Below are 70766 nucleotides of genomic sequence, written 5' to 3'. Positions count from 1 at the left end.
ATTAGTATGCTGTCATTTACTCAGAAGCACTAACAACAACGTAGAGATGAGATCTAACGAGAATGTCATTAGTTTAGCAGGATTTTTCTGATAGACCATTGATCTAACAAATGAAATTCAATATGTTTATCCAGTGGGGAACAAATCTACAAATAAAAAAAAACCAAACATATTTGCTGAGATATTTCAGTGTGGTACTGCTGCGATTACGACAAAACCCACAAGTTGTTACACCAAGACTTGAAAAGCAACATCTAAAATGTGTTTACTGTACTCTAGAGTTTCTCTGTTCTGTTCTGTTCTCGTGACTCAAGATTTTTGGGGGTATCCAAAATCTTAGTTTCATCCATTATTGTTAGCTGCAGCTTTGACTCACCTCAATGTCTTCAGGCTGCAGTGTCGGCTCTTCAGTCCAGTACAGAGAAGCTCAATTCCTGAGTCTTGTAAGTTGTTGTCACTGAGATTTAAATGATTCAGCTCATTGGAGTTTGAGCTGAGAGTGGAGGACAGCTCCTTACAGCAGTCGGCAGTGAGGTTACAATCATTCAACCTGATAAATAGAAACACAAAGTCTAATTGTTATTTACACTTGCAAACTCCACAGATGATTGTTAAAACTAAAGTTACAAATGATGAGAGAGACTTGCATTGCTGATTTGGATGCTTTGATGGCTGGTAGGAGCCTCAGAAGGCCTTCTTTTGTCCTGGAGTATTTCTTGAGCTGGGTCTCCTCTGGTTTCTCAGGCGAGGTTAACAACACAAAGACCAGAGCTGCCCACTGAGCAGCAGAGCACTCATCCATCACTGATTCTTGGTCTGACTCCATGTATCTGTGGATCTCCTCCACCAGAGAGTGGTCGTTCAGTTCATTCAAACAGTGGAAGAGATTGATGTACTTCTCTGGCTGATGAGTCTGACTGATTCTCTCCTTGATGTATTTGATGGTTTCCTCATGACTTCGGGAGTCGCAGGTTTCTACCTGCATCTTCAGGTCTTTGAGCAGATCCTGACTGGACTTCAGAGAGAGTCCGAGGAGGAAACGCAGGAAGAGATCGAGGTGGCCGTTGTTGCTTTGTAAAGCTTTGTCAACTGCTGCTTTGTGCAGTTCAGATACAGGCTTTAGTTGGGTCATCTGCTCAGATCCAATCATCAGGTTTACACTGGACGTCTTATACATCACATGGACGTACAAAGCTGCAAGAAACTCTTGAACTGACAGATGCACAAAGCAGAAGACCTTTTGCTGCATGCAGGACTCTTCCATGAAGACTCGAGTAAAGAGTCCAGAGTACAGAGATGCTTCTTTGACATCAATACCACAGTCTCTGAGATCATCCTCGTAGAAGATCAGGTTGCCTTTCTCCAGCTCCTGGAAGGCCAACTTCCCAAGTGTCATGATCACCTTGTTTTTCCCCTGGGAGTCCAGTTGTTGCTCCTCGCCGTACTTGACACGCTTCCTTGTGGTCTGATGAGCCAGAAAGTGGATGTACATCTGAGTCAAAGTCTTTGGCATTTTTCCTCCTCCTGCTTTGGCACACATGTTTCCCAGGACGATAGAAGAAATCCAGCAAAACACCGGCACGTGGCACATGATGTAGAGACTTCTTGCTGACCTTATGTTTGCAATAACTCTTTTGGCCAAATCTTCATCTTCAATTTTCTTGTGGAAGTACTGCTCCTTCTGCAGGTTGTTGAAGCCTCGTATCTCAGTCACCCGGTCAACATACTCTGGAGGGATGCAGCTGGCAGCAGCAGGTCGGGTAGTTATCCACAGATTGGCTTCTGGTAGCAGGTTACCTGCAATTAGGTTTGTCAGCAGAACATCTACTGAGGCTGCTTGTGTAGCATCACAACATCTCTCATTTCCATTGAAATCCAGAGGGAATCTGGACTCATCAAGACCGTCCAGTATGAACAGAACTTTGTACTTTTTCAGGTCTTTGATTCCAGATTCTTTCAGGTCTGGAGAGAAGTTACACAGGAGCTCCATCAAGCTTTGCTTCTTATTTTTAAACAAATTCAGCTCCCTAAAGGGAACTAAAAACAGGAGCTGGATGTCTTGATTGGCTTTCTCTTCTGACCAGTCCAACATGAACTTCTGGGTCAGCACTGTTTTGCCGATGCCTGCTATCCCCATGGTGAGCACAGTTCTGATTGGTGTGTCTTGTTTGGGTAAAGGCTTGAAGATATCCTCATATGTGATCAGAATTTCTGAAGATTTCCGCCTGTTGAACGCTGCCTCAATTTGTCTCACTTCATGTTCGTTGTTGACTCCTCCACTGGCTCCCTCTCTCAGATGGATGTTTGTGTAAATCTTTTCGAAAGGAACAGGCCATTGCTGTGCATTTATCACTCCCAACAAGTTTGCATTTTTCCTCTTTATGGTAGATTTTTGTTTCCGTTGATACAGTCTGAGTTCTCCATAGTGACCTAACAGCACAGAAATATGCAACATTAATAATAAGCCCAAACCATAACACTCCTTATAAGATCAGAACTGGTCTAATAATCATTACGGTTTTAAGTTTTCTTCAGTGTCAGGATTATTGACTATAGTAGTAAGTAGCAAGCCAAATTGAAAAACAAATCCTGGCTAAATATCCCACTAACAACTAAAGATCAGAATATTGGTTGCTGTTTAATTATGAAGTTTATCTGAAGGATTCAGTCACCTGTTGAACAAATTACAATTTTGGCCTGCTGGTTGCTCTAGATTAAATAATAGAAATATCAAAATATTTATGATTCATCCTCATGAACCATGAATTTGCGCACCGAATTTCATAAAAATGAATCTGATGGTGGTGGTGTTTAGCTCAGTGGGTAGAGCACCCACCCCATGTGTTGAGACAACAGTCCTCACTGTAGGTGATCCCAGTTCGAATCCTGCACCGAGCAGTCCTATCCTGTGTGTCATTCCCCCCTCTCTGCCTCCAGTTTCCTGTCTCTCGACTAACCTGTACATTAAAGGCAACCCCCTGCCCCCCCCAAAAATGCATCTGATAGGTGGGCAGATATTTCACACTCGACTAAAGTTAATAGACTGATGAATTTGTACAAAAACTATAACATTTATTGAACAGAAAAACATGCTGTCTCTTACTTCGCTCAAGTGTTTGAGCATGTTCATCCTTTTTCATGTCCCTCAGGATATAGAGGACAATCTTCAGAGCCGCCTCCCTTGTTTCATCATCAAGTGGCAGATCGTCCTCCTGCACATCTTCTTCTAGCAGTTCATGGTATTTCGTAGGAATGGCGGTCTTATGTGCTTTCAAAGTTGTTTTTACAATAGCCAGAACTTTGGATCCAAACATCTGACAAATAAATTAAAAAAATATATATTTTGGAATCATGTTAATGCAGTAACACTGGACATAGCTACCAGAATTACTTAATAATATACAAAATTTATCCATTATGTATTTTTACTTTATGATTGGTTCACTGGCTCATTGATTTATTGTATTGCCTACCTTCTTTGGGTCTGGGTTCTGCTCAAAGCTTGATGCAGTCTGGCCACTGAAAAAAAGAGTAAAGTCCTCATAGTAGATAGTAGTATTCTCAAATCAACCAACCAAGTAGTCTGTCTTGCCAAATGCAGTAGATAGTCCGCCTACTCCATTATTAAATTAATCAAATATATCTTTATTATTTTATGCAATACATAACTATGGATATTAAAATTGTAACTATCCAAGGTACAGTTCATCATATCTCCCTACATGCCGGCAACAATCTGCTGCTTTATTAAGTTGGGCTATACCAATGTAACAAAACTGAATATTAGAAACCTTCCATTCTGGTTTCAGTATGATGGCCAGTGGTATAAAATCTTGCTCTTTGTAATCATGAGTTTCTGTCAGCATTAATTATCTTACCTTGTTCCTGATGTTCTTGGTTCAATGCTCAAGTCTGGAGGATATTCTCTGGAGCAATCACTCTTAGCAGACTGAAAGCTTATTGTTGAAGATGCTGATCCACTCCCAAATTCCCTCCTCTCGTTGGCTTCAGTGGCTCTGAAACAGATCAGTAACAATGTAGATTACTACCAATGATGTCAGCAATGTTGGCAGTACTGGAAACAACTACGACGTCATACAGTTTTGCTGGAACAGATTTATATAATGAACAGACTTTTGTTGGTGCTGAAAAATACACAGCCAGTTTGGAGACGCTCTCACTCAAACAGATAAAAACAAGGGCAAATTGCACTAAGCGGCAAGCCTTTTTTTATGTTATCACAATATATTCTTTGAATCAGACCTTCAGATGGGGCAGATAGCATTTGCAAATGATGCACAATTCACAGTGCTACTATCTGCCAAAATCCAAACTGTGAATTCCTTTTTTTCTCGCAATTTCAATTTGCACATAAAAAAACCCCCAAAGTATCAAAGAGGTTTTCCTGATGATGAGGAGACTGTCACCTTTCTCATATCAATACATGAGACTAACAGAAATGTCATATTTCCATAATGATTTCCATCATTTTAGCTTTCACTGTCGCTCTTTTAATGACTTGTTGTTTCTTGTTGTCACAGTAGCAGATAGAAACATAAACTATATTGAATTTACCTTTACAGATTTTCTGAAAATTGCTTAAGATTTGTACTTCATTTGGATGGAAAGTAACTATTAAAATGCCAAGATTTATTTTTTATTTTTGCACTCTGGAAATGGTTTTGGTAAAGCTTAGCTTGTTATAAGGAGAAAAACACTTATTAAGTCTAGACTGAGGGCTGAAATAGAGAGAAAAAATGTATTTACAGATTTATTCAGCTTACTGTGGACCAAGCTTTAGACATGATCAGACATCATGTCACACAAACTAGTTTGTGTCAAGCAGCCACCCTTAGATTACCACTCAAATTGACAATTTAAGTTTTTTTTTCAAAACAAAAAAATAATTTACTTAATTTTACAACCATAGTCCTAAATTAAAGTCCTACCTTTTTTGTTTTTTGCAATTCATGCTGAGGTCTGGCGGATATTCTCTGGAGTGATCACTCTTAGCAGACTTAAAGCTTATTGTTGAAGACGCAGATCCACTGTCAGATTTCTTCCTCTTCTTGGCTTCACTGGCTCTGAAATAGATCAGTAACATTCTAGATCACAACCAATGTTTTGGCAGCACTGAATAAAACTACAATCTGATCCAGTTTTGCTGCCACAGAATTACATAATCTCAAACAGACTTTTGTTGGTGCTGAAAATGAAGTTGCTCCGTCAAGTCTAGTGAGGCCCTTAATCTGTATCTTTTAATTCATGGAATTTACAAATAAATTCAAGTGTAAAGACTCCTCAGTTAGATTACCACTCAAATTGACAATTTATGTTCTTATACATAACAATAATTTACTTAATTTTACTACCATAGTCCTAAATTAAAGTCCTACCTTTTTTGCTTCATGCTGAGGTCTGGAGGATATTCTCTGGAGCTATCACTCTTCACAGAGGGACAACTGACAGGTGAAGATGCTGATCCTCTCTCAGATGCGCAGTCACTGTTCAAGAACAAAACAACAATTTGGACACTAGTTAAGGAGCATTCCTTGAAAAGATTTACATTATAAATGTTCTCTAGTTATTTGGTCTTTACTTTATTGGCATAGTCCTAAAGAAAAGTCTCACCTTTTTTCTTCTTTTTTGCGCTTCATGCTGAAGTCTGGAGGATCTTCTTTGGAGCTCTGAGCAGACAGAAAACAGACTGTTGGAGATGCTGCTCCAGCCTCAGATCCACATTCACTCATCTTCCTATCATTGGTATTACTAACATTACTACGAATGAGCACATTTGAAGGGGATCTTTTAATAGTATGAACGGGAGGAATGATTACAGCAAGGTAAAACCTCTTTCACAGTTCATATGGACACCTGACTACTGGTTTATCACACATTAGAAAAACTGTGAACCTGTCCTTTAATATGCATTCGGTCAAACCATGATCTGTCGGTTTAATGAGTTTCTGAACATCGTTTTAGGTTAGAAAAGCACTGGCTTGCATTAGAAATGTTCTGTATTCAAAGTCAAACCACAGATAAAACATCTGAAGATAAACAGCTAAAACTGATCTGAATAGGCCGTTTCCACTGAAGAAGTTCCCGGAACTACTGAGAGGGCCGAGAGAGACGAAGTTCCAATCAGCACCCAAGAGTTTTTCGAGGCTGTTCTGAGTACCTACTCCGAGGCAGGGACTTGCTTAGCCCCTGTAAAAGTTCCGGAACCCTGTCCGTTGGAAGCGGTTCCTGCGGTGGAGACACGAACCAACGGCCACGGCCCCGAAAAATTACCCCGAAGTTCCTGCGGTGGAAACGGAAATGTCATTCTTCTACTCTGTAAAACTGAACGCATTTAACAGACGCACTGAGGCCTACCACCCCCCCCCCCCAACTATAACTTACAGTCACTCACACAGGCCTATAACTTTTGTGTGAAAAAGTAAAAACTCTCATTTGCTTCGCTTTACACTTACAGTAATATTTTTATATAAAACTTACCTCAGGCAAACTCATTTAACCGTGACATTTGAAGCGAAGAGCGAGTCTTTGGCGCGGCCTCACATCCGGTAAGACAAAGCGCATGCGCGGCAGACTGACGTCAGGTACCGTCATGGCGCATGCGCGAGAAGCGCAATGTACAAAAAACACCACTGTTACTAAGAATGTCAATAAAAATTAGTTTATCATTGTGACACAGTAAACGAATGAAAATATTTAATTCATGCAACTCACTGAGTCCTCACCTTCATCTTCTGCCTTCAGGTAGACATTACAGAGTCTCCTCTGCAGAGAAAAACATCTATAAATAATCATGTATCCCACATGCACCACGTCACGTAAACTGGTAATTAATAGACATGTCAGTATTGCGTCTAGTCTGGGATCCCTGACTATTTATAAAAGATCACATCATTTGGAAAACTCTGATTCCTCCTATTGAAAAATGATATTGATGAGAACAACGTTGTTAAAACAAAATCTCTGAACACTGAAAAAGTCACACTTCAACACATTTTTAAAGATAGATAAGTATACAATGTATCTTTGAAGGGAAAGTTCAGTTTTACAGTAGATAAATAACAAAAAACACATAGGACAATATAAACTCTGCATGCAGAGTCTGTTAATATATCTTGTTTTTAATATTCCAGGCCTTCAGTAGTTCAGTGTAGTTCAATTGTTTTCATCTTTATATTTACAGCTCTTATTGTTTGGGTTTGCAGCTTTTCTCTCTACAGAAAGCTCTCTGTAAATAAACAAATGTTTTCCTGTGTTTTGATTTAAAACATTGGAAATATAAAACATTTTGATCTTAAATTTCAGTTAGTTAGAGAGTGGCACTTAAACTCAAACAGCTGGCAGAACAGTTGAAGGATCGGCTAGCAGGATGGACAGTTGCTGCTGATTAAAGCACTTAAAACTGGCATTTTTAAGGCCTACAATCAAAATTAAGAATACTAGTTAACAACATCAGAGTTTCGTTAACAATATCATCATGTTCAGATCTTCAAAGTAATATTGCAAAAATTAATCCATACATTTTACATAAAATCATCTAGTTCCAACGGTGACCTGTTTAATGAGCTCAAAGGAAGCACACAACCACTTTTAGGATAAATGAAGACATTTATTAACAGCTAAACATCTTGGCGATACATGATAAGCATAATAAGGTCTGAAAGTCATAATAAAATAATAAAGAAAACTGCTGAGAAATAGTGGCTGAAAGTGTCTAACTTGAGACTAATGCATTTCAACACTAATTCTGACTGAATGCTAATTCAACTTCTCTAATGAAATGATCTTTTTATTTAAACATTATTCAACATCAGTCCTTGATCACAAGGCCATGTTTTGCTTTACTGTTGACGAGTTTCTTTGCTGTAGAGATGTCGTCTCAGCAGGTCCAGCATTTAAACCATTCTTCCTGTATTTACATGACAAATAACATTATATAACTTACATAATGATTAGACATTTAATTTACATGAAAAGGTTGAAGAAAGTCTGTTTTATACATGAATTGAAGAAAAGCTGTAAGGTGTTCTATAGTATATACACTTAATTGTAATCTACTATCCTTTTATGCTCAACCATGGTTGTGCTAGATAAAACCATCTTAGACTTTAAATTGTCCTTGTTTCCTGTCAAAGTGTTTTCTGACCACCAGTTTTGTGAGGGACACAGTTCTTTACTCTTTTCAGTGTGTTAAAACAACAATCAATTCTTATCTGCAACCATGACCCCCCCCCCCCCCCCCCTTATTAGTATGTGTCACATTCAAGATTCTTACAAGAAACATTCTGAATACATCTTTCTTCAAGATGCAGTCTTTGAATTCTAGAGTATCACAGCATTACTTGATCAGCAGATAAAGCAGGTAACTAAACATGTTTCCTCTCAGAAGTCTGGACGTCTCTCTTTGTTTGTTATCAGGCTCTGATAAATCAACTATTCAACATGACATGAATAATCAGCTGAGATGATTTCTTAATAATACTAATAGTGGACAGTTAGACAAGTCAGTTGATTACAATAAAAATGAAATAAAAATATAGTAGTCGGCTTCATTTGTAGTATTCACTGGAAGAGATGAGAGGTGAAACAGTACACACTATGTCTCTCTATGCAATTCAAAACATTTACAATTTACAATAATATAAAGTTTTCTCTTTACGTTTTACATCAATAAAATGAATTGATTTGTTATTGATTTTTTTCTGTCAGATAATGACATAAACTGATCATCTTGATTGTTTCGATATTAATGTGAATGATGACTGATCAAGTCTTTTCCCCTGCTTAAGTTGTTGATCTCAACAGCTTCACTGAGGAGCCCTTACCCCACACTTTAAAAATTGGGTAGAGTGGTTCAGTGAATTTGGTGCGGAAGGTGTGCAGGTGTGTCAGTGATCCTCCAGTAGACACTCTGTAGAAGCACAGGATACCAGCCTCCCAGTCCAGATACACCGCCAGTTTGCGAAAACCAGCCAGAGGAACATGAAGGACGATGCTCTTGCAGTTATGATACGCTCGGTAGCCATGAGTAGAGCAGTGCAGACCCCAAGAAAACTCATTATATCCCATCACACAGTCATGGTCTTGACCTTTGCGACTGATGTTCTTGTAGGTCACTCCCATCCCGGCCCATTTTCCCTCCCACTCCACCTCCCAGTAGCAGCGGCCCTTCAGGCCCTGCTGGAACAGGACTTGTGTCCAGTAGTCGAACCTCTCTGGGTGATCGGGATACGGCTGCTCCTCTTGGGCCTTGCTGACTTTTCGGTTCCCATCAGAGAGGACGAGGAGTTTGTGGACAGTGTTTGTATCCACTGTGAGCTCACGTGAATCTGATGGCAGGAAGAAGTCAAAGAGTTAGACTGTCTGGGGGAATGTCCACCTTTGGTTGATGAAATTACTGAGACTGTTTGGGTCTCCACTGCCACTTTGTAAATCATAAACAGTGGAAAAAAGTTACATTTTTGCATCATTTTCTTAAGTAAAAGTTCCTATACGGAAATTTAAAAATTCTGCAAGTACAGATTTTGGCAAATAAAAGGTCCCAACTTACATTTTTTCAGTCCTGGTTTAAACCAGTGTTCTGCATTGTGGTCGACTCTGTGGAGCAGATAAAAACATGTCTGGATTATGTCGAGGAAGAAGCATAAAAGCCTCTCTGAAGGTTGTTCAAACTTCTTAACTTGACCCATGAAAACATCACAGCACTAAAAAATAACAAAAATGTGTGCCATAGTAGAATTTGAGATATTTCACTTAATACATGGTAGCTAGTGGCGTTGAAGGAAAAGTCAGAGTCACTGAAGTTATCTGAATGTTTCCTCTGAGAATCAGGAATGTCTACAAAATTTAATCTAAATCCATCCAATACTTTTTGAGATATTTCAGTCTAGAACAAAGTGGTGGACCAACCGAGCACCTGGAAACAACTATCAGACTGTTTCCTTTACCTCAGTTTAGTAAATTCACATCGACCTTCCTCCAGAGCTTCAGAGATGAGCTTCACTCCAGACTCTCCGAGGTGATTGTAGCTCAAGTCCAGCTCTCTTAGGTGGGACGGGTTGGACTTCACAGCTGAAGCTAAGGAACCACAACCTTTCTCTGTGATGTTACAGAATGACAACCTGTGACAGAGAGACAGAATCCACCTTTAACAGCTGCTTGTTACCCTTCCTAAATATCAAAGTTGCATTAATATTTTTATAAGAACAATACCTGATGTTTTCCAGTTTACAGTTCACATTTTCCAATCCGTTACAGAGCAGCTGCACTCCTGAGTCTTCGATGTCGTTGTCACTCAGGTCGAGCTCTTTGAGAGGTGATGAAGGATGACTCAGGACTGAAGCCAGGCTCTCACAGCATCTCTGGGTGAGACTGCATCGGTTCAGCCTGAAGGGACAAACAATGCAAAATAAAGGAACATTATAAGCTTGACAATCGCTGCAGTCATTTCAGGGATCATGTATTGGACTGCGTTATACTGTCAAGTCTTCTTTGTTATTCTTTATTATTTTGCACATATAACTATTAGTAAAATGTTGTAGATTATAGTCAACTGAAAAATGTGTACGAAATCTTGAAACCTTGGTTGTCGTGCCATAACAAAAAGTAAATTGACTGTACTTATATAGCAATTTTCTCGTCTTTTTGACCACTCAAAGCGCTTTCACACTACATGTCACATTCACCCCTTCAAACACACTGATTCACTGATGGAAGGGGCTGCACGCAGTGTGCCATTCTGCTCATCAGAGGGAAAGTAACCATTCACAAACATTTATACACCATTGGCGCAGTCATTGGGAGCAATTTGGGTTTAAGTATTTTGCCCAAGGACACACTGACATGTTGACTGGAGGAGCTGGGAATCGACCCACTGATTGTTGGATGACCGCTCTACCTCCTGAGCCACAGCCACCCCAAAAGTCAAAACCTTATACAAATCCAGACCTCAGGGAAAAGTACAATAAACTAATGCTAAAACAAATAACCTGAACAGACTGACACACTATTCTTTTTTGTGCCAAGCTTGTTTTACTCTTTAATTTGTTTCTGTTCATTAAATCGTATGTAGTCAAACACAACCCCCTTTACATTGCAAGAGCCTAAACATTTAAAAAGTCATGGATGAATTGATTTAAACCATATTGCTGTAAGGCTACAGTGCTAACCACTGGGCCACTGTGCAGTATAATTAACCAACATATTGGATAAATTAAATTAGATCAATTCTCTGTGGGGAACATGAATGTCATTTTTTTCAAAATTTCAAATAGCAAAATCAAATGGCTGTTTGTTGTTGTCACTAAGAAACAACACAAATATCAACCTCACAAACTTTCATAACAAAAACACAAACTTGTTGAGATATTTCAGTCAAAAATGGTGGTACCACAACAAAACGTTTTGTTGGCTGAATCAAGTAAAGTTCTTAAATCGTGACTTGTCTCATATGTAATTACCATGCTGTAGAGTCTCCCTGTTGTTGTCATCAGATTTTTTGGGATTTCCAAAATCACATAATTATTAGCTGCAGCTTTGACTCACCTCAGCGTCTTCAGTCTGCAGTGTCTGTTCTTCAGTCCGGTACAGAGAAGCTCCATTCCTGAGTCTTGTAAGTTGTTGTCACTTAGATTTAAATGATTCAGCTCATTGGAGTTTGAGCTGAGAGTGGAGGACAGCTCCTTACAGCAGTTGGAAGTGAGGTTACAATCATTCAACCTGATAAACAGAAACACAAAGTCAATTTGTTATTCTGATTTGTAAAATCCATAGATATTTTTTAGAAATGAAGCTGCAAATGATGAGAGACTTGCATTGCTGATTTGGATGCTTTGATGGCTGGTAGGAGCCTCAGAAGGTCTTCTTTTTTCCTGGAGTATTTCTTGAGCTGGATCTCCTCTGGTTTCTTAGGCGAGGTTAACAACACAAAGACCAGAGCTGCCCACTGAGCAGCAGAGCACTCATCCATCACTGATTCTTGGTCTGACTCCATGTATATGTGGATCTCCTCCTCCAGAGAGTGGTCGTTCAGTTCATTCAGGCAGTGGAAGAGATTAATGTACTTTTCTGGTTGATGAGTCTGACTGATTCTCTCCTTGATGTACTTGATAGTTTCCTCATGACTTTGGGAGTCGCAGGTTTCTACCTGCATCTTCAGGTCTTTGAGCAGATCCTGACTGGATTCCAGAGAGAGTCCGAGGAGGAAACGCAGGAAGAGATCGAGGTGGCCGTTGTTGCTTTGTAAAGCTTTGTCAACTGCAGCTTTGTGTAGTTCGGATTCAGACTTTGGTTGGGTTATCTGCTCAGATCCAATCATCAGGTTTACACCAGACATGTTATACATCACATGGACGTACAAAGCTGCAAGAAACTCTTGAACTGACAGATGCACAAAGCAGAAGACCTTTTGCTGCATGCAGGACTCTTCCCTGAAGACTTGAGTGAACACTCCTGAATGCACAGATGCTTCTTTGACATCAATACCACAGTCTCTGAGATCATCTTCATAGAAGATCATGTTGCCTTCCTCCAGCTGCTGGAAGGCCAACTTCCCAAGTGTCATGATCATCTTGTTATTCCCCTGTGAGTCCAGCTCTTGTTCCTCACTGTACTTGACACGCTTCCTTGTGGTCTGATGAGCCAGAAAGTGGATGTACATCTGAGTCAAAGTCTTTGGCATTTTTCCTCCTCCTGGTTTGGTACAAATGTTTCCCAGGACGATAGAAGAAATCCAGCAAAACACCGGCACGTGGCACATGATGTAGAGACTTCTTGCTGACCTTATGTTTGCAATAACTCTTTTGGCCAAATCTTCATCTTCAATTTTCTTGTGGAAGTACTGCTCCTTCTGCAGGTTGTTGAAGCCTCGTATCTCAGTCACCCGATCAACATACTCTGGAGGGATGCAGCTGGCAGCAGCAGGTCGGGTAGTTATCCACAGATTGGCTTCTGGTAGCAGGTTACCTGCAATTAGGTTTGTCAGCAGAACATCTACTGAGGCTGCTTGTGTAGCATTACAACATCTCTCATTTCGCTTGAAATCCAGAGGGAATCTGCACTCATCAAGACCGTCTAGTATGAACAGAACTTTGTACGTTTTCAGTTCTTTGATTCCAGATTCTTTCAGGTCTGGAGAGAAGTTACACAGGAGCTCCATCAAGCTTAGTCTCTCATTTCTAAACAAATTCAGCTCCCTAAAGGGAACTGAGAACAGGAGCTCGATGTCTTGATGAATTTTCCCTTCTGACCAGTCCAACATGACCTTCTGGGTCAGCACTGTTTTGCCAATGCCTGCTATCCCCATGGTGAGCACAGTTCTGATTGGTGTGTCTTGTTTGGGTAAAGGCTTGAAGATGTCCTCACATGTGATCAGAATTTCTGTTGATTTCTGCCTGTTGAATGCAGCCTCAATTCGTCTCACTTCATGTTCGTTGTTGACTCCTCCACTGGCCCCCTCACTCAGATGGATGTTTGTGTAAATCTTTTCGAAAGTAACAGGCCATTGCTGTGCATTTATCTCGTCCGACAAGTTCTCATTTTTCCTCTTTATGGTAGATTTTAGTTTTTGTTGATACAGTCTGAGTTCTCCATAATGACCTAACAGCACAGAAAATAATAATAAGCCCAAACCATAACACTCCTTATAAGATCAGAACTGGTCTAATAATCATTACGATTTTAAGTTTTCTTCAGTGTTAGGATTACTGACTAGTAGTACTAAGTAATCCAGTGATAGTTGTCTGTAAATACATGGCCCCAATGAAAACAAGACAAATTGAAAAATAAATCCTGGCTAAATATCCCACTAACAACTAAAAGTCAGAATATTGGTTGCTGTTTAACTATGAAGTTTATCTCAAGAATTCAGTCACGTGCTGAACAAATTAAAATGTTGGCCTTCTGGTTGCTTTAGATTAAATAATAGAAATATCAAAATATTTATGATTCATCCTCAAGGAACCATGAATTTGAGCACTGGATTTCATAAAAATGAATCTGATAGGTGTGCAGATATTTCACACTCGACTAAAGTTAATAGACTGATGAATTTGTACAAAAACTAACAAAAACATGCTGTCTCTTACTTCGCTCAAGTGTTTGAGCATGTTCATCCTTTTTCATGTCCCTCAGGATATAGAGGACAATCTTCAGAGCCGCCTCCCTTGTTTCATCATCAAGTGGCAGATCGTCCTCCTGCTCGTCTTCATCTAGCAGTTTGTGGTATTTCGTAGGAATGACGGTCTTATGTGCTTTCAAAGTTGTTTTTACAATAGCCAGAACTTTGGATTCAATCATCTGACAAATACAATTTTTTTCAATTAAATACAAGTTTTTTAAAACATTTTTAATAATATGATATCCCAGAGAGAACATGATACAGACATTACACATCACCATTTTATTTTGGAATCATGTTAATGCAGTAACACTGGACATAGCAACCAGAATTACTTAATAATATACAAAATTTATCCATTATGTATTTTTACTTTATGATTGGTTCATTGGCTCATTGATTTATTGTATTGCCTACCTTCTTTGGGTCTGGGTTCTGCTCAAAGCTTGATGCAGTCTGGCCACTGAAAAAAAGAGTAAAGTCCTCATAGTAGATAGTAGTATTCTCAAATCAACCAACCAATAGTCTTGCCAAATGCAGTAGATATTCTGCCTACTCAATTATGAAATTAATCGAATATGTGTTTATTATTTTATGCAATACATAAGTATAGATATTAATACTGTAACTATACTATACTATACAATTCATCATAACTGAATATTAGAAACCTTTCATTCTGGTTTTTGTCTGTCTTTCTGACTGTCTGTCTGCCTGCCTGTCTGTCTGTCTGTCTGTCTGTCTGTCTGTCTGTCTGTCTGTCTTTCTTAATATATGTGTTCTTGTGAGCCGTGAATTGTTCATGATGAGCTTCAGAAACCTTTCATTCTGGTTGGTGGTATAAAATTATGCTCTTTGTAATCATGAGCATCTGTCAGCATTATTATCTTACCTTGTTCCTGAAGTTCTGGGTTCAGTGCTCAAGTCTGGAGGATATTCTTTGGAGTGATCACTCATTAAGCTCATTGTTGAAGATGCTGATCCACTGTCAGATATCTTCTTCTTGGCTTCAGTGGCTCTGAAACAGATCAGTAACAATCTAGATTACAACCAATGTTTTTGCATTGCCTAATACAACCACAGTCTGATACAGTTTTACTGTAACAGAATTACATAATCTCAAACAGACTTTTGTTAGTGCTACAAAGTACAGTTGCTCCGTGTCAAATCTAGTATGACCTTAATCTGTGTCATTTGATGACTGCAGTAGAAGCCAGACACATAATACAGATGTATTAATAGGTCAAGGTACAGAATCTGGTATGTACCAGTCTGGGAAATGAAAGGATTAATTGCAGGATGAGTCAGACACTGCAGTTCACCTAACTAAAAATCAGGATTCTCTGTCTGTCTGTCTAATGTGTTCTTGTGAACCGTTCATGATCTACTTCACATTTGATGGGTGTATTGTTGAGGACCCAAGGAAGTGCAGTGTTGAAATTTGTGCAATTTGGAAACATGACACGTTTAATATTCATAAGGGTTAGGGTTAGGCTGGGGCTGTTTGATATGAATACTGTGACATCATAGGGGGCAGGTCTTTTGGGCTCTGACTTGCTGAATGGGACAAAGGCATGTCCTACTACTAAGATAAATAGGGGCTTTAACTGTAAATCATGACAAGATATTCCAGCTGAGCCACAGAATATGAATATATACCTGGAAGTGTGAATGATATATTCTCTTTAATGTTTTGCACTATGTCTCATTAATACATCATCTTCATCAACAAGAGAACAACACTTGTTCTGGATCCACAAAATAGGTTTTATCTCCTTAATCTCATGGGTTGTAATCACTTTTACTTGTAGAGGCATTCACAAAACTCTATGGATATTAAAAGTAGCCATAGTTAAATTGATCATATATATATATGTATATATATGTTATTGTTAGTTATTTTAGTTAATTTCAGCCTTTCCCCTCCAATATGTATGTAATAGTTAAAGATCTAAGAGATACAGATCATTATTATTATTATTATTATTACCAATACCAATATAATAAAACTGAATATTAGAAACCTTTCATTCTGGTTGGTGGTATAAAATTATGCTCTTTGTAATCATGAGTTTCTGTCAGCATTATTATCTTACCTTGTTCCTGAAGTTCTGGGTTCAGTGCTCAAGTCTGGAGGATATTCTTTGGAGTGATCACTCATTAAACTCATTGTTGAAGACGCTGATCCACTGTCAGATATCTTCTTCTTGGCTTCAGTGGCTCTGAAACAGATCAGTAACAATCTAGATCGCAACCAATATTTTTGCAGCACTGAATAAAACCACAATCTGATACAGTTTTACTGTAACAGAAATAAATAATAAAATAATAGACTTTTGTTGGTGCTGAAAAATGAAGCTGCTCAGTGTCAAGTGTCTAGTGAGGCCCTTAATCTGTCATTTGATTAGATTAGATTAGATTATTTTTATTTCGAATGTGTGACAGAAGAAGAAACAAAAAAACAAAACAAAAACAGCACATAAAAAATGAAAGCACAGTGTTCTCACAGAAAATAGCGAACCTACACCCGACAGAAAATATACTGCACTGTCAACCACATTCGAAAGGGAGTGGGAAGAAGTCAAAATTTATTTAATCCCACCCCCACCTCTCAAATTAGTGCTTGCCAGCTCCCAATCCAATCACCAATATTCCAAATCCTACAATTTCCTACCAACACCATATGCAATGTCAACATTCACATCCATACCCACTGTTATCAACACCACAAATCATTGCCACATTTCTTGACCTCCTCCACCAAAAATAGCCACATACATACATACATATATGTACATACATACATACATACATACATACACGCATATATACACATCCCCATATTATCATACACATCCACACATGTACACAAACATACATAGATAGACATACTTATGTACAAACAACATAAATACATACGCACACATACAAACAACTTGCACCTGAGTCACTTAAACACCTCCATCCCTGTACCTCATCCCTCATTGTCCTCCGTTAACAGACTTCCTCTTCCATGGACTTGTTTAAAAATATTTCTTTGTACCTTTTTTTAAACAGATTTATATTTGCACTTTTTACGCACGTTTTATTTCTGTCTCCAGACTGTTCCACAAAGTCACCCCACAGTTCGATACGCACATGCTTTTCATATTTGTTCGGACCTTTGGTTTTTTTTAATTTAGGTCTCCCCTTAGATTATATCCCCCCTCCCTTTCACAAAACATTCCTTGTATATTTTTTGGCAATAGGTTATTTCTGGCTTTGTACATTATTTGTGCCGTTCTGAATTTGACCTGATCCAAAAATTTCAGCATATGTGATTTTATGAATAGTGGGTTTGTGTGATCTCTGTATCCTGCTTTGTTTATTGTCCTTAATGCTCTTTTCTGTATTGTACATATCGGCTGCAGAGTGGTTTTGTAGGTGTTTCCCCAAACCTCGACACAATAAGTCAGATATGGTAAAAATAATGAGTAATATAGAGTGTGCAACGATTTATAATCCAGGATATGTTTAGTTTTCCACAGAATTGCCGCGGACTTTGCCAGTTTTGCTCGTATGTAGCCAACATGAGGTTTCCAGCAGACTTTATCATCCAAAATCACACCAAGGAATTTAATTTCCTGTACTCTTTCTATTTTAGTATTGTCTATTATCAATTCTACATTACAATCTATTTTGTGTCTCCCAAACAACATGATCTTTGTTTTGCTTAGATTTAATGATCATTTATTTTTGTCAAACCATAGTTTTAGTTTATTTATTTCAGTTGTGATTGTCTCCAAAGTCTGCTGCAAATTCTCACCGGAACAAAAAATATTAGTGTCGTCTGCAAACAAAACAAATTTCAGTACCTGTGAGACGATGATGATGATTGTAGTAGAAACATAACACATAGACACATAATACACACAGATTACAGACACAAACTTCAAGATACAGAATCTGGGATGTGCCACTCTCAGACATTAATTTACTTATTGCAGGATGTGTCAGACACTGCAGTTCATCCAACTAAAAAGTAAAGAATCTCTGTCTGTCTAAATAAATGTGTTCTTGTGAGCCATTTATGACAAACTTCACATTCAGTGCTTGTATTGTTCAGGACCCCAGAAAGTGCAGTGTTGAATTTTGTGCAATTTGGTCACATTACACATTTAATATTACTTAATGTTGAATAAACAAGCTATCAGAGAGCTGCTGGGCTCCACGTCTGGGTGCAGAGCATTTTCCATATTTTTCTGAACTCCTACCTTTTTTGTTGTTTTTTGCGCCCCATGCTGAAGTCTGGAGGATTTTCTTTGGAGTGATCACACTGAGGAGATGCTGATCCAGCTTCAGATCCACCTTCTCATCTTCAGGCTATCAGGAAGTCTATAGAGAGATTACTGCAGTCTACATCAAACTTGACTAAGATCCCATAAAGATTTTGTTTATGTGCTGCTTTCAAACCACTGACAGCTTCACTAAAAAATAGATTTACGCAAAATTTGATTTCAGTGGCTTTTAAAATATTTCTTTCCCAAATACTGTGACATTAGTAACTAATTTATAACTAAAAACAAAATTATAGTATAACATTTTTAATAAACCCTCTATATGATAGTGTGAGCAGCTGTTTTTATTAAAAGAGATCTGATAATCCCAATGTTCACTGCCTGCTGCAGCAAACAGACAAAGTAAAGAGATCAGAAAAATTAAACATGAAGGAGCTTAAGAGACTTCAACTTACATTTATCAGGCAGAAACAGGAACTCAATGAGATGTTAAGGTTGCTTCATGTCTGAAGGATGTGGAAGTCATGTGTTCGGAAATAACGTGAGCAGCTGTTCTTCCTGTTTGAACAAACACAGAAAGTCTCTTAGTCAGCTGGACTCCTTGTTATTGATTCTACAGTCAGTGAACTCTGCTGGAGAGATGAACCATTCTTCCTGGTGGAGAGCACTGTCTAACACAGAGATGTTCAGTTGTATTGAGATATGCTGACTGTGAATGTCATTGCATCTGATTCATAACATTTTCACACTCATCAAACCATTCAGTGACTCCTCGTGTCCTATGGATAGAAGAGACTACTCCCATCAGGATACAAATGTTTAATCTCTTACAACTACTTTGTATTGTATTATATATAATTTTCATTGACTCTTCCCTCTAAGGGGACAAGTGGACCCAAACTATGCCAGCAAAATGCCCCCTACAGCATAACAGAGCCTCTGGATCCCCTCTCTGTAGGGGTCAACCATTCAGACCTGTAACACTCTCTTGGTGAATGCCACACATGCCCTCGCCCATTTGTCCAGAATAAGGTGAAGGATGACTCATCTGACCATATCACTTTTTCCACATCTGTGTATACCAGTGTTGATTGTTTTTACACCACTGAACTCTTAAATGTGCATTCAACAGTCCCAAACCCAAACGTAATCAACCAAACGTCTGCTCTCATGTATGACAATGAAAGCATCAAATCATCACATATGAAAAAACAGCAACTATTATGCATTTATGCTTTAAAAAGAATTAAAATGATTCAATTTCTGTCGATCAACTAATTGAATTAACTTTGTAGCTCTGTCTTAAATGAGGTGTACCTGTCCCAAAACATACTCAATAATGAGAATTAAAAATCAAGTAATAAATGTATAGAACAGAACATGAGTCTTACTTTTGTAAAGTCTGCAGTGCACCATGACATATTGCTGTCAGAGGAGTATGTAACCTGTGGAAGCGAGGGAAACATGAGAGGAGATGTCATGTGATGAAAAGAAATAAAGAAGTGAAAGTTATGTTGCATAATGCAATAATGCAAGTAAAAGTTCGGCAGAAAAAAATCCTATCCCAGTAAAAGTACATATCTTAAGTATTATCAGCCCTATTTTCGTATTGTTTCTGGAAGAACTGCACAGTTCCCGTTGCATCAAAAAAGCACAAAACATTATAAAGTACTCTTCCCACCCCGGACACTCTCTGTTTGAACTGTTGCCACCAGGCAGACGATTCAGATCAGTCAAAACAAGGACAAACAGATTCAAACACAGCTTTTATTCTACAGCAATTACCACACTCAATACTGCTAATTAATTATTAAGTAATACTGTTTACAATTGACTGTGAAATAGGGATGTGCAATGACAAGATGTAACCTTATGTAGGTATACTTGACTGTTTTTATATATAGTATTTATTGAGTATCTTTTATTTTATTTTTATTTTCTTGTTTTATTTATTTTTATTTATGAATGATGCACTGTACTGGTGACAATGACAATAAAGGATCTATCTATCTATCTATCTATCTATCTATCTATCTATCTATCTTAATGCATTCCTCTTTTAGTTCGAGTTTCCTCTACATCAGTATTTGAGGTCTATTATTGTACTATTATATTTTGCCACTAGATGGCGATCATGCTCTACCACCGTCCACTCTACCCAATCTACTGTACCCAACCCTCGTTGCCTTAGTTCTTGTTTGGGCTACAAGCCAAACAGATACAAAGTAGGGCGGGCCTTGACATTTCAGTAATGTCGCACTTCACTTTATGTTATTTAAATAGGACTAAACATGGTAACAATAGTGTATCCTGTGCTGTGTTATCCCAAAACAGACGCTTATAAAACCTGAAAAGACGGAATATTTATATTGAATATGTTCTGTGGATAAACTCTGTCTGTGTGGAGTTTAATGCATTTTGCGTAATGTGCATAAAAGGAAAAGGAAGTGAAATTACTGTTATAATCATCAACATTGTCAAATTATTAAACATTAAGTAGTTTGAGCGTGTGGTCCGTAGAAAACACAAACATAATGTAGTCTCATGTCATATTTAATTATGATTTATGAACTCATCTGTCTGCTTTGTCATCTCTCTCTCTAACGTCTTAACTATCGATTCTGCTCAAACAACGACACACATACTTCTTTTTTATTGTATTTAAAGTGTGAAATCCGATTTTCTTTGAGTTTGGTTAATATGACATAAACTTACCGAGCAGTGCAGCCGTCCGTCCTTCCTGCTTCAACCCCGAAGAAAACGGAAGGATGAGTTTAGATAAACAAGTTCACAATCACTTCCGCTTTCTACTGCTGCGATACAACACAGACAAATACTGTGTACACCAATCATCAGCGCACTAATCCTGTTCAACATTAAAATCCTTGAACCTTTATGATAAATAATGAACACCCGAATGAATCTCTTCCTGTAATGATCTTGAAGTTCAGTTTCCTGTTTAAAAGAGTATGAAGTCCAAGAAGCAGTAAGTTATACAACAGGCTGTATAATTCTTATGACTGACGGTAATAAAACATTGAATAAATAATGAATAATATGGTTCATGTCGTAGCTTAATCAAGTCTGCTGTAATAAACACACAGTCATTTAAAAGTCTCTGATCAGTTTCTATTGAGCTTCAGCAGTCTGAGTTATTATATCAAGTGATATCTGACACATTTACTGTCTTTTTAGCATCAGATTCCCTCCTAGTGGTTCCCTGTTGAGCTGTGGTGGTGATGTAGTAAAAAGTAATTTAGTGTGAAAATGAATTTAAAAACTACTGTTGCTTCATCTTCTGTTCAAAAGGGAGCAGAGTCAGACATGTAGTGGTTTGATATTGTTAGGTCATTTCCATGTTGGTAAAGAGATATACTGTCTCTCTCCTTGAGATGAAGGCATCTATCTGAGGTGTTCTGGGAGGATGCAGGAGTCACTTTGATGACAGTTGTGCAGCATTGCTGTGGCAACCAGGGTCAGAGGACATGACTGTCTGGCTCCCTAAACACACAGATGGGTAACTGTGTTTCCTTGTTTGTAGAACAGGGGTGTCAAACATGCAGCCCGTGGGCCAGAACCGGCCCGCTGAGGGATCCAATCCGGCCCACTTTCCTTCCTGTCTTCCTTCCTTCTGTCCTTCCTCCCTTTCATTCTTCCCTTTTTCTTTCTTTCCTTCTTTCCTTCCATCCTCCCTTTTTTCCTTCCTTCCATCTGTCCTTCCTCCCTTTCTTCCTTTTTTCCTTCGTTCCTTCCTTTGTTCCTTCTCGTCTTTTTTTCTTTCTTTCCTTCCTTCCTTCCACCTGTCCTTCCTTCCTTCCTTCCTTCCTCCCTTTCTTTCTTTCTTTTTTCCTTCTTTCCTTCCTTCCTTCCTCCCTCCCTCCCTCCCTTTCTTCCTTCCTCCTTTTCTTTCTGTCTTTTTTCCTTCCTTCCTTCCACCTGTCCTTCCTTTCTTTTTTCCTTCTTTCCTTCCTTTGTTCCTTCCATCTTTCCTTCTCGTCTTCTTTTCTTCCTTTCCTTTCTTCCTTCCGTCTTCCCTCCCTCCCTTTCTTCCTTACTTCCTTCCTCCCTTTATTTCTTTCTTTTTTCCTTCTTTCCTTCCTCCATTCCTTCCATCTTTCCTTCCTGTCTTCTTTTCCTTCCCTTCTACCCTCATTCCTTCCATCTTTTTAATGATCCGGCCCACATCAGATCAAATTGGGCTGTATGTGGCCCTTGAATGAAAATGAATTTGACACCTCTGCTGTAGATGCATTGAGTATGATAGTTTATGGGCATATAATATTTGTGGCACTATCTATTAAGGCTTAAAGATTATCTGTGGAGGACAGTTTCCTACGAATCGTGGTTGCATCATGCATCAGATGACATCCTGGGCTCCTGTACACTTTCTACACTGATGAATTAACCATTGACAAACCATTCTCGCTAACAGGTGATATATAACACATGCAGGACATATGCAACAAGTCACATGCACGCACGCACGCACAGGCACACACTCATAATGAAACTGATTGACTGACAGAGTGGCATGACATCCTATTACATTATTTTATGAGTTATAAGTTAATTAGTTATAAGATTATTGATAAAACACATCCACAGCAGATAAATGATTTGAACACGTACACTGTGCTCTGCTGAATCATTTAACCTTTTTAACACACACACACACACACACACTTTCTGATATTATAACTCTTACTGTTACTTATTTTTGGGAAAGTGAAATGATTCTGATTCAGCAGTGTGAGTTATTATATCAGTGATATCTGACACATTTACAGTCTTTTTATCATCATATCTCCTCTTAGTGTTTCCTGTTTCTCTGTGATGTAGTATATATAGTATATATATGTTTCTCTGTGGTAGAAGTATAGTAACAAAAAGACTTTGCTAGTAAAAACACTGTAACGTTGAAACATAGAAGATGAAGATTTGACTCATTTGGACGCTGAAGCTTCATATTAGCTTCACATCAACTTTTAAATGCAAATGTCTCACTATCCACAAACATGTATGTCTGTGAGCATTAATGCATTTGTGGATCGTTTCCAATTTTTGCACCATGTGACATTTGTGACTTCTCCTTTTGGTTTGTGGATTTTTCTCCAGTTCGTACCACAGCTCATCTGTAGACACAATCCACAGTAAATATGAGGTGCAGTTAGGAGCGTCACCAGCAACATTCACTCATATGAACAGGCAGAATTACAGTATGTATAGGACGACATGTTAAGACAAGTTTAGAGACCTTTTTACCTCTCTCTCTCTCTCTCTCACTCTCTCTCTCTCTCTCTGATTAAAGTGTGCTTTTATGTATTCAGCTTGTTTTATGTTTTATACATTTTGGTATTAAAAACTAAAACACATGTTAATGAATACATGAAAGTACCACAATAAAAGGTACTGCATATTAATGTCATTATTATAAGAATATTTAAATACAACTGGGTTAAAATACACTTTAAGACAGTACATTAAAACATTAAGTAAATACACTTATTCAAATACAAATATAATGCAAACAACAATAATGTGCTAGAAATCCAATTATTGTTGTTATTTTACATTTTAGGTATAGTGCATTTTATTTTTAGGAGGGAAAAGTTGAGTACAAGTCAACTCTGGTCAAAGCAGGATGTGAATGGAAGTGTGCGATACGAGCAAATACGCAACTTCTTTATTGTTTTATTGTTTTTTATTGCTGATACTCAGTGAACTCTTACAGTCTCAGTTTTAATCAGTTACAGGCCGTTGTTCTTTCTGCTCGTGAGTGACTAAATGTCGCCACCTGCTGGTGTAGATACTAACTGCACTTCACATTTGTGGACTTTCTACAGATGAGCTGCAGAAGGGAAAAAGCGGACAACGATCCACAAACAAGAAGGAAGTCACAAATATCAAGTGATGTCACATCAAATGTCACAAAAACATACACAACCTGTTTCACATATAGCTATATGGAACCACATCAATATGAATTTACATGTGTTTTTGTAGTGAAAATATGAATGTTCGTAAAACGTCTAATGTTTATGTGAAATTAAAATACGTGTTTACAGAATAAGTTGTGCATGTTTGCAAATCACTAAAATATATTTGTGGATATAAGTAGACTATACACAACAAAAATAAAAAATAAAAATAGATGTTTGTGGATATGAGTAGACTACAACACTGAAATACTGCTAGACACCAAAAAACAGTGACTACATTGTTGACGTGAGTTGTATCTGATGTTTCCTGATGTATAGACGCTTGCCACAACAAAACTAAAAAAAAACATTTAAAACATGTTTGTGGATAGTGAGATAAAATAAAATGAGATAAAGTAAAATTGGAAATTGTTCATTTAATCTTATATTACCAAGAAATTAATATTGAACCATACAAAGCACAGAACATCGTGTGTGTGTGTGTGTGTGTGTGTGTGTGTGTGTGTGTGTGTGTGTGTGTGTGTGTTATCATTATTACCTTACTTTCATCTATTTTTATTTTTCTGTGTTTGAAAAATTGTTCTTAGTTTATTTAGTTTAGTAGTATAGTTTTCAGGTTAGAGGCGCGAGCCCACATCTTACGAAACTTCGGTCTGGGTGTCTTCCCTTCCTTTTGTTCTTTTTGGCAGGCTCATCAGCTTTTGTTAGTGGTTGCTGGTCTCTTTGTTAATAAATTGTTTTTTATTTTGCCAGCACTCCTAACAGTTTAATTATGTTGGACCTTCTTTAAAACAAGCTGCTTCACAGGGTTGTAACAATAAGAATGGAGCTATAGTCTCCCTTGTTGGCCACACGAGGAAGGTCGATTAGAATTATGATTGTTATTAATCTTAATTATGATTTTGTGACGGTTGAAGGATAAATTACTAAGATGCAAGCACAAGTAAACACCAGCAAGTTGATAATATACACATTTATTATTAATACTACAGCTACAAGTACTAAAAGCTACAACATTTTACAAACAAGAGACAAGAAGGGAAGAGAAACTGGAATATAAAGCTAATGGCTAGTAAATAATTCAAATGTATAATGCTAATGCTTATCTATTAGTTTGTATAAGACACCTGAGAAATAGATGAGATGACTGTTACCTGAGAGGCAGAGAGTCAAATCAACAGTACAACAGCTTAGTTCTGAATTGCTATAATTGAAGTTACAAGCAGCAGGGTTTGAGCAAGTTGACAAAGGTTTGCAGGAATTCATGGTTACTCCCTGTGGTGGCTTCTTATAGAGAATTACGTTTGTTGTTCTGTTCATTTGTGCCGTCAATCATTTTGTAATTTGAACATTTCTTGTTTGTATCTTGTTACATTTCCCCCTTCTGTGCCATTTTGCATCCCTGCATTAGTCCCAACGTTAGCTTCAGTTCAAGTGGAGATTCATAAAAGTGAAAATGAGCCATTTGTTTTTACTGAGGATCAAACCAGCAGTGTTGGTGTGTTTACTGACCTGTAGAGGCCTCAATGAAGTGCTGTGCAGAGCTGGTTATCGGTTGCAGGCTCCAGTTTGTAGATATTATACATTTATCACTGTTAAAAGATATGACAGTTTGTTAGTTACAGATTATTTTCAGATAACCTCTTTAATGTTCCAAATTAATCGTAATAATTGATCTTCATTGCATCTCTGCAGGTCTTTAAAATAATTTAAAATATTGAATTTGGTGTTTTAAAAAAAAGACAAAAGAATTGGTATCTTACCTTTATTTAAAATGCAAAACAAACAATTATTTCACAAATACATAAAACCAGGAAATTATACACCAAAACACAATAACCTGACAAATGACAGGATTGCACTAATGATTAACTGCAGCAACTAAACAGGTAATTCGATTTTTTTTAATTTTTTTTTAATCAATGTAAAATTATTGTTATTATTTTCTTCCTTTCATGTCATTGTAAATTAAATATCTTTGGGGATTTTTTTGGACTGATGGTGAGACCAAATATAAAAAATAAAAACATAATGTTTCAGGGAAACTGTGATGAAACTTTACTGTAGCGTGTAGTGGTGTTACAGAAATAGACACTGCTACACTCCTTCAGAGTTTATAAAGTGATCCTGATAAACAAGACACAAAAAATATTACAAGTAAATTACATAATTACATAAAATAATATTAAAACATTTTTTTAAAGGCTTTTTATATGTTTATGGTTAATGACTGAGCTATCAATTCGTTTTAATATATTTGAATGTGAAGGTCATTAATAAAAACATATATATACAATGGAAAAAATCAGCATACAACACAAAGTAATAAATCATATTTTTCTTTTAATCATATTTTGTAGATATGTTTTATAGCAATGTTTTAAAAATGAATGTATGTTATGTATTATTATATGTTTGTTTTAAATGTTCCGGATAAAAAAGAATAGAAAGAGCATTTAAAATCTAAATTTTCAGTTGGTCACATCCCTCTCAATTTATTTCATCTACTTCTCAGTAACAAACATTAACTCAATGAATATTCATATATACATATATATTTTCTTTTACGTTATTGCTCTACTTTATTACTCTATTTACTTACCATATACATACATACATATATACAGAAATATATATACCTGTATATCTAATATACAAATATACAGATTACAAAACTTTTTTTTACAATTTACATGGTAATCTCAACAAAGTAAAGTCATTTGTACATTTGATGCAAAGTTAATACAACAATGTTATATTTAAGAAGTTATTATGTTCTCTAAACTGTAACAATGTGTTTGGTGTCATGTATTTAAGTCCATGTGAACCAAATTTCACAGCATTTCATCAAATAGTCGAGATTTCAATCATTTCAATAAAAACAAATTGAAACAGAGGAAGAAAAGTCAAAAGATGACCAAAGTCAGAGGGATTCATCATCTGGGAACCATGAATGTCTGTACAGAATGTAACTGTATCTGTACGAATGGGTAAAAACAGATTCCTTGGACGTCTCGATTGTCTCGATTGTTTCAATGTTAATGTGAATGATGACGGATCAAGTTTTGTGTTTAAGCTGTTTCACTCAACAGCCTCACTGAGGAGCCCTGGCCCCAAGCTCTGAAAACTGTGTGGAGCGGTTTGGTGAATTTGGTGTGGAAGGTGTGCAGGTGTGTCAGTGATCCTCCAGTAGACATTCTGTAGAAGGACAGGATACCAGCCACCCAGTCCAGATACACCGCCAGTCTATGAAAACCAGCCAGAGGGACATGAAGGACGATGCTCTTGAAGTTATGATACGCTCGGTAGCCATGAGCAGAGCAGTGCAGACCCCAAGAGACCTCATTGTATCCCATCAAACAGTCATTATCTGGACCTTTACGACAGATATCCTTGTAGGTCACTCCAATCCCGGCCCAGTTTCCCTCCCACTCCACCTCCCAGTAGCAGCGGCCTGTCAGGCCCTGCTGGAACAGGACTTGGGTCCAGTAGTCGAACCTCTCTGGGTGGTCAGGATACGACTGCTCCACTCGGGCCTGGCTTACTTTTCGGTTGTCGTCAGAGAGGACGAGGAGTTTGTGGGCTGTGTTTGTATCCACTGTGAGCTCACATGAATCTGATGGCAGGAAGAAGTCAAAGAGTTAGACATTTATACAGACAGTTTATATCAGTGCCACTGAAAACACTTTCTACTTATTGGCTGGCAGGTATCTATACATCAGGAAACATAAAACACAACTCCAGTCAACATTGTAATCACTGTTTAAATCAGTGCTTGAGGTATTTTAAACTGGAGGTATCCATCACTACAGTACTGATGCTTCATGCTCTGCTAACTGACTAGTAAAACAATAGATTAGATAGATAACTGATTACAAAAGTCTTGGGTCTCATTGCCCATTGATTTTCTATAAGTCATTATGGTATCAATATCTAAAGACCCTCTAATATGTGTGCTGTTGGTTATTTTAGAAATAATAACTCCATTAATAAGATTTGAAGACTTAGAGTATAGTTAGTGGCAGAAGAAGTATTTAAGATATGATCATATAATCTTTAATAATTATATGATCATATAATCTTTGTTAGTCCCATAATGAGGAGATGTACAACATTTAAGGGTTAGGGTTAGGGTTAGGTTAGTTTTTGCATAATTGTCTTCAGTAATAGTATAGATACAGCTATTTAAAAATACTGCATTACAAGCAAAAGTCCTGCATGAAAAATATTACTTAGCTAAAAGTAAAACAGATTTTTGATGAATAAAACTTACATTGTCTCAGTCCTGGTTTAAACCAGTGTTCTGCATTGTGGTCGACTCTATGGAGCAGATAGAAACACATGTGAAGACTTCTACTTGCTAAAGGAAAAGTCAGAGTCACTGATTGTTTCAGTGTTTCCTCTGAGGAATATGAATGTCTAAAAATTAGATATTCTTTACCTCAGCTTAGTAAATTCACATCGACCTTCCTCCAGAGCTTCAGAGATGAGCTTCACTCCAGACTCTCCGAGGTGATTGTAGCTCAGGTCCAGCTCTCTCAGGTGGGATGGGTTGGACTTCACAGCTGAAGCTAAGAAACCACAACCTTTCTCTGTGATGTTACAGAATGACAACCTGTGACAGAGAGACAGAATCCACCTTTAACAGCTGCTTGTTACCCTTCATAAATATAACAGTAGCATTAATAGTTTTCTTAAAAGAATACCTGATGGTTTCCAGTTTACAGTTCACATTTTCCAATCCGTTACAGAGCAGCTGCACTCCTGAGTCTTCGATGTCGTTGTCACTCAGGTCGAGCTCTTTGAGAGGTGATGAAGGATGAATCAGGACTGAAGCCAGGCTCTCACAGCATCTCTGGGTGAGACTGCATCGGTTCAGCCTGAAAGGACAAACAATGCAAAATAAAGGAACATTAGAAGCTTGACAATGGCTGCAATCATTTCAGGGATCTTGTATTGGACTGTGTTATACTGTCAAGTCTTCTTTGTCATTCTTTATTATTTTGCACATATAACAAGTACATGTAGAGTAGAACTGTCATGGATTCAAGGTTTTGAGTCTCTTTGTGTTTTGTTCTTTTAGATTTACGGTTTTAAACTTGTGTTGCCCGATTCTTTGGGTAATTTGGTTTTGCTCATTTATGTTATTTGACTTTTCTCTGGTGGTCTTTCTTCCATTCTTAGTTAGCTTGTAGTGGTGTGTACTTGAGTTTTGTATTCTGGTACAGTTTGATGCTGAATTGTTACTGAGAGGTGTTTTATGGGTTTTGGTTTGCTCTGTGTTATTCTTGTGTGTTCCTTCACTCCTCCGATGTTCATGTGGTTCTCTTCACAACTCCTCTAGAGACCTTTGAAGTCTACAAATTTTCATGCTTATGAACACATTTACTAAGATATTTCAGTCTGGTACTGTTGCTACCACAACAAACCTTTTCTGGGCAAACCCACAAGTTGTTCTACCATGACTTGCAAAGCAAGTGTTGTGGTTACTATACTGTCTCTATTGTTGCAATGACTCATCAGTGTTTTGGGAATTTCCAAAATCTTTGTTCAGTCACATTATTGTCAGCTGTCACTTTGACTCACCTCAGCATCATCAGTCTGCAGGGTCGGCTCTTCAGTCCGGTGCAGAGAAATTTAATTCCTGAGTCTTGTAAGTTGTTGTCACTTAGATTTAAATGATTCAGCTCATTGGAGTTTGAGCTGAGAATGGAGGACAGCTCCTTACAGCAGTCGGCAGTGAGGTTACAATCATTCAACCTGATAAATAGAAACACAAAGTCTAATTGTTATTTACACTTGCAAACTCCACAGATGATTGTTAAAACTAAAGTTACAAATGATGAGAGAGACTTGCATTGCTGATTTGGATGCTTTGATGGCTGGTAGGAGCCTCAGAAGGCCTTCTTTTGTCCTGGAGTATTTCTTGAGCTGGATCTCCTCTGGTTTCTCAGGTGAAGTCAACAACACAAAGACCAGAGCTGCCCACTGAGCAGCAGAGCACTCATCCATCACTGAGTCTTGGTCTGACTCCATGTATCTCTGGATCTCCTCCACCAGAGAGTGGTCGTTCAGTTCATTCAAACAGTGGAAGAGATTGATGTACTTCTCTGGCTGATGAGTCTGACTGATTCTCTCCTTGATGTATTTGATGGTTTCCTCGTGACTTTGGGAGTCGCAGGTTTCTACCTGCATCTTCAGGTCTTTGAGCAGATCCTGACTGGACTTCAGAGAGAGTCCGAGGAGGAAACGCAGGAAGAGATCGAGGTGGCCGTTGTTGCTTTGTAAAGCTTTGTCCACTGCTGCTTTGTGCAGTTCATATACAGGCTTTGGTTGGGTCATCTGTTCAGATCCAATCATCAGGTTTACACCAGACATGTTATACATCACATGGACGTACAAAGCTGCAAGAAACTCTTGAACTGACAGATGCACAAAGCAGAAGACTTTTTGCTGCATGCAGGACTCTTCCCTGAAGACTTGAGTAAAGAGTCCAGAGTACAGAGATGCTTCTTTGACATCAATACCACAGTCCCTGAGATCATCCTCGTAGAAGATCAGGTTGCCTTTCTCCAGCTCCTGGAAGGCCAACTTCCCAAGTGTCATGATCATCTTGTTTTTCCCCTGGGAGTCCAGTTGTTGCTCCTCGCCGTACTTGACACGCTTCCTTGTGGTCTGATGAGCCAGAAAGTGGATGTACATCTGAGTCAAAGTCTTTGGCATTTTTCCTCCTCCTGCTTTGGCACACATGTTTCCCAGGACGATAGAGGAAATCCAGCAAAACACCGGCACGTGGCACATGATGTAGAGACTTCTTGCTGACCTTATGTTTGCAATAACTCTTTTGGCCAAATCTTCATCTTCAATTTTCTTGTGGAAGTACTGCTCCTTCTGCAGGTTGTTGAAGCCTCGTATCTCAGTCACCCGGTCAACATACTCTGGAGGGATGCAGCTGGCAGCAGCAGGTCGGGTAGTTATCCACAGATTGGCTTCTGGTAGCAGGTTACCTGCAATTAGATTTGTCAGCAGAACATCTACTGAGGCTGCTTGTGTAGCATCACAACATCTCTCATTTCCATTGAAATCCAGAGGGAATCTGCACTCATCAAGACCGTCTAGTATGAACAGAACTTTGTACGATTTCAGGTCTTTGATTCCAGATTCTTTCAGGTCTGGAGAGAAGTTACACAGGAGCTCCATCAAGCTTTGCTTCTTATTTTTAAACAAATTCAGCTCCCTAAAGGGAACTAAAAACAGGAGCTGGATGACTTGATTGGCTTTCTCTTCTGACCAGTCCAACATGAACTTCTGGGTCAGCACGGTTTTGCCAATGCCTGCTATCCCCATGGTGAGCACAGTTCTGATTGGTGTGTCTTGTTTGGGTAAAAGCTTGAAGATGTCCTCACATGTGATCAGAATTTCTGTTGATTTCTGCCTGTTGAATGCTGCCTCAATTTGTCTCACTTCATGTTCGTTGTTGACCCCTCCACTGGCTCCCTCTCTCAGGTAGATGTTTGTGTAAATCTTTTTAAAAGGCACAGGACACTGCAGTGTATTTATCTCGTCCGACAAGTTCTTATTTTTCCTCTTCAGGAAAGATTTTATTTTCCGTTGATAAAGTCTGAGTTCTCCATAGTGACCTAACAGCACAGAAATATGTAACATCAATAATCCTCCTTATAACTCTAGAAATGATCAGATAATCATTATGATGTTTTTTTCAGTATTAATGTAATCCAGTGACAGTGTCTGTACATTCATGTCTACACTGAAAACAGGAGATGCTAATTGCTGATTAAACACTTTATTGAATTTAAATGCAAAACTGGCTCAACCCCAGTTCAAATTCAAATATTAGCCTGCTAACAAGTAATGGATACTGGCATGCTGTTAGGTTTTAATTATAAAGTGATGTTAACAGGGAATTAGTTACATGTTGGACAAATTGAGATTCTGAAGATGAAAAGTCAGGGGATCACTAAAATATTCATGATGTATCTTCTGGGAACCATTTCCTTCAAATGTATCTGTTCGTGATACAAATATTTCATAGTAGACTAAACTTAATGGACGGATGAATTGTTACAAAAACTTAATACATAATATATAATATTTAAGATAACATGCAGCCTCTTACTTTGCTCAAGTGTGTGAGCATGTTCATCCTCTTTCATGTCCCTCAAAACATGGAGGGCAATCTTCAGAGCTGCTTCCTTCATTTCATCATCAACCGGTGGATCAGTGAGTTTGTCAGGTTTTGTAGAAAGGACCTTCTTATTTGCTTTCACAGCCTTCTTTAGAAAGGCCACCGCTTTGGATTCAAACACCTGACAAATACAATGTTTTTTTTCACATTAACATGATACAGACCACTGTTTTATTTTGGAATTATGTTAATGCAATGACCTGAGACATAGCGACTCCAATGACAACAAAAAATGATTAATTATGTATATTGATATTTGATTATTAGTTCATTGATATATACAAAATTACCCACCTTCAGTGTGTCTGGGTTCTGCTCGAAGCTTGATGCAGTCTTGCTGCTGAAAAGGGTTATTAAAGAGTTTTTAAAGAGACAGGAGCTAAAACAGACCATTGCAGGCAGAGGCTGAACTGAAGGGCTGCATAAAGGAAGGAATCTTTGTTTGTATGCATGTATGTTTTTCACATATCACAAGAGCATTCGATCAATTGCACACTTGACAGATGTATTGCTGAGGACTCAAAAAAGTGCAGTTTCGAGGGTGAAGTTGTTTGGATATGGGCTTCTTGTGAAATATATAAAGATTCCTTATAAACGAAATTGCTTCTGCTTCTTCTTTTACCCGTGTTATTATTGTTATTACCAATGCTGAATATTAGAAACCTTTCATTCTGACAGCATTGATAATCTTACCTTGTTCTGGGTTCAGTGCTGAAGGCTGGAGGATATCCTTTGGAGCGATCACTCTTAGCAGACAAAAAACTTAATATTGAAGACACTGATCCACTGTCAGATTTCCTCCTCTTCTTGGCTTTAGTGGCTCTGGAATAGTTCAATAACAATCTAGATTACAACCACAGATCTAGATTACAACCACAATCTAATCCAGCTTTACTGTAACAGAAATATATAATATATTATCGAGTTTTTGTAAATCATGCGAAGATATTCCAGCTGAGCCTCAAAATATAAAATACACCTGTAAATGTGCATGATATGTCCCCTTTAATTCTTTGCACTATTTCTCCTTAATACATCATCAACAAGAGAATAACACTTGTTCTTGATCCACAAAATAGATTTTATCTTCCAACAGTCATGGGTTGTAATCACTTTTATTTTGTAGAGGCATTCACTTATTCAATTCATAGATCTATGGATATTAAAAGCAACGATCAGTAGACGAATGGTTGTTGCATGCACCATCCCTTTTTCTCTCCTGTTTCCTGTTGGCTTCTCTGCAAGCAACTGTCAACCAAAGATGACACCTCACCGCCAGATGAAAAAAAGGAAAACGCTCACTAGTCACCTACACACTGATGACAGTCTGCTGTTTTAATGAGGTGGATTTTTCCCTCCAATAGGTATGAAATAGTTAACGATCTAAGAGAAATACATCCCTATGCAAACGGTTTCTGGTTTCAGTATGATGGTCAGTGGTATAAAATCTGCATGAGCATCTGTCAGCATTATTATCTTACCTTGTTCCTGACGTTCTGGGTTCAGGGCTGAAGGCTGGAGGATATCCTTTGGAGTGATCACTCTTAGCAGACATTAAGTTTATTACTGAAGACACTGATCCACTGTCAAATATCCTCCTCTTCTTGGCTTCAGGGGCTCTGAAATAGTAACAATCTAGATCACAACCAATGTTTCGGCAGAACTGAATAAAACCACAACCGAAATATATAATCTGAAAAATGAAGCTGCTCAGTGTCAAGAGTCTAGTGAGGCCCTTAATCTGTGTCATTTGATGACTGCAGTAGAAACCAGATATAATACAGACAGATTAATACATTTGGGATGTACCAATATATTTTCACTGTATTATTATGTATACAGCCAATTATTATAAATGTGTTGTGTTTGTTATGTATAATGGGATCTATTGAATGACTAATGATGTTTCAGTCTAAACCTTTGTGGTCAAAAACTGCTTTTTGTTTATTTATTGATTTATTTTTATTTTTTATTATTTTTGTCTTTTTGGTTTGTCACTGTTTCTAATGGAGATGAAGGACAAGGAACACATATGATTATTTACTTTATTTATAAATGTGTATTTGAGTTTAATGACAGATATAAACTAAACTAAACCAGTCCATGAGATTAAATGTGGTTAAAGTATAAGGCTGGCAATGAACTGATCTACTAGTGTATTGTGTGTGTATCCAAAGCCAGATATATATTTTTTCTCTGTGTTGTAGACTTCTGTTGTCGAAAAACTATTAAAAACACAAAATAAAACTGACTGTGGGAGATGCTGTCCAAAACAATCCTTAAAAAGGTTTAGCTTCTATGTTATCTGCATTTATTTGCTCAACTTTGCTATATTGGTCCTAAAGTAAACTCCTACCTTTGTTGTTGTTGTTTGCGCTTCATGCTGAAGTCTGGACGATATTCTTTGAGACGATCACTCTAAACAGATGCTGATCCAGCTTCAGATCCACATTCACTCATCTTCAGGAAGTCTATAGAGAGATTACTGCAGCAGTCTACATCAAGCTTGACTAAGATCCCATAAAGATGTTGTGTCTGTGTTGCTTTCGATCATTGACAGTGTAATTTAAACTGTTCACTACCTGCTGCAGCAAACACACACAGTAAAGAGATCTGTTTGATTATATCTGGATATCCGTATTTCTATTCTTCCACTGTGATTAACATAGTCCTCTTTGTTTGTATGGAAATTTCCAGCTTTCCAGGAGCAGCGAAAACTAAATGAAATAATAAAAAATAAAAAACGGGCAGCCATCGGCCCACCGGGAAAAATCCCGGCCAATCCACCCCTGCCTTAACTCAGAGTTAACTGACCGGCAGCTCAGAGTTAGTCAAACCACAGTTCAGGTTTTGACTCAGAGCTGGCTGGTTAAACCTGCTTCCTGAAACAAGCCCCCAGCTGGGGCGGAGTGTAAACAACGAGTGCAAACAAAACAAAACACAGAATACTAATATATGTGCAATGTGTGAAAAAAACGTGCAGATTTTAATGCCCTTTGCATAATGCACATAATAGGAAACGAAGTGAAGTTAAATTATTTATAATCATCAACATGATCAAACTATTAAACATCAAGTTGTTTTAGTGGCAGGTCTGCAGAAAGCGCAAAAATAATTTCTTCTCATGCAACATTTAATATTAACGTTTAAGGAGCTTCTCTGTCTGCACATGATGCATCACATCAACTTGTCTTTATAAAACATAATGTTCTCCAAACAGCTTAGTTAATATGAGAGAGACTTACCTCCCAGTGCAGCAGCCGCCATTTCTGCATCAACACTGCAGATTGGCGCCAAACTCATAATAACATAACATAAACAACTTCAGCATACTTTCACTTTGACACGCCTGCAGTTCAAGATAACAAACCGGTTAACCCTGCTGCCATGGCAACACACGCAAACCCTGTTTACAGCAAGCAATCCACGAAGCCTGCCTAATTAAAAAAACATGTTTTGACATGACACACCTGAAACTTTATGATAAATAATAATATATTATTTACTGTATTTGCATCTGAACTGTTGTTTTCTTGAAATGACTTTGATGTTCAGTTCCCTTTTTTTGAAGAACAGGAACTACAAGAATATAGAAGTGATGACCGATGGTGATAAACATAGAGAAGGGGAACTAGTTTTCAGTTCAACTCTCTATACTCACTCAATACATTATATATATACATATACATATACATATATATATATATATATATATATATATATATATATATATATATATACATATACATATACATATACATATATATATATATATATATATATATATATATATATATACATATACATATACATATACATATATATATATATATATATATATATATATATATATATATATATATATATATATACATATACATATATACATATACATATACATATATATATATATATACATATACATATACATATATATATATATATATATATATATATATGTTTCTCTGTGGTGTAGTATATATAGTATATATAGTGTATATATAGTATATATATAGTATATATATATATGTTTCTCTGTGGTGGAAGTATAGTAACAAAAAGACTTTGCTAGTAAAAACACTGTAACGTTGAAACAGAAGATGAAGATTTGACTCATTTGGACGCTGAAGCTTCATATTAGCTTCACTAACTGAGAATTGAGTTGTAACATTTTGTAAAATCTGTCACAAAATGTAAAAACCACTCTGAGGCAATTTTGTTCAAAAAGGTACAATTTTAATCGGTAAGTAAATTGATTTTTAAATTGTAAATTATTATTTGACAGCAAAACAAGTAACAAAAAACCCAAAAAACAACTTGAAATGGTTGTTAAAAAAAAAAAAAAAAAAAAAAAAAAAATAGCTTCATCTAAATAAAAAGCTTAACATTGAGAGTTAAAAGCAAAGATCAGATTTTGGCAAACTGTGTTTTAAAGTCCAAACTGCTGCTTTTTCATTTTGACCTGCAAAACATCCACTGATCATTAAATCACCTTCACACGGAGAGTAAACCTAGAAATAAAGCAGACTGTTGAATTCTGATCCATTAATAAAGATCATTCTGTTTCCTTTTTACCAAACAGAACTGAAAGCCGACTTCCAGCCAGAAACTATTAAATGATGGAACATGTGAGAAGTGTTTTGGATTTGTTACTCTGCTGATCAGACTTTTGCTTTGGACTCGACTGAAGGCACGAAGCCGTGCCTGAGAACTCTAACAACGATGATTAACTCTGCTGAGTTTACCTGAAATCCTACACGAGTCGATATATCCATTAAAAAATAAAAAACAACAACAAACAGAAACATGTAAAAAACAGAACAAGAAGAACTTTGTATGAAAAAGAAAAACATGATATGAAAGAAGAAAAGAAGCGTTTCAGTCATTTCTGCTGAAGTTTGTCCCTCGTCAACGTTTACAGAGATTCTTCAGACCTTCATGTGATCAGCTGTGAGACACAAACGTTAAACACAGTCAAGTTAAAACATTCAAACATTGGGCGCCGTATATTATTCAATGGTTTTACTGGCAGGGCCTAGTTGAGATCATAGTGGTATTCATAATGTGTGTGTGTGTGTGTGTGTGTGTGTGTCCTTTGAACTGAAAGAGTTTGACACCCAGCTGTGGTGAGCTGTCACACCACACCTTAAAATATCCGCCCAGTTGATCGTGTCGATGCAGCTCAATACTGAAACCCTGGACTGTAAAATCTAACAGCTGTAATGTGTCTGTGTGCAGCTACAGACAGTCTGACCATCTCTCTCTGTTAAACTGATCAAATAGTGAGTTTTCAGCCGTCATTATCAGCATTATATCAACAGCTAGAATCATTTTTCAGACCATGAAAAGCAGCTGAATCCTTTAAATGTGAAGGAAAGTGGATGCATCATCAGATTAAATGATGATCTGAGAGGAAAGTGTGTGTTATTCAGCCTCCTCCCTTCCTTCATTCACTTCCTGTGTCAGAGAGGCAGACCTTCGCAGCTTTAGAAAGTTCAATTTAAGGCTTTTAAATGCTTCATAAAATGCAATTCAATACCTGTTTCACAATAAAAGTATGAAAGGTAGCAATAAAAAGCATCAGGACTGATAAGAGTTAGAATTATAAATGTCAGCTTATTTATATGTTTGTCATTACTTCCTGTATCAGAGTCAAAAGTCATACAGGAAGTATACATGTACTAGTAATGTGACTCCAGTTTAAAGGCTCTCAGTGTGTTAATAGAGGAGAAAGATGAGATTAAGAGTCAAGGGTTAAAAAAGTGACTTTATATACATAACATCATAACCTGGTTGTGGATGAACTGCAGGAAAATAGTGAATGAACGGCTGAATAAATAAAATACCTATTTAATTTAACGTTGGAGGTCTGCAGCAGTAGATTGGGGGTAGACAACTTTTAAATATCTTCTGTTATACATATAATAAATACTGCTCAAGAATATCTGTCCAATACCTGCAGGTTAATTTGATGGTCTTTATCGACCCCTGCTGGACGAACCGGATATTGCATGCTTCTTAATTTCAGCCTTTTACACCTGTGCTGGTTTGGTCTGACTTTAAGGAGTCTTTAAATGATATTGTGCTTTCTTTAGTTTTAAAAAAGCGGGTTGTATTCATCCTGTGACACTTCACAATAAAAGCCTTCAGTTAGTTTGTCATTGGGAAGCTTTTAATATGAAGCAGCAGCAGGAACTAAAATAAAGCAGATATCTGACAGTACAAACAGAAAATGAACTTCAGACTACAGAGCTTCAGTGAGAAGCTGCAGAAGCACTGAGACACTTTAAAAAAAAAATCTCTCTCAGGTTCAAATTTTCTTTTGTCCCATGTGCAATCAATACAGTTAACATGTACAAACCCTAAAAACATTTCTTATTTTTATTTGGATTGTGATTGTTCTTATCAAGTTTGGTTGTGCTGTATGCTGAGATGATGTTTGTTATGTCACTGTTTGTTTATTTATTTATTTATCTATTTATGCTTGTTGTGTTAGTTGTTTATTGTTACTGTCACTGCAAACCAAATTTCCCCTCGAGGGAAAATAAAGCTCTGAACTGAACTGAGTCTGACAGCACGCTTGTCTGAGGGGAGCAGAGGGGCTGTTAGGGGTTTGTTAGGAGGCAGTTTGTGGTGGAGTTTTAAACTGACAGCGAGTAGCGGTTTGGTTTGCTGTAGCCAAAAGTGAACAGAAAAAGCCTAAATGTGTCTCCACATCCTGTCGAGTGTATAGCTACTTTATGGTTATGAATATTTGTCAAATCAAAAGGAAACTTCATCAGTATGTAGCTGAGTCTGATATTCTGTTTGTCTTTTTTTCTTTTTTTTTTTTTGTAATGATGCTGTTCCTCATGCCTTTCAAATTGCCCCTCGGGGACAAATAAAGTGTTATTTAAGCTAATTTGTTTTTTTTTCTTTTCTGAGTTAAAATTTCTGAATCATAAATCCTGTGTTGAATGAGTTGATGCACTTTCATAGTTACCATAGTTTCAGGATAACTGTTGCTATTAGATGGATAGATAGATACTTTATTGTAAGCTGGTAAGATGTGTTGTGATGCTCTCTTCTCTTTGGTTAAACGTGTTTAAAAGTCATTTATTCTTGTTTAAACTGGAGTAGCAACAGTAGATTATTATTAGTATGTTCCTGAGGTTTGTTTTTTTTAAAGGTTCGTCGGCAAAAACGGCCGTAATTCTGTTAAATCTGTCAGACATTTCCTCTCATTTGCATATTTTGAATACTGACTGTTCTCTGAGCTACTTTTATAGTTAATAAAGGTGCTTCACTAAAGTTCCTGATTGATGTTTGATGTTTGTCCTGTGAGCAAACATCCTGCAACTGCTGCAAGTAAATAACTCAAACACTGGATGAAAGGAAGAGAGAGAGAGAGAGAGTGTGTGTGTGTGTGTGTGTGTGTGTGTGTGTGTGTGTGTGTGTGTGTGTGTGTGTGTGTGTGGTACTCACAGACTTGACTGTCTGTTTGATGTAGTCCTTCTTGCTGGTCAGGTCGTGGTCTGGGTAAGTGTCAAATACCTGAGAGACAGAAAAGAATGAAAGCTCGACTCACTTCTGACTATAAAACAATATATACGATACATCTTCTTCCTGTTTATGCAGCAAAACTATTAAAACACGTCACAAAGAAGGAACATGTCACCCAGTGCAGTTTTTTTGTTTGTAAAAAAAGGCTCCAAATACTAATGTCAGTGATTGTGTTTTCAGTCTCCAGAGAGTACTTCAGTGTAAGACAGACACAAGCTAAATCCTCTGTGTGTGTATCGTGGTGTGTGTATCGTGGTGTTGTGTATCGTGGTGTTGTGTATCAGGATGATGTGTATCATGGTGTTGCGTATCAGGATGTTGTGTATCAGATTGTGTATCGTGATGTTGTGTATCGTGATGTTGTGTGTCGTGGTGTTGTGTGTCGTGGTGTTGTGTGTCGTGATGTTGTGTATCATGATGTTGTGTATCAGGATGTTGTGTATCAGGATGTTGTGTATCAGGATGTTGTGTATCATGATGTTGTGTATCAGGATGTTGTGTATCAGGATGTTGTGTATCAGGATGTTGTGTATCATGTTGTGTATCAGGTTGTGTATCATGATGTTGTGTATCATGTTGTGTATCATGATGTTGTGTATCATGTTGTGTATCTTTATGTGTTCTAACAGTCTGACCTTCTGGCAGATCTGTTTCATGGTCATCTCCTCCAGGTCGGCTTCCTTCAGCAGACTCTGGACCGTCTGCTTCAGCTGCTCGTCAGTCGGTGATTTCTTTATCATCTTAATGAGCGGCTCGTCATCGTCTGAGCTGTCCTCTGCTGCAGGACACACAGGAAAATTATTATATATATGCAACTAATTCACAGTTAACTCACCAAACCGGTTCTGCTTCTGTATAAACACAAAGGGAGAGCTGGTATGTATTCAGTGCAGGTTGCTACAGGCTAAATAAAGAAGTGGAACTGCTTAAAAGGTCAGTGATAATTAAGTGTTGGCAAGATGAGCAATTAAAAGCAGCATCAGGTTTGTTAAAATGTACATTTAGTATTTTTGTTGGTTTTATATCATTTGAAATGACATTTGCACCATTTTTTTACCAAAAGTAAGACTGACTTAAAATGTCAGATGGTGTAACCACAAAAGAATGATAAATATGTAAATTCCTGACATGATATACATGTGAGCAATGTTCCTGGTATTAGACAGTAAGGACAGTCTCAGTATTTTTATGGAGCTTTTCCATTATACAGTTCTAGCTCTACTCAACTCGACACCAGGAACCTTTTCCATTACTATAGTACCTCTTCAACGTGAGCAGGGTCGTCATAGCAACGCTGCATTACACTGCCGTGATTTTGTTTTATACGTGACACAAACACATAACTAATGGAGGACATGGAGGCGATGGTGTACTTGCTGCTGTATGTGTCTTTCTGTCACACACAAAGCAAGAGAAGAGAAACCGAATCACTGTAACGCTGTTGTTGGTATTTAAAAATGCCGGCTTTGATTCTTGTGTGGGACGGCTCATGACTCTTCCAGTGACTCTCTGACCAATCAGAGGCCAGCAGTCTGTTGACGTCACATTTAGTATCAGCTCGGCTCGCTTTGAACCTCAGCAGAGCAGGTACTAAAAAAGCACCAGGTACCAGGTACTATCCCTAGTGGAAACGCAAGAAAAACTGAGTAGAGTCGAGTAGAGCTAGAACTGTAGAGTGGAAAAGCTCCATAAGTGCAGCAGTGAAACCTGCAGCAGAGAAACCTGCAGCAGTAGTAAAACCTGCAGCAGAGAAACCTGCAGCAGTGAAACCTGCAGCAGTGAAACCTGCAGCAGTGAAACCTGCAGCAGAGAAACCTGCAGCAGTGAAACCTGCAGCAGTGAAACCTGCAGCAGTGAAACCTGCAGCAGAGAAACCTGCAGCAGTGAAACCTGCAGCAGCAGTCCCAGCAGCAGCTCACCTGTATTCGTGTTGTTTTTGCTGTTGCTGCTGCTGTCGGCCTTCTTAGTTTTGGCAGCAGGTTTGGCCGGAGCAGACTTCTTCTTTTTGGGCTGCGACACAAAGAGACGATCATCAGCTGGGTAATGTTTAAATACATGAGAAACGCTTTAACGACGTCAGGCGTCTGCAGCTTTACCTTCTCTACTTCACTGTCCGACTCCGACTCGTCTGAAACTTCCTTCTTCGCTCTCTTTTTGGGAGGAGCCGTCTTCTTCGCTGGTGTCCTTTGTCTTTTCAGCGATGTGGATTTCTTGGACGCAGATTTCCCTCTGCTGGACTTTGACTTGGAAGACTGACACAAAGAGTTTGAGTGAGGAAAAAAAAATCACTGTTTCATATCTGTTATTATAAATACTGTTTGAAGGTTTGAAGTCTTAGTGATGAGCAGACGATGCTGAATATTACAGACTGATTCAGTTCTGCAGCTAAAGGATAAGATGCTCAACTCAGACAGACACATTCCATCAGAGATTAAAACAGTAAAATCAGTGAAGTGTTTTAGAGCATCAGCTGCTACAACTGTTTTAAACCACTAGATGTCGCTGTGCTGCTCAATTTAAAGCTCCACAGTTTCACTAAAACTTTCATCACTAAGTTTTTCTTTAACCGTCCTGTTGTCAAGTCAAGAAATGAGGGAAGGAAGGAGGGAAGGAAGGAAGGAACAGTCAAAACAGACGGGGTCAATTTGACCCGGGAGGATGACAGGAAGGTTAATGAGACAAAACATTTTAATTCTCATATAAAGGCTGCAACTAATGACTGTTTCCACTATTCATTAATCTGATGTTCATGGATTATTTGATGTATTAAATATTATAAAACAGCTGAAAATGTTTGAGACGTAAGGCGATGACTTCAAATGTCAAAAGAAGAACAGCAGATTCTCACATTTGAGAAGCTGGAATTAAGGAATATTTGATTAATTGATTAGTTACATAGTCGATTAACTTCCTGTTAGTCAACTAATCAGAGTTTGTTTATTTGCCTTTACCTCATCATCATCGTCATCATCATCATCAGATTCCTCCTCTTCCTCCTCCTCTTCATCGTCTGCAGACTCCTCCGACTTGTCAGACCGCTCTTCCTCTTCCTCTTCTTCTTCTTTATTCGATCTTTTCTCCTCAGCGTCGGATCCCTCCGCCTCGGCCGAAGCTCCGACCTTCTCGTCTTCATCGTCGTCGTCTTCGTCGCTGCTCAGGTCCATGACGATGGCTTTGGACTTGCTGCCCAGTTTGGATTTTTTGGGGCTGGACGACGAGCTCCTGGGTTTGGGTTTGCTCTTCTTCTTGGTTTTGGTGTTCGAGTCGTCGCCGGATAGTTTTTTCTTTGATTTCTTCTTCTTCTTCACCGGCAGACGCTGCAGAATAAAAACCAGAGAGAGTGAGAGAGAGAGAGAGAGAGAGAGAGAGAGAGAGAGAGAGAAAGAGAAAGAGAGAGAGAGTCACTGAAAAGAGGAAACTTTGAGTCTCAGACAAAACTCACCTGTCTTAAAACTTTCAAATTAAATTAAAATGTAAAAACACTTTATTTATCTATAAGCAGAAAATAAACATAATTAGTATCTAAAACACATAAAGCAGATTTAACCCTCCTGTTGTCCTCGTGTCAAGGAAGGAAGGAGGGAGGAAGGAGGGAAGGAAGGAGGGAAGGAATGAGTAAAAGGAAGGAAGGAAAGGAGTAAGGAGGGATGGAGGAAAAGAGGAAGGGAGGAAGTAAGGAGAGAAGGAAAGGTGGAAGGAAAGGAGGAAGGAAGGACGGAAAAGGAGAGAAGGGTGGAAGGAAAGGAGTAAGGAGGGAGGGAGGAAAAGAGGAAGGAAGTAAGGAGAGAAGGAAAGAAGGAAGGAAGGAAGGAAAGAAGGAAGGAGGGAGGGAGGAAAAGAGGAAGGAAGGAAGTAAGGAGAGAAGGAAGGGTGGAGGGAAAGGAGGAAGGAAGGGTGGAAGGAAAGGAGGAAGGAAGGAAGGAATTAATGAATGAAGGAAGGAAGGAGGAGGGAACAAAGAAAGAGGGAAGGAGGGGAAGAATGAAGGAATAATTAAAGAAAGAGGGAAGGAAGGAAGGAAAGAAGGAAAGAAGGAACAGTCAAAAGAGACAGGGTCAATTTGACCCGGGAGGACGACAGGAGGGATAAGCAGATTTAGAAGTCATTTTTAGTGTTTAAGTTTTAAGTGTTAATTAATGTACAACAATTATAACTTATTATAACTTTTCCTTGATTCATTGCCTAGTCTATTTATTTCACTAAATATCTCATTTTATTATTATAGTTATTTGTTTATTAGCTGTTGTTTTATTATGTTATATTTTTTATTTTTCTCTGTAAAGCACTTTGAGCGACATAAAAAAAAATCATCATTATGATGATGAAGATAGAATAAAGTCAGAAAATGACAAAAGCAGCTGACAGTTAACCATCCAAAAATACTCAGTGAAGACAAATTAAATACTAATTTATTCTATATTATATTCATTTAACAGGCTAAGACTTTTCTTTCCCTTAAAAAAACTCACATACATAAAAACAATAATCAAAGTAGAAAAGTTGATTAATTTTCTGTCTAATCATTGCAGCTCTAGTGTTTATAGTCCAGCATCCAGTTATTAAAAACATAATAATAATAATGATAATGATCAGGTGATAATTTAGAGCCGATGAGGTAATAATAATCACATGATGAGGTCACAGTTACCTTGCCGCTGTTTTTCGGTGAGGTGAGGAACGTCAGGATCCTGTCCACCAGATCTGAGTGAGTTCCTTTCTTCTCCAGATCCAAAACACTGCAGACCACTTTCAGTTTGGAGTTGGTCAAGTTTGAGCTCCTGCATACAAAAAACCCCAAAAACAAACATTATAGAGGGTTTTTCTATCGTTTCTTCTCTTTCATTGAGCTGAGAGGTTCCTGAATCATAAAGAACATTTATAATTCAGCTCATTAAACTTTATATTAACTGAGTTTTACACAGTATCAACACTAATTAATTAACCCTTACTTACTGTTCTTGGTCAAATTTGACTCATACTTACAGTTGAAAGCTGTAAAAACACCCTAAACTTTTCCTAATGTGACCCTGAATATATAAAAATTGAGGTATAATGCTTTTTTTTAATGCAACTGATACTTTTTATAAATGTAAATGTCCAAATTTGACTTTTGCTTTTTTTTTTTTTTTTAAATCACCATTATTCATATTCTACAAACTGTTCTCCTGGATCAGATGTAGTGACTAAGAATGTCTTTTTTTCTCTATTAGATAAATATATTAATCTGTTTGATTAATCCTTAATGAATCAGTCAGAGAGCAATCATGTTAATTGGTGCAGAAACTAATTATGAGTCAGAATATGAGCAGTGTGTAAAGGGTTAATCAATAAAAGAAGAGCAGACAGCAGCACATCTAAATTTAAAAAAAATCAAAGCAGATTTTGAGGTTTAATTAAAGCACCAAAGTTCAATGTATTCATTAATAACTTCTTTTATTCACGTTGCTTCAGAAATAAGAGATCTACTCTAACCTGAAGGACACATTTAAACACATAACCGTTCATTAAATACATTTAAATCTAAAAGTTACTCAAGTCAAACTTACTTGAGGAGTTTCTCTCGTTTTTTGGTGTACTGTTCGCTTTCTACATCGAAAGGAAAGCCGTTAAACAGACGCAGGTTCTTCTTTATTGTCGCCATCTGTTCAATAAAAAGACAAAACATTTCAAGTGATTAAAAATGACACAATAATTCAGATTCATAGATTTGTTGACAGCTGACGTCAGTTTAAACTACAGCTCACTCTGATCACACTGTATATTTATATTAAGCTTCTTCTCTGATGCTCCTGACTCACTACATCAGTAATAAATGATGTAATGAATCTTTATTGATTGCATTTTGTGTATAAAAAGGTGTTATACAATTAAGCCCAATTTCCACCAGGTCCGTTACAGCAGTACCGCGGCCACCAGAGCTGATAGGTAGCACTTTAACCAATGAGTGTTTCCACCAGCAGCGTCCCAGCAACCGCAGCGCTATCAATCTGCAGCATTTCTATTTTTGACGGAGCTGTTTCTAACTCGTGACAAGCTCAACAGAGCAGATTGTACCAGACAGGAAGTCAGACACATAATCGGCATAATAATAAAACTTCCGTCTTTCAAAATAAAACAACCCGTGCAGCCTCCCGATCGTATTTCAGCAACAAACATGAATAAAACAGATAAAGACTCCATCTAGCTACGTAGCCTACTGACAGATGAGATAAGCACAAAAATCTAAGAAAATTACCAAATCAACCAAAATTTGAGCAAGTTAACAAAATTGGGCGGTTTAGTTGTGCTGCTACTACAGTAATTACTGTAGACTAAAGGCACTTGTTCGGATTTGATTGGGCTGCTACTACAGTAATTACGGTAGACTAAAGGCACTCGTTTGGATTAGAGTGTGCTGCCGTAATTACTGTATTAGCAGTGCAACTTCATTTTAAAAGGCAGATTTCTCTCCCAGAGCTCTGCTGCTGTAACGCTCCCAGTGTGAGTTGACACCGAGCAGAGGACGGAGATAAACTGTAGCGCTGACGGAGCCGGTGGAAATCCCCAGTTAGAGTTATTATTATTATTATTATTATTACTAAATGAAAACAACAGGAGCTTCATCATTAAGCTCCTACTGACTGAGTCCCGGCTCCAGGTGTTCGTACCTTTCCCGGTCGGTCGAACAGGATGGCGTGAAGAGTTTTCAGATCAGCCGGCTTCATCTTGGTGATCTGGTAGCTGGTGCGAGGAATATCTCCTAATTTATCTCCACTACCTGAACCAACCGGCCGACAAAATAATTCATTAACTTTAAAAAAATCACATCCAGCAGCACAACAGTGAGAATGAAAGAATAACGTTACCATCTCCAAACTTGAGCTTCTCTCGTTGCTTCGGAGCCTGAAAATCGAGCCTCTCCACGGTTTTCTTCGCCCGCTTGCCTTCGATGATTTCACCTGAAGCTGCAACCAAACAGTCACAAATACAGGCAGGTTAGTAGCAGCATGAGTATGTGTTCATTTTATGCTGCACTCTTATTTTATGCACTATTTTAGTCACGCTTTTTGTTTTCTTTCTCTCTCTTTCTATTTTTCTGTACTTTTTACATTTTTTATTATATATTTTTTTAATTGTATGTTTTAATGTTTCCAATTTTTACAGTTTAATTGTACTTTTTTCCTCTTTTTTTTTAAAATTAAAATTGGGTTTTGTTTTTTAAAATGTTTTTTTAATATTTCCGATTCTTACTGTTACATGTTTGTTGTTATGTGTATGAAATGTTTTATATAAATAAAGTTGTTTTGCCTTTGTAAAGCATTATACAGACTAAATGTGATTTAATTTAGACAGAGTGTCAGTTGTGTTATATGTTGTTGTTGTTGCACTCATGAAAGGTGTTTTTTCTTTTTTTTTTTTTTAATGGCTTTAAAGAAATTATAATGTGTGTGTGTGTGTCATAATTTAAATTCTAGACTTAAAATTGGACAAAATGAGGATTCGATTTCCATCTTTTTAAAATCAATGTGAATTTTTTGGTCTCCACTTCTGCCTACTTACTGCCACAAGTTTGAAGGAAAAGAGAGAGAGAGAGAGACAGAGAGAGGGAGAGACAGAGAGAGAGAGATAATGAGAGCGACAGAGACAGAGAGAGAGATAATGAGAGCGACAGAGACAGAGAGAGAGATAATGAGAGCGACAGAGACAGAGAGAGAGATAATGAGAGAGACAGAGAGAGAGAGAATAAGAGCGACAGAGAGAGGGAGAGACAGAGAGAGGGAGAGACAGGGAGAGAGATAATGAGAGCGACAGAGACAGAGAGAGAGAGAATGAGAGCGACAGAGAAAGAGACAGACAGAGAGAGAGAGAGAGAGAAGGACAGAGAGAGAGAGAGACAGAGAGAGAGAGAGAGAGAGAGAGAGAGAGAGAGATGACACACAGTGCAGCTTTGTCAAACCTCAAACTGAGAACCAAAGTTACCCCGTTTGTCTGAGCCGGGTGTTTTGGATCGGCTTTTGTTTGGACTCGACTGGTCTCCCTGTGACATCTCCTGCTGATCCTCCACGTCTTCCTCTGACACCGCTGAGCTGTCCATCGCTTCCTCCGCCACGTCACTCATATCTGCTCTGCCTCAGTCCGTCTGGGTTTCAATTTACCCTGAAAGAAGGAAGGAGAACATGTTTATATTAGTATTATGAGGTACCAGTCACAGAGTGGCAGAAAGAAGAGAGTCGTTTTAGTTTAGGCATACAGTAAAAAAATACAGATAAATTAAAAATACTAAAGGTGTTACAAGTTTAACAAGAGAGGTGACAGTTTACAGATGCATAGAATATGGTAGTGAGAGCAGTTATGTTACTAAAATGGTCCAGAGAGACAAGTGTGGTTAATTTCCTAAATGATTTTAGACACAGAGGAGCTCTGAGTCAGACTAAAACTTTAGAAAACGAAAGAAAGGTGGGGTGGAGATAATTGGCTGATATTGTATTAGTGATTATGCATCTGGAAGTTGAAATATGAAAAACAAACTGGAAGTAGGTTGTGAATAGATTAATATATTTGCCCAGCCCTAATATGAACTCACCTTTAGTAAACAGTGTATCAACAATGCAAAAGCAGGATTTTACTGGTGTAGTGGGTTGAAATGGAGCTCTTTCTGAAGTCATTCATAAAGGACTCCAACTAATGATTAGTTTCATTATAATTCCAACTGCTGATTATTCTTTACTTTAATTAATAACTTTGGTTGGGTTATGTAAAATAATCAGAAAATAATGATAAATAACAAAAACTGAAAACATAATTACGCTCAGGTCAAATTTAACACCTTATCTCCTTCAATTCCAGACATACATATATATATTAAAAGGATTAAAACTACAATTAAAAAGGTTTTTAGGGAGAAAGTCACCCGTTAACACGGTCACCAGTTCAACCGTAACACCGTTATCGGTAAGTTACAGCGCGCCAATGTGTACGGTGTTACGGTTTAACTGGTGACTTTCTCACAAATGATTACATTATGAGAGGTGAATGAGTCCTCTGAAAAACAATTTAACTTACATAAATGATTAGATATTAAATAGATACATTTGTATTTTTAAAAACTACAATAAAAAGGCTTTTAGGAGAGAAAGTCACCAGTTAACACGGTCACCCGTTAAACCGTAACACCGGATAACTAACCGATAAACACATTGAGACGTTAACTTACAGCGCGCCAATGTATACGATGTTACGGTTTAACTGGTGACCGTGTTATCTGGTGACTTTCTCACATTACGCTACGAGAGGTGTATGAGTCCTCTGAACACAATATAACTTACACACTTGATTAGATGCATGTAAGTTAAATTGTTCTCAGGGGACTCATTCACCTCTCGTAACGTACTGTAATGTAGAGAAAGTCACCGGTGAACACGGTCACCAGTTAAACCGTAACACTGTGTGACGCTAGCCTTCGCCTGCTAACGTTAGCCCTGCAGTACAGTTAGTGACGCGGACACAAACAGCGATGACTGACCGTTTAAACAGCGTCCTGAGCCGGTTACACAGACTCCACTGAGACAGTCTCACGATGTCCAGTCCGCCTCTGAGTGTCGGTTAGCAGCAGCGGCTGGTGAAACTTTGCCTCGGTGTGTTTGGAGATGAGCTGAAGCTGCAGCAGCGTCTCTGACAGTTTCTTGTTTTTTGATTTCATGATGGCGGTTTCTCTGCTCCGCTTGCTGATTGGACGACAGGCCGATGACGTATTCCCCGTATTATACACGCCCCTCCCTCCCGCCCCCCGTGTTGCTACTGGCAACACAGCAGTTTTTTTTTCTCCCCACAGCTTTATCCTACAACACAGCTATCAGACAAAACAATAAAAAAACACATTTGTACAAAGCAGAGGAGTTATTATAGTTTTGAAATGTTCATTCATTTTTATTTTGTTTTTCAGTTTGCTTTTTTATTTCAGTTTAGTTTTAGTTAGCTTAACAAGTGATGAAGTAGTTTTAGTTAAGTTTTTAGCTAGTTTTAGTCTTGCATGTTCTCCACACAGAGTATACTGCACAAATGACTTATTGTAAATCTCCCTGTGAATAAAATAGAATGTAATCTTTATTATCATTGCACAAGTATATCAAAATTAGATGAAATTCAGAAGTGCAAAAGATAAATCTATGAATAAATAAATGATATCTATCTATCTATCTATCTATCGATCTATCTATCTATCTATTTGATGTTACTATCCAACCCACTGAGTACAAAATATAACATCAAATGCATAATTTACAAAACACAGATATAGCCTATATTTAGTTTAAATCTTTGTAATACTGCTTTAAAAGATTTATTTTGAGATAAAAGCTTGACAGATATTTCTTTCACAGGTCACGTTTTTATTTTCACATTTTTATGGTACAAAAATACAGCTAGTATAAATGTAATACAGTAATATAAAGGGGAAAAAACATAAAATATTTAAAAAAAAATACATTTCAGCATTTCAGTGTCTCTTTCAATACCAATATTACTCTTGTAAATAATGTAAATAATGTCACGGCTATTTTACTACACATTTCTTACTATTATTAGGGCCCAAGCACTAAACAGTGCGAAGGCCCTATTGTAATTGAAGAAATTATTATTATTATCGTTCCTGTAAACAAAAAAGTGTCTTGGACCCATATCCTCACGAGGCAAAACTTAAAAATTGAGCCCCTCGACTCAGATTGACATAGACAAACAAAATGTTTTGTACTTAGTATTTATTGTTCTCTATTCTTTTTCTTATTGCTGCTCTTATATTCTATTACTGTCCACTTGCTGCTGTGACAATGCAAATTTCCCTATTGTGGGACTTATAAAGGAATATCTTCTCTTATCTTTATATTCTGTAATCCATTATCTCTCTAAGATGCAGCATCCTCAATGTACGTCACAACAATTTTGCCAGATTTGACATTTTAAAGTTTTTGCTGTGAACATTTTTTGGCATTGCGTGCTTAGAGGAAGCCGTCTCCGTCATTCTTCCCACATTGGTCTATGTGGAGCTAACTGGCTGCAACAACACAGCGTCTCACTGCCAGACTGGTGTCATGAGACATTCATCTCCTCACACACACTTTCATGCCAGTAAAGGTTGTTCGAGCCGCTCTTCAACTTGTTTTTTTTGTAAATCTCCTCTTTCCTAAATCGCAGCACCAAGGGACACAGAACATGTAGAAATGTATCCACTCTGTTTTCCTCTTGTTTGACTCATTTTACAAGTTTGACGGATGTAAAATCATTTCTATATACAGCTTTATAATAGACAAACTGCATAGAATTATTATTATTATTGTTATTTTTATTATTATTACATTATTTTATACTGATTTCCTGCCAACTTTTTAACTAATTTGCAGCTATTTAATGGTTATTTTATAGGATACAAGCACATTTAGACAGCTTTATTAAGGATTATTCTAATATTGATTAATGACTGATGGGGATATATGAGTGTGAATTGGGGTAAAGACTAATTACGAGTCAGAATATGAACAGTATGTAAAGGTTTAAGAAAAACATAGATCCAAATTGTCATGTTTTAACTTCTCAAATATGAATATATTCTGATTCCTCTCTACGTACTGCAACACAGAGCTTCAGTAATTATAAAGTTATACCTTTTATATTACCAGTATATTAACACTAACTTGATCAAAGCTACATTTACATCATAAATACTCATCATAGTGAGATCATGCAGGTGTGAAACAGGACACAAGGTGGCGCTGTGGGAGCAGCCATGTGGAGCAGCTTTTACATTTCCATAAAGTTAAATTCAATACAAACCAGTTTGTTGCCTAGCAGCAGCATCTCAGCATGTATGGAGGGTTATTAATGCTACAAGGTACAAAGCAGAGTCCTCATAATGGAAACAGCTGTGAGAGGAAATACAATAAATCTAATTATTTGAGACTGTTTGATCATTTAGAGAAAAGCAAATATCATAGTTGGGCATTTGAGTGTAAAAGTTTTAATATATCTCTTATATGGTCTTTACAGTCTCATCAGCATCACTAATCCCAAAACTATACTCTATTAAACTTTACTTTTGAATTTCAGAATTTCTTTTCATTTAAAGTGTATTTTTACTATTATTGGGTTTTATTTTTATTTTTTGAAATGGCATGTTTTTATGTTTATTGTTTCTAATTCTTACTGTTAGAAGTTTGTTTTTATATAAAGCAAATTGAGTTATATAAATAAAGCTGCTTTGCCTGTTGCGCCACCTAGTGGACAGACATTGTAATGATTTAAAGCATGGTGACGGTGCCTCAATTTCCTGTTTTCTAGTTAATTATTATAATCCTCCTCCTCCTACTCCTCTTCCTCCTATTCTTCCTCCTCCACCTCCTCCTCTTCTTCCTCCTCCACCTCCTCCACCTCTTCCTCCACCTCCTCCTCCTCTTCCTCCTCCTCCTTCACCTCCTCTTCCTCCTCCTGCACCTCCTCCTCTTCCTCCTCCTCCTCCACCTCCTCTACCTCCTCCTCCTCCGCCTCCTCCTCCTCTTCCACCTCCTCCTGTTCCTCCTCCTCCTCTTCCTCCTCCTCTTCCACCTCCTCCTGCTCCTCCTCTTCCACCTCCTCCTGCTCCTCCTCCTCCTCTTCCACCTCCTCCTCCTCCTCCTCCTCTTCTTCCTCCTCCTCCTCCACCGCCTCCTCCTCTTCCTCCTCCTCGTCCTCTTCCTCGGCTGGTGCGTCACTTTTCACCCTCCATACCTGCCTCCTCCACCTCTTCCTCCTCCTCCACCTCCTCCTCCTCCTCATCCTCCACCTCCACCTCTTCCTCCACCTCCTCCTCCTCCTCCTCCTCCTCGGCAAGTGTGGCACTATTCACCCTCCATACCTGCCTGCACACTATTTTAAAAGCAGCACCGCGAACCTCCCAGCGAGCAGAGAGGCTCCGGCTGCTGCCATGACTCCTCTCTGAGCTGATAACACACTTCTTCTTCCTGCTCAACCAGTCCGTCATCATGTGACCTTCTGCTGCAAACGCTGGACTTTTACTTTGAAGGAGAAACAATGAAAATGTGGATTTCTTTAACAAAGGTTGTGTTGACTTAAAGCAGGTAAGACTCACTGACTGTCTGCTTTAACTTGTTTCTGTCTCTAACACTCAATGACAGCAGAGCTTTAACCCCGTCTCTTTTGACTGTTCCTTCTTTCCTCCCTCCATCCCCTTTTCTTCCTTCCTTCTGTCCTTCCCTTCCTTCCTCCCTACCTCCTTCTTTCCTTACTTCCCCTTTTCTTTCCTCCCCCCTACCTTCACCCCTTCTTTCATTCCTCTGTCCTTCTTTCCTTTCTTCCTCTTTTCCTTTCTCCCTCCCGCCCTCCCTCCCTCCCTCCCTCCTACCTTCCTTCATTTCCTTCCCTTCCTCCCTTCCTTCTTTCCTCCCTTCCTTCCTTCTCTCCTTCCTTTCTCCTTTCCTTCTTTCTTCCGCCCTTCTTCCCTTCCTCCTTTCCTTCCTTCCTCCTTTCCTTCCTTCTTCCTCCCTCCTTCCCTTCCTTCTTCCTCCCTTCTTTCCTTCCACCTTTCCTTCCTTCTTCCTCCCTTCCTTCCTTGACTCAAGGACAAGAGGAGGGTTAACAGAGTTTATGTTTTGCTCATTTGTCACATTACATTTTAAAAAATCAACATGTTTTGCAAGATGTTGGCAGAAAAGTTTTGTTTTGTGCAGAAAATGTTAAATCTTATGCGTTATTACATTTAAAGTAAGATTTAATTACATATTTTCACTCTGTTGTCTATATAGTTTAGACATACTGAGGTGTGTGAGTGTTGCCTCACCTCAGTAATAAAATATTTGACTGTAGTTCTACTCTGGAAAATGCAAATCAGCTGTTTAGTAAATACTTTCTGCAGATTAGTGACGATCTTAATACTGCTTTCAGAAGTCTTCACACTCACAGGAATGTCACATTTTAAATCAGTGACCCAGTCAGGGATTATATTAAACAACATGGATGTGGAATTAGTGTAAAGGCTAATTGAACAGTGTAAGGGACTGTATGCAAATTATTAGGATGGACCAGGTGGGGAGTTCTGGTCCTCTGAAATGAGGCCAACACAGAAGTAACTTAGAGCTGCATTCTATCAAAAGGCCACCAGGGGGCGACCGTCTCTATACAAGTCAATGGAGAATTCACCAACTTCTCACTTGATTTCTAACCTCAGTAAACGTTTTCAAAATGTGTTTATGGTCTCAATCGCTAGTTTAAAGCCTTCTTCAATGCAGTATGATGTTCATTTGGGACATTTTGGCCTCCCTGATTTTATATGTGACGATAAAGCAGGGTATGCATTAGGGCGTGGCTACGTCCTGATTGACAGGTTGATTGACCAATGTCCTCCAGATCCAGCCCTTGCAACCATAGCAACCTCCCCGCTCCACCCATGGCCCCGCCTCATGCCCATATAAGTAGAATCCGTGTTTTTATTTTTCCCAGCATGCACCTGTAATTTTCAAGATGGCGCTGCCTAGATTCGAAACTATTGGCTTCCGAGCAGCAGTCCACAAACCAATGGGTGACGTCACGGATGGTACGTCCATTTCTTCTATACAGTCTATGGGGATGGAGCACAAAACAAACAAACAGTGTTTTCCCTATTGATGTTAATATTTACCAAAAGTGCACAAACAGTACTATTAATTATTGTTGTTATGGTGAGGAAACGATGGAAGATGTCGGTGCTGTTTTACTAATCCTGCTCTGTGATGAGCTGCTGTAACTTAAAGTGGCTTAATAACAGTACATCACTGTATTTCCCAGCAGACTCACCACCGGTCCTGATTAACTGAAATAAACCTTCTTTGAGTTTCCCCCAGAACATTTCCCCACAGGTTTAACCTCACTGTGAGTCTTATCTAACAACCCAAAGCTGCACCAGAAAAACCCTCTGAGTGATGATGTGAATGTAAAAAAAAAACAAACAAACCCTGACCTGATATCTGAAGGGAATACGTTAGTTTTGGAGTGCAACTATGGATGCGAATCATGACCAATATTTACATTAAAATGTTCATTTCAAGATTATGGCGGCATTATTTGACTCATAAATAAAATTAATCATCAGTCATTCTGTTTGCATTTTCATTCAAGAAGATAGGAAGGAAGGAAGGAAGGAAGGAAGGGAGGGAGGGAGGAAGGAAGAAAGGAAGGAAGGAAGGAAGGAAGGAAGAAAAGACGGAAGGAAGGAAGGAATAAGGAAGGAAAGGAGGGAGGAAGGAAAGGAGGGAGGAAGGAAGGAGGGAAGGAAGGAAAGGAGGGAGGAAGGAAGTAATGAAGGAAGGAAGGAAAGGAGGGAGGAAGGAAGGAGGGAAGGAAGGAAAAGAGGGAGGATCGAGGAAGGAAGTAATGAAGTAATGAAGGAAGGAAGGAAGGAAGGAAGGAAGGAAAAGAGGGAGGAAGAAGGAAGGAAAGGAGGAAGAAAGAAGGAAAGAATGGAGGAAGGAAGGAAGGAAGGAAGGAAGGAAGGAAGGAAAAGAGGGAGGAAGTTAGACGGGAGGGAGAAAGGAAAAAAGGAAAGAGGGAAGGAAGAAAAGAAGGAGGGAGGGAGGAAGGAAGGACAGATGTTTTTGTGGAGGATAGTGACATTTAGCAGAGATCCAAACAAAGAAGTCTCTAGAATAGAAACACAGCTGGTCAGTCCAAAATGTATGTAATTTATAATAACATTAACTATTATATCAGCAAACAGGGTTAGTTTGTGTGTGTGGGGGGGGGGGGGGGCTGTGTGACTTTACATAGAACATAAAAAGGCTTTTGTTCGTCTCCCACCTTTACTGTAAAAACATATTTCTGACATTGTGTATTTAATCTTTTATTGTTATTCTACCACAAAGGTTACTTAAATAAAATACATGTGATAATAAATGTGTCACACATCTGGAGAAACGGTTGCATTTCCTGCAGCTATGACATTCTTTATTCTTTATATTCTCTGTTTTTAGCATGTAGCACTTTAACGGGTGATTTTCATGGTTGTTTGTTGTATTCTTCAGGTTAAAATAAACATGAATGCTGGTTATTAACAGGTTGGTTTTATAAATATACACATACTTTTATCTATAAGTAAAAACATATTTCATACTGTTAAAATCTAATGAAACTGGTTCAATCTCTATTATTACACTCTATGTAAATGTGTGTCCTTTGTGATTAAATTAAAACCAGATTACTTTCTTATTATTCATTCTTAGAAGGAAACATAACGTCTTACACCTCTTATGCACTTCAGGGACTTTGAGCTCTCATGTCTCATTTTACTGTTGATGTGATGAAACTCAAGGCTGCTGAATAAAGAGAGACAGCAGCAGAGATTAGCTGTGTGATCATTTCTCAATCTTACCTGCAAATAAATATGTTTCACTGGACATAACTTGACCTGAAGTCAGTGGAAAGATGGATAAGCACATGTTATTTATAATCTACAGATGTGGGACAAATTAAAGGAAACACCAATATAAAGTGTGTTGGTGAGGCGTTGGACTCCTTGTTATTGAGTCTACAGTCTGTAAACTCCTTCATCCTTCATCTGGTGTTTGGATGATGATGGTGTCGGATTTACATTATCTCCATCCTCATCAAACCATTGAGTGGATGGAAGAGAGCGCTCCCATCACGATAGAGATGATTCATCACAGGATAAACTGAGTCCGTCCTGCTGCAGCTGTCAAAGACAATGGCAGACTGCAGAAGGTGATGTGCTCCAACCTGCACAGCCCCAGGACAGCAGGGTTATTATAGTTTTGAAATTGTCATAAGTTTTTATTTTTATTTCGTTTTTCAGTTTCAAGTGATGAAGTAGTTTTTATGTAGTTGTAGTCTTTCAGGCATGGTGTAGTTTCAGGTATCAGGAGGAAAGCCTTGATTAGTAGAAGCTGTGAAGGATGAAATAATGCTGACACTGTGTTTGGTACTAACCGTTATCTCAACAAGTCACACTGAACACTATACAGTTACCATGGAGACAATGAACACTTTACAGTTACCATGGAGACAATGAACACTATACAGTTACCATGGAGACGATGAAAAGAAAACTACAACTAAGATCATTTTATCTGCTGTTCACTTTAGTTTTAGTTAGTCTTGCATTGTTCATGTTTTTATTTAGTTTTCATTTATTACAAAAACTCTCTTAAATTTCACTGCTAGTTTTAGTTTTAGTGAACTATAATAACACTGCTGCTCACTTCCACGACCCTGGTGTTGGCAGGAAAGATTGTGGACTAACTCCTGCAGTCCATCAAGACCAACCCCTCACAGCACAGAACAGTTTCTTCCCTCATCGACACACATACATTAATATGTAATATATCTATAAATATTTATCTTGCACATATCTTTCTGTATTTGTACATCTTAAAACTTCCAGATGTGAACTTTTGCTCATTAATGCACAAAACTGCTCAGCTGTTATATTTAAAAACCTTTTAAACGTTATAATACCTTCTGTTGTTAATGTGTGGCTGATGTTTCTGGTATTTTGTATTTTGTCTGTTTTTGTGTTTTTGTCCTCTCACTGTGTTTATCGCTACGCATCATCAGAGCAGATCAGACTCCTCGGATGTGGAAGCGTAGCGGCTGCAGACCTGAGTGTGATTCTGATGAATGATCACAGGAATAGTAGCATTAGATCCATTAATTAGGTAAGCCAACTAAAATATTTAAAAGTGGCAGCAGCTACAAGTAGGACACTGCCAGCGGCTTCATCTCCTTCTTCTCCACGTCTGTTTTACACATGTGTCTCTCTGCATCTGTCACACCTTTTTTTTCTCTTTTTTCAGTGTGACTTTTCTTTCCTTCTTTTATTCTGCTTTGATTCATTCTTGCTGTTACTGAGGTTAAGTGAAGATATTTTGGTTCCTTTAAAATTTCACTTGATGTCCAACAACAGCACAGATTAGTTACAGCTGTCATCTTATTTTTACTAGAATTGACTGTTCCTTCTTTCCTTCCTTCCTCCCTCCTTCTCTCTTTCTTTCCTCTGTCCTTCTTTCCTCCCTTAGTCTTTTCTTCCCTCCCTCCTATCTTCCTTCTTTCCTCCGCCCTTCCTAACTTCCTTTCCTTTCCTCCCTCCCTTCTTTCCTTCCTTCTTCCTCCTCTCCATCCTTTCCTTCCTTCCTTCCTCCCTTCCTTCTATCCTTTCATTCCCTTCCTCCCTCCTGTCCTTCCTTCTTCCTTCCTCCCTCCTTTCCTTCCTTCTTCCTCCCTTCCATCCTTCTTTCCTTCTCTCCTCCCTCCCTGCCTTCCATCCCCCCCCCCCCCCCTCCTTCCTTCCTCCCTCCCTTCCTTCCTCCCTCCCTTCCTTCCTTGACCTGAGGACAACACGCAGCAACAACAGCAGTCATGGATTTTGTGTGTGGGCGTTTGTATCCCTGATATTTCCATCTAGAGTGTTTTTATTTATTACTTGTCTCCGTCTTGGCCAAAAGTCAATGAAGAGAGACTTAAAGTGCTCTGTCTCTCCTCCAGCTCCTCCCTCCTCCCGCCATGAGCGCCTCCTCCAGCTCGGTGGTGGAGCTCTACAGCGTCACCACTTCTCCGCTGTCTCTGGACTCCAGCGTTTTCTTCTGCGACGCGACATCGTCCTGCATCAAAGACTCGCTGGACTTCTTCATCATCAACGTTGGCGGCAGTCGCTACGTTTTGTCCCAGGAGCTGCTGGCGTCGCATCCGGAGACCCGGCTGGGAAAACTGGCCTGCTGCAGCCGCGACTCTGCGCTGGAGCTCTGTGACGACGCTGACTTCCTGGAGAACGAGTTCTTCTTCGACCGCAACTCACAGACCTTCCAGTAGGTGGCACCGTTTCAGACTTTGGGATTTAAAACATAATAATAAAGCAGATAATGTAATAACTAACCAATAACGTAATAAAATGTCTGAATCAATCATGTAATATAACTTTTTTGCTAATAATGTTGAAGTTATTAAATTATGAATAAGTTATTGACTGGTTATTATGTTGTTGGCTATGTAAAAAAAATCCTTTACAAATGTAATAAATGGAGCTGAGAACATAATAATATACTAATATCACTTTATTTAAGTTTAATTTATTGGATATAAAGTGTGACACTTCCATAGCACTTAGTCTAACGGTTAGGTCTTTCTAACCCTTGTATTATGTTGGGGTCAAATAGACCTGTTCCCAAATTTTATCATCAATTTATGATCATGGTCATGAAAAGAATTTCAGTTGGTCAATAACGTAATAGCCTCTTACATTATTGACAAAAAGTTATTATGTATGTTAAGTTATTGGCAAGCTATTCCATAAAGGGCTTAATTACATTTAAAACGGGCAAAATGATCACGTCATCGGCCACTATTACGTTACTGGACACTACACATGAATGGTTACAGAAAACATGTGAACAGTCTGATAACTATGCAGTACTGACCTGTAGAGATAGAGCCTTAAACTGAGGTGGTGACTTTGATTGACAGGTGACACTTGGTAGGGGGCGGAGCTTCAGCATTTGGGAGCAGAGAAAGAGGCTGATTTTTACACAACTCTGAAGCCTAATTTCATATATTTGGTGATTTTTTAAATCATTAAAATTTGGCAGGGTGGTTAACAACACACTTTTCTGTGGTATGTCAAACTCAGAACACTTATTTTTACTTTTTATTCTTACTTTACACGGACTTTAAGTTCTCCCTCAAGTCAAAGCCATGTTTTCTTGTTCCTTCAGTTCTTCTCTGCAGAATGATGCAGTAGTTTAGAGTTTGGAGCCAATCGTGATCCAGTAGGCAGCTGACTCATAAGTGTGATGTGGAAACTTGAAGCCTTTAATGCACAAACACTGAGAATGAACTTTGAACTGAATTAGGAGTCATCTTGTGTCCGGCAGGAAAACTTTTGTAAGGAACAAATATTTCTGAATGAAGGAGAGAGAGCAGATGTAATTTACAGGTTTAATGTAATTTAACGGAAAAAATATATTTTCTACAGTCAGAAGTTCCTACTAATGACAAGGAAAGAGGGAACAAGTGTGCAAACATCCAGGCAAATTATTAGGAAGACAAAAACAAAAATCATCTCAGGGTTCAAAGGAGTGAGATCTGCACTCTGTTAAGCTCCCAATAAATAAAGAGGATGAAATGACTTATTAGAGCTAAACAGTGAGCAGACCTCGCTCCTTTGTACTCTGCAGGGAATGCTTGAAACCAACTACTGTGTATATGAAGTGTTGTCCAACCATGTCTGCCAGTGTTTCTGGCAGTCGCTGTAAGAAGAGCAAGACACCATAACTCAGTCAAATGTGGAAAACTGAGCGAGCACACATACACACAGTCTCTCTTTGAAGATAGTCATACTGTTGACATGAAAAGTAACATAAATAAAAAAGAAAAGAGAGCTAGAGAGAGTTTCAGTTGTGTGATTACAGAGCTGGTCATGTAAAAATTAAAACACTGTTAACAACATATCAATTAAATCTGGTCTTTAGTTTAAATCTGATGTGAAATTGGTTTGGTTTTCAGGGTTGTGTGTTATTAAGTGTGAAAGACTTCGCTTAAATAAAAGTACCAATACAGCAGTGTGAAAATACTCCTTTACAAGTAAAAGTACTGCAGTATTATGAGTGATGTAGTATGCAGTATTACAGTAAAAGTACTGCAGTATTATAGTGATGTAGTATGCAGTATTACAGTAAAAGTACTGCGGTATTATAGTGATGTAGTATGCAGTATTACAGTAAAAGTACTGCAGTATTATGAGTGATGTAGTATGCAGTATTACAGTAAAAGTACTGCAGTATTATAGTGATGTAGTATGCAGTATTACAGTAAACGTACTGCAGTATTATGAGTGATGTAGTATGCAGTATTACAGTAAAAGTACTGCAGTATTATAGTGATGTAGTATGCAGTATTACAGTAAACGTACTGCAGTATTATGAGTGATGTAGTATGCAGTATTACAGTAAAAGTACTGCAGTATTATAGTGATGTAGTATGCAGTATTACAGTAAAAGTACTGCAGTATTATGAGTGATGTAGTATGCAGTATTACAGTAAAAGTACTGCAGTATTATGAGTGATGTAGTATGCAGTATTACAGTAAACGTACTGCAGTATTATGAGTGATGTAGTATGCAGTATTACAGTAAAAGTACTGCAGTATTATAGTGATGTAGTATGCAGTATTACAGTAAAAGTACTGCAGTATTATGAGTGATGTAGTATGCAGTATTACAGTAAAAGTACTGCAGTATTATAGTGATGTAGTATGCATTATTACAGTAAAAGTACTGCAGTATTATAGTGATGTAGTATGCAGTATTACAGTAAAAGTACTGCAGTATTATGAGTGATGTAGTATGCAGTATTACAGTAAAAGTACTGCAGTATTATAGTGATGTAGTATGCATTATTACAGTAAAAGTACTGCAGTATTATAGTGATGTAGTATGCAGTATTACAGTAAAAGTACTGCAGTATTATAGTGATGTAGTATGCAGTATTACAGTAAAAGTAGTGATATATTATTATATATGACATCATTGGATTATTAATAGTGAAGCATCAGTGTTAGAGCAGCATGTTACTGTTGTAGCTGCTGGAGGTGGAGCTAGTTTATACTACTTTATATACAGTTAGCTAGTTTACACTACTTTATATACAGTTAGCTAGTTTACACTACTTTATATACAGTTAGCTAGTTTATACTACTTTATATACAGTTAGCTAGTTTACACTAATGTATATACAGTTAGCTAGTTTATACTACTTTATATACAGTTAGCTAGTTTACACTACTTTATATACAGTTAGCTAGTTTAGTCCAGTGGTTCCCAACCTAGGGGTGGGGCCCCTCCAAAGGGTCAGCAGATAAATGTGAGGGCTGCTGAGATGATTAATGGGAGAGGAAAGAAGAAAAAACAAAGCTCTGATACACAAATGTGTTTTCAGTTTTTGGACTTTTTCTCTAATCTTTGATTTTTGCTGAAATATTGGATCTTTTGAACATTTATTGAAATGAAAGCATGTGAGAAGTTTAGAGGGAAAAATCAGTATTTGGTGGAGCTGTTAACAACTCATAGACATCTGAAATGTGAGCCGACTACACACTGCTTTTTGGTTTCATCTTTAACAATGTGTTGTATTTTAAAAGCTTATTATATTATCCATTGTGTCAAATTTGCATCTGAAAATTAACTAAAGCTGTCAGATAAAGATAGTGGAGTAGGAAGTACAATATTTCCCTCTGAGATGTAGAAAGTAGCATCACATGGAAATACTGCAGTAAAGTACCTCAAACATCACACAGTATAAAACCACCTTTAAATGTTTGTAGTTGTCAGATTGTTCACTAAAGTCTATTATGTGGAGCTGAATGTTTTAAATGAATAGTTTAATATCATACATATAATACAGGGCTTACTTAGAGCTTTATTTAGGACACAGGACTGTGCTCTATCTCTCTATTAAGACACATCTGGACTGTGTTCACCTGACTCATCTGGTGTGTTTCTGCCTCCAGTCAAACATTAGCTTGAGTGAGAGCAGCACCTGATGTTAAACCTTGAGGTTGTCTTCACAGGTCTGCTTTCAGCTCCTGTTAACTGATGCCGTTCACTGTTTATGCCCTTTAAAGTGTGATTCCACTTGGCTCTCACCCCACAATAAGCTGCGAAAGACACAAGGAAAAAAGTTGTGATTTGTTTTCTTTCTCTGTCTTTATTTTTCTCTATTTAAATAAGAATCCCAGGATTAAAACTTAATCTCCACCTAGCAATAATAAGTGTTTTCATTATTTCATTATACTCTATGCTGCCAAACGTTAGCCCTCCTGTTGTCCTCAAGTCAAGGAAGAAAGCGAGGAAGAAGGAAGGAAAGGAGGAAGAAGGAAGGAAAGGAGAGAGGGAGCAAAGAAAGAAGGAAGGAAGGAATAAGGAAGGAAAGGAAGGAGGGAGGAAGGAAGGACGGGGGAAAGAAAAAGGAAGGTAGGAGGGAGGGAGGAAGGAAGGAAAGGAAAGAAGGACGGGGGAAAGAAGGAAGGAAGGAGGAAGGGAGGAAGAAAGGAAGGAAAGGAGGGAGGAAGGACCTGTCAAAACAGACGGAGTCAATTTGACCCGGGAGGACGACACGAAGGCTAATGAGACACAAATGAGACAAAACTGCTAATAAACAAGATTTTTCTACAACTGTCACACTGCTAACGCACAGAGCAGACATCCTGGATTGTGAGGTTCGTCGGACTTCCAGAGTCAGAAATCCGACTTCAGGGGCCATTCCTGTTTAAATTTTCTGACTGGGAACACATGAATTCTGACTGTCAGAGTACAAATTGAACGCAGCATGAATCACTGCCTATAGAAGCTTGTTAGCATCAATGCTAGTTCGGTTACTCCTGTCAATCACATGATTCTAGTCTTTAATGTCTCCTGACTCATTTCATGTTGTTCCACCTCTAAATGTGGTCTGGTTTCACAGATTGAGAACAAAACCTGATAACAAAGACAATGAGCTTTAATCTTAATCCATTTCTTGCTGTTAAGAGTTTCTTCATATAAACTGAATTGTTGCAGGATTCTTTGACTCAACACAGTTTTTCCATAAACCTGTAGGTCTTCTCTCTCTCCGTGCTTCTGCTGCAGGTACGTGATGAACTTCTACCGGACGGGTCACCTGCACGTCAGGGAGGAGCTGTGTGAGATCTCCTTCTTGCAGGAGATCGAGTACTGGGGCATCGACGAGGTTCGTATCAGCCCCTGCTGCCGTGAACGTTACTACCGCCACAAGGAGCAGAAGGAAACCCTCGACGTGCAGCGAGAGTCCGAAGCCGATGACACAGATGAGGACTTTGTTGGCGCCGCTTGCCCGGCTTTCCGTCAGCGCCTTTGGGACCTTCTGGAGAAACCCGAATCATCGCGCGCCGCTCGCACTTTTGGCTCGCTCTCGATCTTCTTCGTCGTGCTGTCGGTCATCAACATGGTGCTCATCTCGCTGGACTTGGAGGACGTTGAAGTGAGCGGGTTTGGTGCAGCGCTGTTGTTTGACGCGCTGGAGTACGTGTGCGTGGTTTGGTTCACGGGCGAGCTGGTGGTTCGGTTTCTCTGCGTGAGGGATAAATGCCGTTTCAGCCGGAGCATCCCTAACGTGATCGACCTGCTGGCCATCCTGCCGTTCTACGTGACGCTGACGGTGGAGAGCCTCCACGGAGGAACCACCGAGCTGGAGAACATGGGCCGCGTGGTGCAGGTCCTCCGACTCCTCAGGTCGCTCCGCATGCTGAAGCTGGGAAGACACTCGACAGGTAAACAGCTGATTTCAACCCTCCTGTTGTCCTCGAGTCAAGGAAGGAAGGGAGGGAGAAGGAAGGAAGGAAGGGAGGAAGAAGGAAGGAAAGGAGGGAGGAAGGAAGGAAGGAAAAGAGGAAGGAAGGATGGGAGGGAAGGAAAGGAAGGAAGGGAGGGAGAAGGAAGGAAGGGAGGAAGGAAGGAAGAGAGGAAGAAGGAAGGAAAGGAGGGAAGGAAGGAAGGAAGGAAGGGAAGGAAAGGAAGGAAGGGAGGAAGGGAGGAAGAAGGAAGGAAGGAAGGGAGGGAGAAGGAAGGAAGGGAGGGAGAAGGATGGGAGGGAAGGAAAAGTATTTTAGAAAAGAAACAATCGAGAGCTAGATGTGAGTGTTTAAAAGCAGATGCTGAACAGAAGTAATAAAAGCTTCAGACTAGAGGTGAGGACTCTCTGACCTGCTGAAGGTAGACGAGCAGCAGCAGCTGGAGGAGTCGAGCAGGGTTAGGGTGTGTGAGGTTAACAGTGTGTTTCCAGCCTGTCGATGATTTCATGAACATGATGTGAGACAGAAAAAGGAACTGAAATTCTCCGTGGTGAGAAGCTGCTGCTCTGAGATTACAGACACAAGGTTTTCTGAGGACGACCAAGAAAAAAAATCATATTTTGGCAAATTCCTCCAAGTGATGGAGGAGAGAGGATGTGTGTGTGTGTGTGTTTGAGAGATGATGTGTGTGTGTGTTTGAGAAATGATGTGTGTGTGTGTGTGTGTTTGAGAGATGATTTGTGTGTGTTTGAGATGTGTGTGTGTGTGTGTTTGAGATGATGTGTGTGTGTGTTTGAGAGATGATGTGTGTGTGTGTGTGTGTGTTTGAGAAATGATGTGTGTGTGTGTGTTTGAGAGATGATGTGTGTGTGTGTGTGTTTGAGAAATGATGTGTGTGTGTGTGTTTGAGAGATGATGTGTGTGTGTGTGTGTTTGAGAAATGATGTGTGTGTGTGTGTTTGAGAAATGATGTGCGTGTGAGGTACTTGTACTTCACCGTAGTACAGTTTGAGGTACTTGTACTTTACCGTAGTACAGTTTGAAGTACTTGTACTTTACCGTAGTATAGTTTGAGGTACTTGTACTTTACTGTAGTACAGTTTGAGGTACTTGTACTTTACTGTAGTACAGTATGAGGTACTTGTACTTTACTGTAGTACAGATTGAGGTACTAGTACTCTACTGTAGTACAGTTTGAGGTACTTGTACTTTACTGCAGTACAGTTTGAGGTACTTGTACTTTACTGTAGTACAGTTTGAGGTACTTGTACTTTACTGTAGTACAGATTGAGGTACTAGTACTCTACTGTAGTACAGTTTGAGGTACTTGTACTTTACTGCAGTACAGTTTGAGGTACTTGTACTTTACTGTAGTACAGTTTGAGGTACTAGTACTTTACTGCAGTACAATTTGAGGTACCTGTACTTTATTGTAGTACAGTTTGAGGTACTTGTACTTTACTGTAGTACAGTTAGAGGTACTTGTACTTTAATGTAGTACAGTTTGAGATACTTGTACTTGACTGTAGTACAGTTTGAGGTACTAGTATTTTACTGTAGTACAGTCTGAGGTACTTGTACTTGACTGTAGTACAGTTTCAGGTACTTCAACGTTAGGATCTGTGATAAAATGCTCCAAAACCTTCATCATGATCAAGTCAGTTTATTGAGTGAAAACAAACTGGAAAAGTTGATTTGCTTTGATTCGGCGTCTTAAATCTTTGCAAATGTGAAAAGCAGCTCTCTGCAGCAGGATGAGCTCATTTCAAATCCTCCGTAAACTCGGCAGCAAAGCTCATTTCTTCGTCTCAGAGGAGCGCGGAGACGTGACAAGTCATTCTGGGGGTGTGAATGTCGCCCCTGTGAGCGGCTTACATGGGAGAGTATTTATACATGTGCTGTTATTTTCTCCTCAGCATCATCAGTCCTCAGACTCATTCGGCTCTGTTTAAACGGGAGAGAGAGAAACCAAACAAACAAACACGAGAGAGATGAGAGAGAAATGAAGAGATGATTACTTGGCCGTCGCTCACACACACACGACCCGGAGAGAAATAACAAGGAGACGTGTTTCATTATGAAAGGAGACACTAACACTGCTGCTGTGAAGGAAAACACGTCACTGTTGTTGTTCAGATATCATTTAAAGTTTCCTCTTAATAACTAACCTGATGGTTTACAAATAGAACAGCTCCATAATTCCTCCTGCAGCAGTATGTGTGAATTAATCCAGAATTAATATGACAAAAACTGAACAACCGTGATAAACACAGCTCAGTAATTGCTCAATTTAAAGCAATTCACTTTGCATCCTTTTCATCATTTCAGAGTTATAATAATAATAATCATAATAATAGTGATGATGATACCTTTATTTACAAAACACTCGTATGACTACTTTGTTGACTACTAACATATCTGTTTTATTTTCCTGATTTTTCATTTATTTTCTATTATCATTATTATTATTACTATTAATATTTATAGCATTATTGTTATTTATATTTCATTTCATTTATTTATTTTGCTTTCCCTCTTGTCTGGGGTATTGAGTTCTACTGTGAGCGTATAATGTGAAAATCAATCAAAATATTTGAATAACAAAACACTCAAAACAAGTTCAAATGTGCTTTACACAAAATTTATAAGACGATAAAATGCTTACAATGAATAAAATATAATAATACTTACAATTAAAGCTGCAAGTAGTGTTGATCAGGCCCTCGCACATCTAAACTCACCACAACTAAGATTTTGATAACTTCATCACAAAGGTTTTAAGGTGGCACTGAGCAGATTTAAAGTTGGTGGGTTAAATCTCTTGGAGGAGTTCGTTAAAGTACGAACCGTGGAAATGGCAAAAAAAGGCGCCAGAATTGCATATTTGAATCAAAATGACTGACTTCCTGTTGGATTTATGGTATGGCTCCAAGAGACTTTTTTGTGTGTCTGTTCATGATGCATGCACATACCCGATTTCATTCACCTACGTTAATCTGGAGGGAGGGGCTTCATGTCCGCAACCCATAAAATATCACTTTTTTCACCACTTCTGGCTTGTGTGCAAAGTTTCAAGACTTTTTTCGAGCATGTTTAAGACCTAAAAAAAGGTGATTGTTTCAGAAGATTATTGAGAGGGAGTCTGTGTCATTTAGGTAGAGTTCTGGTGAGGAGAGAGTAAAGGGAACATTATGAAGATGAGAACATCACTACCAGAGAGGCCTTTTCAGATCCAATAGGGATGATAGATCTAATGAAATACAATTCAAGTTATCAAAACCAGTAATAAAATCAACATGAACAGATAATTTTAGGGTTTTTAAAAGCAGTTTATAAGGAGTATGTGCCTTCCAGTTGCTACACTACCATACTATTTAGCGTGCCAGATAAAGATTATGTCCCAATACATTATTATGTTAAATGCGGTATACCAAAAATAGCAGCGTGTCCTACTGTACTGGTTGCAATTATGCTTTGCAGTATGCATGCCAGTCACATCAACTGAGCTGCTGAGAGAGCTCGGAGCAATGAAGGAGCCCGTAATTATACGAATCTAAAGGAGGCGGGGAGTTCCGGTCCTCTGAAATGAGGCCAATGCGGAAATAACTTAGAACTGCATTCTATCAAAAGGCCACCAGGGGGCGACCGTCTCTATACAAGTCAATGGAGAATTCACCAACTTCTCACTTGATTTCTAACCTCAGTAAACATTTTCAAAATGTGTTTATGGTCTCAATCGCTAGTTTAAAGCCTTCTTCAATGCAGTGTGATGTTCATTTGTGAAATTTTGGCTTCCCTGATTTTATATATGACGATAAAGCAGGGTATGCATTAGGGCGTGGCTATGTCCTGATTGACAGGTTGATTGCCCAATGTCCTTGAGACCCAGCCCTTGCAACCATAGCAACCTCCCCGCTCCGCCCATGGCCCCGCCTCATGCCCATATAAGTAGAATCCGTGTTTTTATTTTTCCCAGCATGCACCTGAAATTTTCAAGATGCCGCTGCCCAGATTCGAAACTATTGGTTTCCGAGCAGCAGTCCACAAACCAGTGGGTGACGTCACAGATGTTATGTCCATTTCTTTTATACAGTCTATGCTCTAAAGAGGACTCAAATGCACAAGTATATGTGATTTGTAGTTAAACTGTGTAAATCTTCCTCTGTCCTTGTCTCTGTTCAGGCCTCAAGTCTCTCGGTATGACCATAACTCAGTGCTACCAGGAAGTCGGCCTCCTGCTCCTCTTCCTCGGCGTCGGCATCTCCATCTTCGCTACCATGGTGTTCGCTCTGGAGCACGACTTCCCCGGCACCACCTTCACCAGCGTGCCGGCCTCCTGGTGGTGGGCGACTACCTCCATGACCACAGTGGGCTACGGTGACATCCGGCCCGACACGGCCGTGGGGAAGGTGCTGGCCTTCCTCTGCATCTTGTCCGGGATCCTGATCCTGGCGCTCCCCATCGCCATCATCAACGACCGCTTCTCCGCCTGCTACTTCACCCTGAAGATGAAGGAGGCGGCGATCCGGCACGGCGAGATGCTCAAGAGGCTGGCTCGAGGTTCGATGGTGGAGGCGACCGAGGGAGGCGTGGGGGGCGGCGTGAACCTGAGGGACGCCTACGCCAGAAGCATGTTGGAGATGGTGAGGCTGCAGGGACGCGAGAGGGCGAGCACAAGGAGCAGCGGCGGAGAGGAGCTGTGGTGGTAGAACAGTTCAGACCTGCTGGACAAACACAAAGGCTGTGTTCAAAACTGCATACTACATACTTCCATCCTACATCCTACACACTAAAGGACCAGATAGTAAGCAGAACGTTTACATTGTAGTAAACTACACAGTAACCCACAATGCATTTGGTTCCTACCCAAGCTGAAATCAGCAGGCTGAAGCTGATTTCGTTTTAGCTCTAACTCTGTAAATATACCACTTTATCCACATTTCTAACCTTTTTAGGAAGAAAGTAAAGTAGCCCTTTAGATCCACAATGTGACGCTAATTTGTCCAAATAACACCTGTTTAAAGTTTTGTTCCTGAGAATTCGGAGCCACTCAAGTTAGCCGTAGCGAATAACACACTTCCTGTCATTTTCATAAAATAAAACAACCGTTACCTTTTATTATTAAAAAAACCATAATGATAGAATTTGTGCTTTTATTTTAAAACAGGAAGCGAACATACCCTCACTGTAGCTGGCTTGAAACCACCTTTTCTTCAGAAGTTACATTGCATCTTGGGTAATGTGAGTGTGAGTAGTCAGCTCTTGATGCATACTCTGCATTTCTGGAGAATCTAGTAAACCATCCAGGAACTTCTCACATACTCTAAATCACATACTACGCAGTTGAAACACATTACATACTTCAAATGATGTCAGAGTTAGTACGAGTAGTAGGAAAGTATGCAGTTTCTAACAGACCCAAAGTCTCACTGCTGCAAAGACCGACTGTCCTGACCTCTGACCCCTCTGGAATAACTTACTCCTAAAGGAAGTCAAAAGGTGAACATTGGTCGTCTTATAAGAAATATGTCAGAACAATTACCCTCTGAACAAAGCTGCAACAATTACTTGATTAATCAATTAGTATATTTGTAAATTTTTCAAGTAAATACTCTTTACAAACGTTTTGATTTCAGCTTCTCAAATGTGAGAATTTGTTTTAGCTCATTTAGTTTTTTGGTGAAACAAAACATCACATTTGAAGCTTTTCAGTTTTCAGGTGTTTTATACACTCATTGATTACTGTATTGGCTTTAATGTAAGACGACCACCACCGAAAGGAAAATTATAACTTGTGACTTAACACAATATATAAGATTAATAAAAACACAATGTCTTCTCATCAAACTCTCCATTAAAAAAAACTCTCTCTCTATGTACAGTAAGTATCTAGACCTCAAACACAAAGAAACCCCACTTTTTAAAATGTGTAATTTACCCCACAAATGGTCCTATATTCCAGCCACTACGGTAATCGATTAATCAAGAGAATACTCTGCAGATGAATAGATGAAGAACATGACGGCAGTTGCTTGCAGCTCTGCTCTGAACTGTCTGTAAATGTAGGTCGACTGTCAGAAAGAGAAAATATTCAGGAGGGAATCTGTGTTGAAGTAGCAAACGTCGGCGTCGTGCTCCGCTGTGGTTTTACTCTGAAGACAGATCGAGTCTTTATTCTGAACATTTTGTCTGGTTTTACTCAGTAACTCATGAGAACATCTATCTGTTAAACTGATGCTTTCTGTCATTCATAAGGAGTCTTTGTTAATGTTTCCTCACATCTTCATTCAAACATGATGAGACATTAAAGGAACGAGCCGCTTGCCAACGTAACGCTCGGTCTTTCTTAGCCTCCAAAAAG

The 70766-nt window shown here is 38.6% G+C and overlaps 5 protein-coding genes and 2 long non-coding RNA genes across 8 annotated transcripts in view; 1 reads left to right on the top strand and 6 right to left on the bottom strand.

Annotated features, from left to right (window-relative positions):
* LOC128366708 (NLR family CARD domain-containing protein 3-like) overlaps nucleotides 1-3989 on the bottom strand; it is an 8439-nt gene extending 4450 nt beyond the window's left edge. Inside the window, exons 1-5 of the mRNA XM_053327470.1 lie at nucleotides 3879-3989; nucleotides 3474-3519; nucleotides 3104-3314; nucleotides 648-2430; nucleotides 377-550 (exon numbers count right to left, since the gene is read on the bottom strand). Of these exons, the coding sequence (XP_053183445.1) occupies nucleotides 377-550; nucleotides 648-2430; nucleotides 3104-3314 (2168 nt within the window). The 5' untranslated portion in view covers nucleotides 3474-3519; nucleotides 3879-3989. The remainder of the gene's footprint in view (nucleotides 1-376; nucleotides 551-647; nucleotides 2431-3103; nucleotides 3315-3473; nucleotides 3520-3878) is intronic.
* Nucleotides 3990-5397: 1408 nt separating this feature from the next.
* Nucleotides 5398-6553, bottom strand: LOC128366711 (uncharacterized). Its single transcript, XR_008321878.1, has 3 exons — nucleotides 6499-6553; nucleotides 5632-5687; nucleotides 5398-5504 (listed from the first exon to the last, which is right to left on the bottom strand). It is a non-coding gene; the product is annotated as an uncharacterized LOC128366711 (long non-coding RNA).
* Nucleotides 6554-8474: 1921 nt separating this feature from the next.
* LOC128366707 (NACHT, LRR and PYD domains-containing protein 3-like) lies at nucleotides 8475-15072 on the bottom strand. Its single transcript, XM_053327469.1, has 9 exons — nucleotides 15027-15072; nucleotides 14552-14597; nucleotides 14103-14313; nucleotides 11832-13614; nucleotides 11563-11736; nucleotides 10231-10404; nucleotides 9966-10139; nucleotides 9569-9615; nucleotides 8475-9347 (listed from the first exon to the last, which is right to left on the bottom strand). The coding sequence occupies exons 3-9, from the start codon at nucleotides 14311-14313 to the stop codon at nucleotides 8803-8805; spliced, it is 3108 nt and encodes a 1035-aa protein (XP_053183444.1). The 5' UTR covers nucleotides 14552-14597; nucleotides 15027-15072; the 3' UTR covers nucleotides 8475-8802.
* A 1220-nt stretch (nucleotides 15073-16292) lies between these two features.
* LOC128366713 (uncharacterized) lies at nucleotides 16293-21155 on the bottom strand. The gene is made up of 4 exons (XR_008321879.1): nucleotides 21127-21155; nucleotides 18867-18969; nucleotides 18388-18508; nucleotides 16293-16356 (listed from the first exon to the last, which is right to left on the bottom strand). It is a non-coding gene; the product is annotated as an uncharacterized LOC128366713 (long non-coding RNA).
* A 5848-nt stretch (nucleotides 21156-27003) lies between these two features.
* Nucleotides 27004-34178, bottom strand: LOC128366706 (NACHT, LRR and PYD domains-containing protein 3-like). Of its 2 annotated transcripts, none has more exons than XM_053327467.1 (9): nucleotides 34038-34178; nucleotides 32851-32896; nucleotides 32488-32677; nucleotides 30208-31990; nucleotides 29937-30110; nucleotides 29057-29230; nucleotides 28792-28965; nucleotides 28624-28670; nucleotides 27004-27966 (listed from the first exon to the last, which is right to left on the bottom strand). In XM_053327467.1, exons 1-9 carry the CDS (start codon nucleotides 34109-34111, stop codon nucleotides 27422-27424), a joined length of 3207 nt encoding a protein of 1068 aa, XP_053183442.1. In that variant the 5' UTR covers nucleotides 34112-34178; the 3' UTR covers nucleotides 27004-27421. The 2 variants fall into 2 exon arrangements, with proteins under 2 accessions (XP_053183442.1, XP_053183443.1); XM_053327468.1 differs by having other exon boundaries at nucleotides 32851-32893.
* Nucleotides 34179-36809: 2631 nt separating this feature from the next.
* Nucleotides 36810-49779, bottom strand: dek (DEK proto-oncogene). The gene is made up of 12 exons (XM_053327472.1): nucleotides 49601-49779; nucleotides 48058-48234; nucleotides 46944-47042; nucleotides 46746-46855; nucleotides 45645-45739; nucleotides 44747-44876; nucleotides 43050-43415; nucleotides 42195-42335; nucleotides 42018-42108; nucleotides 40734-40876; nucleotides 40021-40089; nucleotides 36810-37504 (listed from the first exon to the last, which is right to left on the bottom strand). The coding sequence occupies exons 2-12, from the start codon at nucleotides 48194-48196 to the stop codon at nucleotides 37493-37495; spliced, it is 1395 nt and encodes a 464-aa protein (XP_053183447.1). The 5' UTR covers nucleotides 48197-48234; nucleotides 49601-49779; the 3' UTR covers nucleotides 36810-37492.
* On the top strand, nucleotides 49779-69114 carry kcnv1 (potassium voltage-gated channel modifier subfamily V member 1). Its single transcript, XM_053327687.1, has 4 exons — nucleotides 49779-49835; nucleotides 58594-58913; nucleotides 63726-64384; nucleotides 68588-69114. The coding sequence occupies exons 1-4, from the start codon at nucleotides 49779-49781 to the stop codon at nucleotides 69112-69114; spliced, it is 1563 nt and encodes a 520-aa protein (XP_053183662.1).
* The last annotated feature ends 1652 nt before the right edge of the window (nucleotides 69115-70766 follow it).

This window comes from Scomber japonicus, chromosome 10 (genome assembly GCF_027409825.1).
Source record: "Scomber japonicus isolate fScoJap1 chromosome 10, fScoJap1.pri, whole genome shotgun sequence".
Lineage (NCBI taxonomy): Eukaryota > Metazoa > Chordata > Actinopteri > Scombriformes > Scombridae > Scomber > Scomber japonicus.
The sequence above is the reverse complement of the archived record's forward strand: the minus strand, read 5'-3'. Positions and strand labels throughout refer to the sequence as shown.

Coding starts and splice junctions, on each gene's coding strand:
- dek (XM_053327472.1), bottom strand. CDS start 48,196: ATGAGTGACGTGGCGGAGGAAGCGATGGACAGCTCAGCGGTGTCAGAG. Junction 42,336..43,049: donor ATGATGACGATGATGATGAG/GTAAAGGCAAAT, acceptor TCCAAGTCAAAG/TCCAGCAGAGGGAAATCTGC. Junction 40,090..40,733: donor TGAAACAGATCTGCCAGAAG/GTCAGACTGTTA, acceptor TCTGTCTCTCAG/GTATTTGACACTTACCCAGA.
- LOC128366706 (XM_053327467.1), bottom strand. CDS start 34,111: ATGTCTGCTAAGAGTGATCACTCCAAAGGATATCCTCCAGCCTTCAGC. Junction 30,111..30,207: donor AAAGCATCCAAATCAGCAAT/GCAAGTCTCTCT, acceptor TCTATTTATCAG/GTTGAATGATTGTAACCTCA. Junction 27,967..28,623: donor TAAACCAGGACTGAGACAAT/GTAAGTTTTATT, acceptor TCCTGCCATCAG/ATTCATGTGAGCTCACAGTG.
- kcnv1 (XM_053327687.1), top strand. CDS start 49,779: ATGGCGGTTTCTCTGCTCCGCTTGCTGATTGGACGACAGGCCGATGAC. Junction 49,836..58,593: donor AGGCCGATGACGTATTCCCC/GTATTATACACG, acceptor TCTCTCCTCCAG/CTCCTCCCTCCTCCCGCCAT. Junction 64,385..68,587: donor GCTGGGAAGACACTCGACAG/GTAAACAGCTGA, acceptor GTCTCTGTTCAG/GCCTCAAGTCTCTCGGTATG.
- LOC128366707 (XM_053327469.1), bottom strand. CDS start 14,313: ATGATTGAATCCAAAGTTCTGGCTATTGTAAAAACAACTTTGAAAGCA. Junction 13,615..14,102: donor TGCTCAAACACTTGAGCGAA/GTAAGAGACAGC, acceptor CTGTGCTGTTAG/GTCATTATGGAGAACTCAGA. Junction 10,140..10,230: donor TGTAAACTGGAAAACATCAG/GTATTGTTCTTA, acceptor TCTCTGTCACAG/GTTGTCATTCTGTAACATCA.